Source organism: Macaca thibetana, chromosome 12 (genome assembly GCF_024542745.1).
Source record: "Macaca thibetana thibetana isolate TM-01 chromosome 12, ASM2454274v1, whole genome shotgun sequence".
NCBI classification, from domain to species: domain Eukaryota; kingdom Metazoa; phylum Chordata; class Mammalia; order Primates; family Cercopithecidae; genus Macaca; species Macaca thibetana.
The window spans coordinates 36,389,423-36,461,511 of NC_065589.1; the positions used below are offsets into that span (position 1 = coordinate 36,389,423).

The window sequence follows — 72,089 nt, forward strand, 5'->3', positions numbered from 1 at the left end:
ACTGGCTGGAACCAATATGGCTGACTACAGTCAGCTCAGAATAGACCTGCTTACCCAATGAGTGACCTTTTGACATCACAGCCCAAATTTCCACCACATGTTACATACCAACTCCACCTGAATTTGCATGTGCGACCTATGAAGAAGAATGAAGAGGCAACAAACAGCCCATGCCCAACAAACACTCTCAGCGGCAGGCACAGCTGCCTTTTCCTGAATCTACATCCTACCCGAGCACTCAACAGTGACATAATCCCTTCAGATATTGGGTACAGGGTGCGGTCATGTCCCAGAAACATAACATCCAGAGATTACAAATTGTTATCTGGCACTCTCTTCAAATAGAAGGGCAATCCTTTTGTAATTCCAGTCTCATGAAATCCATTGCCTTTCCTTAAGGCCTTGCCTTCTCAATTATTTTTGAGCTGAAATCCTCCTGAATAATGAACTGTCAGACAAAAAGAGGTTCGGAAAATAACAATACAGACTGCCAACGGCTAAGCTATAAAAATGATTGTCCCTGCTTTTTACTCCAAGGATAAACAGGATTTTTTTCTAGCTTGTTTCCCTTTGTGGTAGCCCTATAATGTTAGCCACTATGAACCAAGTAACCAGTATGTGTCAGGGGCTGTGCTAAGCAGGTAAACTTACGTGCTTTCTTTTCATTCCTTCTTCACAAAAACTCTGTAAGGGAGAGTTTGCAGTCAGTTTTTCATTTATTTGTTTCAAACACAAAGTCACCCAGATTACCTCACACAATGAGATGTTATTGTAATGATACCTTGAATGATGAAGTTGTCCTTATTTTTCAAGGAATTTAACACGGTGTGATGTATGTGAGTCACAACTTAGTCTGGCAACATATCATAACAAACTCAAAGTAATGGTGACCTAAACACATAAGAGCTTGTATCTCTCAAGAGAAAAAAATGTCTGGAAATAAAAGGTTGCTAGCATTACTTCAGTGCCTCAAGAATTTCTGAACTGAGACAGCTTTAGTAACTTCTCCCCTAAACTTGTCTTTCCCTTGTAGTTCCAAAAGAGTTGCTGAAGCTACAGCCGTCTTGTTGACCTTCCAAGTCATACCTTGAAATCTGAGCCAGCTTTCCTTGAAGCCCCAGCCGGTGTTTTCTACCGAAATCTTAGTGGCCACGCTCAGTTTCATTGGAAGCTGGGAAATGTAGTGCTTTGTCTGAGTATACTGCTGTCCTAAGTAAAACTGTGGTTCTGATGATAAGAAAGGAGGGAATGGATTTTTTGGTGGTAATTGTGGTCTCTGTCACAAGGTGAAGAGGTGGTATAGCACCTTACCAATAGAAAGTATAACCAGTCTGGGCATGGTGGCTCACACCTGTAATCCCAGCACTTTGGAAGGCCAAGGCGGGAGGATCACTTGAGCCCAGGAGTTCAAAACCAACCAGGGCAATGCAGCTGAGGTTGTTAATCAGCAGCACTTGTTTTCTGAGCACCCGTCATGATCCTGCTGATCAATAATAGAATATGATTAAAACAGGATGGTGTAAAGACACTGGCCAAAACCAGCTACAATCAAGATGGCGATGAAAGGGACTTCTAATTGCCCTTACTGCTCATTATAAGCCAATTATAATGTATTAGCATGCTAAGACAATCCCACCAGCACCATGAGTTTACAAATGGCCATGGCAATGCCCAAAAGTTACCTTATATGGTTTAAAAGGGGAGGAACTCTTGGTTCTGGAACCTCTCCACCCCTTTTCTAGAAAATTTGTGAATGACCCACCCCTTATGTAGCATATAATTACGGAATGGCTATAGATCTAGCTAGACAGCAATCTGTATGTGCTACTCTCTGCCTGTGGGTAGCCCTGCTCTGTCTATGGAGCAGTCATTTTCCCATACTCTATTCCTGTAATAAACTTCCATTGCTCACACTTTATTCTGTTGGCTCACTCTTGAATTCTTTCCTGTGTGAAGTCAAGAACTCTACTGGTCCGACCCCAATTTGGGGATTCACCTATTTATAGTGAGACCCCAACTCTACAAGAAAAAAAAAAATTAGCTGGGCATAGTGGGGGCACATGCCTAGAGTTCCCGTTACTTTGGAGGCTGAGATGGGAGAATCACTTGAGTCCAGGAGGTTGAGACTGCAGATCATGGCCACTGCATTCCAGCTTGGGCAACAGAGTGAGACCCTGTCTCAAAAGAAAGAAAGTATAAGACTGGGCATGTAATCCCAGCACTGGGATCACACCTGTAATCCCAGCACTTTGGGAGGCTGAGGCAGGTGGATCACTTGAGGTCAGGAGTTCAAGACCTGCCGGGCCAATATGGTGAAACCCTGTCTCTACTAAAAATACAAAACAAAGTTAGCCAGGCATAGTGGCATGCACCGGTAATCCCAGCTACTGGAGGGGCTGAGGCAGGATGATCACTTGAACCAGGGAGGTGGAGGTTGCAGTGAACCAAGATCATGCCACTGCACTCCAACCTGGGAGACAGAGTGAGACTGTCTCAAAAAGAAGAAAGAAAGAAAGAAAAACCAGAAAGTATCTAGGGCAGTTCATAGCAAGTAACAATAAAAACACAAACATTTATTGAAACTTTATGTGCTTTACACATACCATCTCAGTGAAACCTCACAACAACATTATGATATAGGTAATATCATTATCCCCATTCTCCAGATTAAAAAAACAGGGCTTGAATAAATAATTTCAGAAACATGCTTATGGTCATCTAGCCAGGCAGTGCAAGAGCAACTCGGATTTAAAAACTCATCCTTCTAATGGCCCAGATCTTGCCATCAGTATTTGATGAGCTCTCCTCTCCCTCTGAAACAAGCGACTAATCACAAAATTGCAAGTTGAAGAGTCTCATTCTAGAGAGGAAAGACCTCTCCTGGAAAATGTGTGGTCAGTGTCTTTCTCAGGGCTGGGCCTTTTATCTGCAAGTGCAACAGCACTTCATCAGTCTGACTCTGCTTTTTCTACCAGCAAGTAATTTCTTCAGTGCCATTTCCATTTTCTCTTCTGGCCAAGACTGCCCTGCTCTTTGCATTTATCATCCTTACGTGCATTGGTGCCATAATAATTTTGGTTTTGTTTCCAGACAAATTTCCAAAGGTGACATTAACTGCAACTTTTTGATAGCCACGATGACAGGAGAGGAAATAAAATATCAAGTATGCTCTTTTTATTATGTTTTAAAGCACTATAAATTTGTATTCATTGCAGAGGGCTTATGGACTCTAGCTGAAGCTATACACTTCCAACTCTGTTGCTACCTGACTCTAGAGGATGCAAGAGAGGCTTTTGTTTTTCCATTTCAATATGCTTTATAATTCAACAAAAATTTCTCCTCACGTTGCTTCCTGGATTTCGTAAAAACTTAAATGGAAAAATGTTAAGTAGCTTAATAGCAAAGCAACACCAAGTAGCATGCTTGGAATAACATTTTTAAAATATAGTCTCATTATATTAAATAAGTCTCATTATTGTAATTATGCTGCTGCAAGTACAGTGAATGACATACACGTCATTATTTAATTTTATGGAAAAAGCTTTCTAAATTGTTTGTTGACAGATAACACCAGATTCTCTTTTTACTTTGCCTAAATTGCAGCCTATGCTAAGGTTTTGTCTTTTACTTTAATATTTCTTAAAATGTACTTATCCTTTAGGGTACAACTTGATAATAGCATGAGATAAACCAGTAATTGCTTGGAAGACAGGTTCGACAGCACTGAAACTTTCGTATTCTAGGGTGGCAATAAATTTAGTTGTCACTTTTTAAAATGCCTTAAAGAACTCTGTAGAGTATGATATTATGCAACCATTAAAAGCATGTTTGTGAATAACATGTAATGACATGAAAAAATGCTCATGATGTAAGTAAAATGGGTAGGCTATAAAACTCCATGTCTGACCTAATCTCACATATCTTTTAAATATTAAAAATATGCCAAAATGTCAAGACTGGTTTCTCTAAATGGGGGTGGGGGTGGATTAAGAATGATTTTTGTCATTTTCAAAATGAGGTCTCCTTGTGTTGCCCAGGCTGGTCTTGAACTCCTAGACTCAAGTGATTCTCCCACCTTGGCCTCCCAAAGTGCTGGGATTATAGGCGTGAGCCACCATGCCTGGCTGCAACTTTTTTAATTGAAAAAAAAAAGATTTTGGCCTGGCACAGTGGCTCACGCCTGTAATCCCAGCACTTTGGGAAGCCAAGGAGGGCAGATCACCTGTGATCAGGAGTTCGAGACCAGCCTGACCAACGTGGAGAAACCCCGTCTCTACTAAAAATACAAACATTAGCAGGGCCTGGTGGTGGGCGCCTGTAATCCCAGCTACTTGGGAGACTGAGGCAGGAGAATCGCTTGAACCCGGGAGGTAGAGGTTGCAGTGAGCCGAGATCATGCCATTCCACTCCAGCCTGGGCAACAAGAGCAAAATTCTGTCTCAAAAAGAAAAGAAAAAAGGTTTTTTGTTATGGGAGATTTGGGGGTTTTTCTTTTCTTTTCTTTTCTTTTTTTTTTATGAGACAAGGTATTGCTCTGTTACCGAGGCTGGAGTACAGTGCCATACAACTCCCTGCATCCTCAACCTCCCAGACTCAAGCACGCCTCCCACCTCAGCCTCCTGAGAAGCTGGAACTACAGCCGTGCACCACCACGCCTGGCTACTTATTTGTATTTTTTGTAGAGATGGGGTTTCTCCATGTTGCCCAGGCTGGTCTTTAACTCCTGGACTCAAGTAATCTGCTAGCCTCAGCCTCCCAAAGTGCTAAGACTATAGGCGCGAGCCACTGCACTCAACCAAAGTTATTATTTTAAAAGTTCCTTTGAATGAGTGAGTGGAAGGTGCTACAGTGTGACCATGATTGTAACTCAGTAAAGCCTAAACAAGCCACTAGCATCTTTTTCTATGGACAGTTTCATTCCGAAGATATCAAGCATCTCCAGAGCCTGTGGTAAAGATAATGGTCTGGGCTCTTTTCTATCCTCCTTCTTCCAGCAACTCCACCTGGACCTCTGCCACTCCAGGCAAATCAGGCTGTCCTGTCAGGACCTGCTTGGACTGTTCTTTCCGTCTATTTACATTGCCACTGTGAGGTTGACTCCCTTCTTCAGGATGGCTGAAAAGATCAGTTGAGATCTCCTTTTGAAAATTCAGGGGACCAGATGCAGTGGCTCACACCTATAATCCCAGCACTTTGGGAGGCTGAGGCGGGTGGATCACCTAAGGTCAGAAGTTCGAGACCAGCCTGGCCAACATGGTGAAACCCTGTCTCTACTAAAAATACAAAAACTAGCCGGGTGTGGTGGCAGGTGCCTGTAATCCCAGCTACTTGGAAAGCTGAGGCAGGAGAATCGCTTGAACCCAGGAGGCGGAGGTTGCAGTGAGCCAAGATCGTGCCGCTGCACTTCAGTCTGGACGACAGAGTGAGACTCCATCCCCATACCCGCTCCCAAAAAATGGTTAAGGTCCAGACACATGCCTTACAACTGTAATCCCAGCAGTTTGGGAGTCTGATGTGACAGGATCACTTAAGCCCAGGAGGTAAAGGCTGTAGTGAGCCATGATCATGCCATTGCACTCCAGCCTGGGTGACAGGCTGAGATCCTGTCAAAATAATAATAATAATAATAATAATAAGTAAATAAAAATAAAAGTGGTCAAGATAAGTCAGGCACTGTGGTATGTATCCGTATTCCCAGTTACCCAGAAGGCTAAGGCAAGAGGATCACATGAGCCCAGAAGTTTGAGACTATAATGCACTATGATAGTACCTGAGAGTAGCCACTGCACTTCAACCTAGGCAAAATAGCAAGACCTCGTCTCTTTAAAAATGGTTAAAACAGTAAGTTTTGTGTGTTTTTTACTACAATTTTTTTTAGAAAGAAATTTTTCTAAAAATTCAGTACAGAGAGCTCCAACAGAACAGAAGAAACCCAATGAACCTGGACATACATTGATAAGTTTGTGAAGGGGATCAGAATATGCCACCCCCAAATATATCACTTTGGTATAAGGTTTATTTTAAGCTGAAGGCAATTAAGAAATAGTGGACACAGGAAGAACCTTTGCTCTCTTCCTTTCTGCCTAAAACCAGTGCATAAATTTCCCTTTGTACAGATAACACAAGTTTCCATTTATAAAGATATGTTTGTCTCTAGTACCAGGAGAGAAGAATAACTTTTTTTTTTTTTTTTTAAATGGAGTCTTGCTCTGTCACCCAGGCTGGAGTGCAGTGGCGCGATCTCCACTCACTGCAAGCTCCGCCTCCTGGGTTCACGCCATTCTCCTGCCTCAGCCCCCCAAATAGCTGGGACTACAGGCGCCCGCCACCGCACCCGGCTAATTTTTTGTATTTTTAGTAGAAACAGGGTTTCACCATGTTAGCCAGGAAGGTCTCGATCTCCTGACCTCATGATCCGCCTGCCTCGGCCTCCCAAAGTGCTGGGATTACAGGCATGAGCCACGAGGAAAACAATTTTTAACCACCAGACTATCATCACTGGAGATGACACTGAATTGAGTCTGCATAACAAACTTGGGAGCTTGTTTGGAGGTTCTAGCAGGGAAGCACGGTTACTCTTATACCCTTGACCGAAGATCAGTCCTTCTTTATCGGGGATGGTCATCCTCTTCCACCAAGCGTGCAGCTTTGGGAGGATGCACATGGGGTGGTGAGGGAGGAAGAGGACACCCACCTAGCCATCCAGATCCGCTGAATCAACCTTGGCAATCAATGGGGTGAGAGATGTCACAACCAGATTGCCCTCACATCCTCCATAACAAACTTTACTTAACAAGCCTTGTCTACTATACATTTCCTAGTCACCTGCCCACAATTTACTGCCCCTAGAAGCCCAAACCACCTCACTTCCCTTTGTCTAGTCACTTCTCTACAATTTATCACCCTTTGTTAAAATGGCATGTAAGCTCCAAACCGCTTCTTTGGGTTTTTAATTCTTTTCTGTGAAGACCCTGTGTGCTCGTGAAATAAATCTTTTCTCCTGTTAATCTGTCTTTTGTCAGTTCAGTTTGCAAGCCCCAGCTTCCAAATTTAAGAGGGTACACAGGAACTTTTTCCTCCTACATTACTTTGTTTTTTTTTTGTTTTTTTTTGGTTTTTTTTGTTTTTTTTGTTTTGAGACGGAGTCTCGCTGTGTCGCCCAGGCTGGAGTGCAGTGGCCGGATCTCAGCTCACTGCAAGCTCTGCCTCCCGGGTTTTTACGCCATTCTCCTGCCTCAGCCTCCCGAGTAGCTGGGACTACAGGCGCCCACCACCTCGCCCGGCTAGTTTTTTGTATTTTTTTTAGTAGAGACGGGGTTTCACCGTGTTAGCCAGGATGGTCTCGATCTACTGACCTCGTGATCCGCCCGTCTCGGCCTCCCAAAGTGCTGGGATTACAGGCTTGAGCCACCGCGCCTTGCAGTGGTGTATCTAGGCTGGCAACTATAGTAGATCAATTCTTAGTACCCCCTTTTTCAATATGACCAGAATAATTTCAGTAATATCATGAAATGAAACAAAAACTGCAGATGGTGAGGTGTTTTTTTGTTCGTGTGTTTGTTTTAGAGTCTCCTTCTGTTGCCCAGACTGGAGTACAGTGGCACGATCGTGGTTCACTGCACCCTCAACCTCCTGGGCTCCAGTAATTCTCACATCTCAGCCTCCAAGTAGCTTGGACTACAGGCATGTGCTGCCACGCTGACTTTTACAGACAGGGTCTCACTATGTTGCTCTGGCTGGTCTCGGACTTCTGCACTCAAGCAATCCTCCCGCCTCAGCCTCCCGAAGTGCTGGGATTTCAGGTGCGAGCTACCACACTGAGGCATGAGCTACCACAGAATTTTTTTTAATTGAACCTCATAATATATAATTATACCAGGAAGCTAAATTAAAAATAAATGAGTAATATATAGCCACAGTACAAGAAAAGAAAAAATGGACGATGATTTCCTCCCAGTTTTTATATCTAACTAACAATTTGACCATAGATCTCTTGGTTACAGTACGACATAATAATATTTTATGCAAATAATTGTCCAGCAATTAATAACTAAATTTTTTAAAAACTGAAATGTCTGCAGAAGATACAATTTAGGCAACTACTAAGTCACATCATTGCCATATGCCTTTACTTCTTGATTCAGTTTGTAGTTTTAAAATAGAATATTTAAAAAAAAAATTTTTTTTAACTTTTTCCTTCCTCTTTTTTTCAAGTTTTTTTTTTGAGACAAGGTCTTGCTCTGTCACCCAGGCTCCAGAATGGAGTGGCACAATCACACCTCACTGCAGTCTCAAAGTCCCAGGGTCAAGTGATCCTTCCACCTCAGTCTCCCAAGTAGCTGGGACCACAGGGACAAGCCACCATACCCAGCTTTTTTTTTTTTTGGTAGAGACAGAGTCTCATTATGTTGCCCAGGTTGGTCTTGAACTATTGGGCTCAAGTGATCCTCCTGCCTCAGCTCCCAAAGGGACCATTTTTTGAAATAATTTTTAGACCAGGCACTGTGGCTCATGCCTGTAATCCTAGCACTTTGGGAGGCCAAGGCAGGCAAATCACCAGAGATCAGGAGTTCAAGACCAGCCTGGCCAACATGGCGAGACCCCATCTCTACTAAAAATACAAAAATTAGCTGGGCGTGGTGGTACATGCCTGTAATCCCAGCTACTGGGGAGGCTGAGGCAGGAGAATCGCTTGAACCCGGGAGACAGAGGTTGCACTGAGCCGAGATCGTTCCACTGCACTCCAGCCTGGGCGACAGAGTGAGACTCCATCTCAAAAAAAAAAAAAATTTAACGTAAAAAATTCAGCCAAAAATTTCATCTATGGACTAAAATTTACAATTGCCAAAAGGGGAAAAAAATAGTACACCTTGAAGCACTTTTTGTTTCACTGTTTAAAATTTTTAAAAACTAAAACTTCCGAGAGAGAATGTGGAATAAAGAAGTTGAAATGCCAACTTCTGCTTCTTTATTTTGCCATGGTTGTGCTATCATTATGTATTTTGAATCTATTGCTTGAATGCAGGCCCATGTAGATCGCAATGGGAAAATACAAGCTGTGCCAATGTTTTGGAACCATTATCAACTTAATCTCAAGAGAAAGCGTATCTGAATCAACACACAGCATCAGGGCATCTTTCTAAATGGGAGTTGTTTCAGTTATCTTCAGTGTAAAATACATTGTCAATTAAAGAGAAGTAACAAAAATTAAAATAAGAACAGTTATTTTTTATGTAAAATACATTCTCTATTTAAGAGTAGATTATACATATTCATGAAACTACAGCTCATTATAATCACAGTAATTGTTCACAACTTAAACCAAAATCAACATGAGGTCTCTTGAGGGGAGGAGTAGTTCATCATTGAGTTGAGAATTGCTGGCACATGGTGCCAACAAACAGCAGAAGGGCTTTAGTTGGTTTTATTATCGTTTTTTAAATTCCCTACAGACAGTAGTCCCTTTATTGCCTACACCTGGGTGGACTGCTTCCTACTACATGACCTTTCATCATACCTCCATTCCGTAGTTAAGCTCGGCATGGTTGGTTTTGTTAATTTCATAATGCTTTATAATGCATTCAGGTTTTAGTAGGGAAACATTGGAGATTCATTTTCTTTTAATGAACAAATCTAAAGTTCCTTATGCAATCAAAATAAGCACCCAGTGACTTACCATTCTGCATATTCAATTTTCCTAAATGGAAGAAACTCAATAGGAAAAGAATTAGAAAGAGATACAAAAATTGAAAGTGCAAATTGCTGGAGGATCCAGACAGTGTCCATGAGTGAGGAGGACAGAGGAGAAAGGTATGGAGCCGGGATGCAATGCCCTGCCAAAAGCGGGCAGGTGGTACTGGGAGTAAGCCACTACGCAGGCAGCTCAAACAGTATCCTTGTTGGGACATGGGTCCAGTGTACCCAAATCTGCTGATTTTTTCATGAGGAGCCAATAATCTAGATGGCTAAGATTCCTGACTTCTAAAGGTTGGAAATTAATTCAAACTCTAGAAAACACTGCTTCACAAACAAAACACATTCACAGCTGCAGTGAGCCCTCAGGCTACCAATTTCCTAATGAAAAATGCAAAAGTAGCAGCTGAACAAGTTTAAAGAGATTGAGAAAATATGCTGTTTTATCTGATCCTTTTCCTTTCCTAAAATGTGGCATTTTGGAAAACTCCAGATACGCTTACATCATAGCCACAATTATTTGCAGTTTAATGAGAAAAGTAGCATAATTAGAGTAGGTAATTGGGAGTGACCTGAATGTCCACAGCAGCCCTTTCTCTTAAATCAGGGCCAACAATGGTGTCACCCAGATGCTGTTGACTAACTGATGTACAACAGATTTACTTAACCACTGGCAAACCACATTTCCTTTTCCAGGGCAATAACTTAAAAGATTATGTATCTCCCTTTGTTGCAGAGAGAGGAAATACTTCCTAGACTCAGGGCAGCTGTGACCTGTTCTCCCAGAGAAATCATTAAACCACAAGGATTCAGACAGAGCCCAGAGCCCTGAAAACTTTGGTCACGCGCTTTCCCGCAGCAGCCACGGGCACCGGCAACTTCTGAGAGGTGAGTGCTTGCTTTGCCCCCCAAAGCTTCACACCCCGCCTGCATGCCATGTGTCTGAGCCAGTAGATTGTAGTTAAGAAAACCAACCTAAAAATGCTTTGTATCTGGATCTCTTTTGAATTTGCATTTGACATATTAAAAGTAAGGTTTATTCAAATTAGAGATAAAACAGAAGTTGTTCCCCGCATTTCTGCAGGTAATGAGAACTTCAGAAATCTTAGTGGAAGAGATGGAGAACTAAGTCCTCCACAGACTTTCCCACTAAGTATCCTCAAGACTCACTTTCTACACGGAGCAAAACAGAATTAGAAGCAAGAATCTAGACAAGGCTTTGTCCTCATTTAGAAGCCTTTAAGAATTCTCTGCTTTAAGTGGATGAAAACTTCCTTGTATGGCTGGGTTGCCATGGTTCCTTGCTGTGACCCCCAGGGCTACTGAGCCTGCCACTGTGAGTCCATTTCAGTCTCTGGAAAAAGCTTTGTGTGTCTCCAGCCTCACAGTTTAACCATGTAAGGGCCCCCCAAGTCTAATCTCCTTCCTGACTACCCTGAAGAGCCAGGCCTAAGAAAGGCATTTACACAAGATAGTCATCACCCTGTATGACGGGAGGAAAAAACTGAAGTGTCTTTGTTTCTCATTAATCAGCTTCTTTGTAAGAAAGTGTCCTTTTGTATATCTCTTTTCCAATGCTTTTGTTCCAGATTTCTTTTTCAAACAACAGCAAAAAGGTTAGAAAAGATAATTGACAAAAATGAATATGACCTGATGATATCATATTCTCCCAAATGTCTATTTCTAAAATTTCTATCATCAGAGTTTTTAGATGTTTGGGGGAAATATGCTATTTTAGCATCACACAAGAAAGAGCAAGAATAATACTAACCTTAATGATATCAAAAGATGAAAGGCCAAGTTAGCAACCCCAATTTTTCTCGTGGGGTTGATGGGAGGGGAGGGGATAACCTACTTAAAATCGCCCAACCCTTTCTCACTATTAAATCTTCATTAGATTAATATGAATCTTCTCTTTTACAATGTAATATCTTCAAAAGAACAGTTTTCTAATAGTGATATTTCAAGCATTAGTGGAGAAATGCTATTTGTATGAAATGGGAGATCCTATTCCCCAGAATAATATGATAGTGGCATTGTGTATCTTCCATCTCTGAGCCCAGTTGGCCCTATAGACCTCCTTGCACACATTCTCCTGTCAAAAACCCATTAAGACCAGGCATGGTCCCCTATGCCTGTACTCCCAGCACTTTGGGAGGCTGAGGCAGGAGGATTACTTGAGCCCAGGAGTTTAAGACCTGCCTGAGCAATACAGTGAGACCCTGTCTCTAATTTTATTTTTATTTTGAGATGGAGTCTTGCTGTGTCGCCCAGGCTGGAGTGCAGTGGGCACTATCTTGGCTCACTGCAACCTCTACCTCCTGGTTCAAGCGATTCTCCTGCCTCAGCCTCCCAAGTAGCTGGGGACTACAGGCGCACGCCACCACTTCTGGCTAATTTTTGTATTTTTAGTAGAGACAGGGTTTCACCATATTGGTCAGGCTGGTCTCGAACTCCAGACCTCAGGTGATCCACCCACCTCCACCTCCCAAAGTGCTAGGATTTCAGGTGTGAGCCACCACGCCCAGCTCTTGTCTCTATTTTTAAAAATAAAAAAGTATATTATAAAAAGAAACCCCTTGGGCCGGGCGCGGTGGCTCAAGCCTGTAATCCCAGCACTTTGGGAGGCCGAGGCGGGTGGATCACGAGGTCAGGAGATCGAGACTATCCTGGCTAACATGGTGAAACCCCGTCTCTACTAAAAATACAAAAAAAAAACTAGCCGGGCGTGGTAGCGGGCGCCTGTAGTCCCAGCTACTTGGGAGGCTGAGGCGGGAGAATGGCGTGAACCCGGGAGGCGGAGCTTGCAGTGAGCCGAGATCACGCCACTGCACTCCAGCCTGGGAGACACAGCGAGACTCCGTCTCAAAAAAAAAAAAAAAAAAACCCCTTGAAATACTAGCCATAACAGCCTTCAGAAAATTTGCAAATGATTTTTTAAAAAGTGGCAAAACTGTCCTGAAATCCTTCTACCTGGCAGAAGTTTTGCTATCCCTTCCTCTCATACACTCAATTCTGTAAATATCTTTTCCAATAAGGAGATGGATAGCCCAATGATTAAGTCTCTTAAGATAATGGTATTTGAAGTCAGAACGTCTGGAACCAAACCCCAACTCTGCCACTTACACGAAAGGCTCTCTTAACAGATCTCCAATTAACTGGCCCACCAACTTAACCAATGCACCAAACAGCCTGGCTGGTATCTACTATACCCTTAATGCTCCGAGGTGGCAAGTAGCTTATCTCTAGTACACCTGAGCACTTCAGCTTCTTTTGCATAACAGATCAACTGCAAGTCATGCCTTAGGGTGTCTAACGGAAGCTCTTTAAACATACATCAAACTATAAGGCACATTTGCAGAGATATTTTATTTATTATTCCTTTTATTTATTGTTTCTTAGACTAATTTCAAAGCTAAGCAAGCATGTGTTTTAATTGTTTTAGGTGGTGGCTAAAACATAAAAACGCATACACTTTCCTGGGTTTCATTGTGTACTGTGCTTAAACTACGCTTGGCACATAGGACAGTCCTTGATCAATGGCATTTCTCTTGTCGCTTTTTATATTCTTTGCTACTCAATGGTTCCTGCTCTAGAGCCAAAAATAAACTCATAAAGTAACCACAACTTCCTGAGATTCTCCCCAATAATGGCTTTTACAGATGAAATTGTGATTTTGTGTGATTACAGAACATAGTATAGACTATAGTAAATATTAATACTGCTAATGCAAAGGAATGGAAACTAGCAGAGCTCTACTAAGTACCCCCTTCACTGACCACATCTATTCATCCAGTCTCACAAAACACTGAAAAATATGCCAAGATTGAATCAAGGGATTGCGGGTAGGTGTGGAAGAGCATATATTCTCATAAAGCAGAGGGATATTTGTAGTTTGAAAAAGTGCACCCCACTTTTTCCGACCCCCACCGTGAGAATTCCTGCTTTAGATTTCCTAGACTTGGTCTTTAACAGTGGACAAAAACAAAAGCCTGTGCTTCTCTGGCAGCTGACCTTTCACGGCCTAACAATGTGCACTTTCAGGTATCACATGGTTAAGCTGAAGTTAGACTATACAAAAATAAAGGTAGCAGCCGGGCTCAGTGTCTCACGCCTGTAATCCCAGCACTTTGGGAGGCCGAGGCGGGAAGATCACTAGGTTAGGAGATTGAGACCATCCTGGCTAACATGGTGAAACCCCGTCTCTACCAAAAATACAAAAAAAAAAAAAAATATATATATATATATATATATATATACACACACACACATATATATAGGCTTGGGGGCAGGCGCCTATAGTCCCAGCAACTCGGCAGGCTGAGGCAGGAGAATGGCATGAACCCGGGAGGCGGAGCTTGCAGTGAGCCGAGACTGTGCCACTGCACTCCATGCTGGGCAACAGAGTAAGACTCCATCTCAAAAAATAATAATAACAATAAATAAATAAAATAAAAAATAAGATAACTAGCTGTCAGAGGTAAGCTCGCCACATCAAGGCGTGCCTACCTTCCAGCTCCATACTTCTCATCCCTTGAATTTATGAATTCTAAGTCCTGCCTCAGGTACACAGATGTGCCCACATCTGCCAGGCCCATAGATGGTGACCAGGGAAAAAAATCAAACCTTTAGGCCGGGCACTTTGGGAGACTGAGGTGGGTGGGTCACAAGGTCAGGAGTTCGAGACCAGCCTGGCCAATATGGTGAAACCCCATCTCTACTAAAAATACAAAAAAATTAGCTGGGCATGGTGGCGCATGCCTGTAATCCCAGCTACTTAGGAGGCTGACGTGGAGAATTCCTTGAACAAGGGAGGTGAAGGTTGCAGTGAGCCGTGATCACACCACTGCACTCCAGCCTGGGCAACAAAGCGAGACTCCATCTCAAAAAAAAAAAAAAAAAAATCAAATCTTTAAGGCCAGGCATGGTGGCTCATGCCTGTAATCCCAGCACTTTGGGAGACTGAGGTGGGTGGATCAACTGAGGTCAGGAATTCAAGACCAGCGGGGCCAACATGGTGAAACCCCATCTCTACCAAAAATACAAAAATTAACCGGGCATGGTGGCGGGTGCCTGTAATCCCAGCTACTCAGGAGGCTGAGGCAGGAGAATCACTTGAACCTGGGAGGCGGAGGTTGCAGTGAGCCGAGATTGTGCCATTGCACTCTAGCCTGGGCAACAGAGCGAGACTCCGACTCAAAAAAAAAAAAGTTAAAATTCACAATTAACCAATATGTGATTCCATCTCTTCACTATCAGGACACACTGAAGCACAGAAAGTAAAATCTCCTGATGAGCCTTATACCATGCATTTGAAGAACATTCCATCTCTGCTAATTTAACTTAACTTTTCATAAGCAAAAGCCTACCCAGAGAAAGGAGGGGTGGGTGCCCCCATCCATAACTGATTTTCAGCCTGCAGAACAGCTAGTAGCAGTGATTTCCATTCAAAAAACAAACTTGTTACACCAACACATGCTGGTCAAAAGAATTAATTTGTACAGTATGTTCATGGCTTACTTTTCTCTAGGATTGCATGATGAATTTTTATGGAGGGTGGTGGGGGAAGGGAAGAACCACATTCAAAACCCAACATCATTCTTCTCTACACTGTCATTTCAAAAGCCAGATAAAAGTGGAATGAGGAATGCAGCCGTTCTGAACACCACCCTCCATTTCATTCTGGAACCAGGAAGGTACACCCAGGCATGACAATAGCTTCTCTCCTCACAGAAAATTAACTGGTAAGTGCTGTCCTGTTTGTTTTCCTCAAACTGACACATTTACAGCTGACCTGATGAGGATTCCTGCAGATGATTTATTTACAAAACAGTATTTGACTAACTACCAGCTGGCAAAAAAGGAAAAGGACTACTGATCGTTTACAAAATGCTCTGTCTGCAGATTCATATTTTTGGTCTTGGCAAAAGTGTTTAGGGACGATCCTTCAGGGTTCGCTACAGCTGCTGATTAATCCTAAAACACTGCAAGAGAGAAAATGAGCATGTTGCTGGGGTGGGCGGACAAAGAAGAACTTTCAGTAATTTTCTCAGCTTTTACCTACATAATTACAGCTCATAAATCTGGCTTTTAAGGAGTTGTGATCTAGAAATAGTCAAACATCATTTGTGGAAGACTCACTGTTGAGAAACTAGTAGAAAAAATTGGTACTCCGAGAGGAAAACTGGTATCGCCCTCTTTAGATTACAAGGTGGGAAAAAAGTTCTAAACTGAGTTGTATTGCGGTTCCCCGCCACTGGCTCCCCATTTGTATGATGAAAGGTTTGTGATTTGTTGTGCTCTCCCATTTCTTTGTTGTTGTTGCCTTGTCGAATCTCGCTATCAATTTCTTGTTAGAATAATTGGTATCTGGGCTCTCCCAACAAGGGGTAGATGGCTAAATGCAGGGAAGACTGTGGGAGAGAAGAGTTCAGCTATTCAGTTGTTCCTTTTCTAGTCAGAAACTGTGAGCACCAATTGCCTTTTATCTTTTCCTCCAAAAGAAAGCTAATGAAAACCAAATAAAGTTTGATAACAGAACTTTCACTGGCAATAATGCTCTTAAACTGCCTTTTTCACTTAAGGCAGACTCATTCACTCAAGAATCCACAAACCTGTTGTTACATGAATCCGATGGTATTTTCGTTTAAACAAAACAAAACAAAAAAGGCCAAGGGACCTTTCCTGGGTCTCAAGTTACAAGTAATTATTCTTAGTGAATAATTCTCATCATATTTGTACATCTTCCAGACACTAGATTATTATGTTTTTCATGGCCTATTTTGTTATTTTATCTGATTTAAGTCACTTAGTTTATAAAAGGTCATACATTTTCTGTTACTTGACCGCTAATTGTCATGTCCCTGAGATAAATATTTAATAACAGATCATGTTAACCAGAATTATAATCATGTAAAAATAAATGAAGTAGAAAAGATTGAATATGCAAAACTGATAAGAGATGTGTTACTCTGATGGTGAGATTATAGATGTGTCAAGGAGAAAAAACTTCTGTTCCCTCTTAGATTTGTTATTAGGCACCAGCAAATGAAACTGACAGAAGAAAGATTAGCAAGAGAAAACAAAATTTAATTGTATGTATGTAGATATGGGCGTTCCCAAGTAAATGTGACTCAGAGGTTGCTGAGTGAGCTATGATTGTGCCACTGCATTCCAGCCTGGGCAACCAGAACCTAACCCTATCTAAAAAAAAAAAAAAAAAAAAAAAAAAAACAAGTGACTCAGATGGGCAGTTAGAATTTGGGGCTTACATGCCATCTTTTTTTTTTCTTTTTTTTTTAATGTGTGTGTTTTTTTGTTTTTGTTTTGTTTTATGTATGCCATCTTAATAGAATAGGAGAAATGGAAGAGAAGGGCACTTAGGGAAAACAAATGACTTTTTGGAAACATAAATGGGTCCTTAGGAGAACAGACCAGTGATATGATAGTTTTGGTGACAATATCTGTTCAGGTGTGGTGCAGAGACTTCTCATCTCTGGTGATAAGGGTCAGTCTTCCCTGATTGCTTCCAGGGAGGGAATCTATGGCAAGTTAAGGTTTCTTGAGTTCTTTTGGAAGGCTCTGCTTTTAGGCAGATAAGAGATTTCAGAACTCAAATCCCTTCTGCTCAAAATAGTTTTTATGCCACCCTTGTGTATTCTATACTGCTTCAGGCAATATATCCATTCCTTTTCCCCAAACTTAGTCTAATGGTACATTATTTTTATAACGTTAAAACTTTATAATATTGCCAGGTGCAGTGGTGTGCAGCTAGAGTCCTAGCTACTCAGGAGGCTGAGGCAGGAGGATCTCTTGAACCCAAGAGATGGAGTCCAGCCTGGGCAATATAGTGAGACCCTGTCTCTAGGGAAAAAAAATAACCATCTATTTTTTTTCAGGTATGAATTACCATATAAGCCACAAAGTTAAACTTTTAAATCTGGTGGTGATACTCAGTCCTAATTCACCTGGTTTCTTTGGTGACATTAACTTCAGTATGGCTACTACCTCATCATAGACACTATGCCACAATAAAAACTGGTAGTAGAAAATTAAAAGGTAGAAAAGGGATAACCAGTTAAATCAAGATTAATAACATAGCACTCTCTTGAACTTGGACGATTTCCAAATATGCCTCAAATCTATAACTGCACAGTATCTTTACACTTGTAATTTTGATTTTGCCAAGTCGTCCCGAGCTTTGCCTCTAACTTGTCTCATGGCATGAGGCAGTGTAAACTCTCAGGACCTCAGCTTCCTTTCCTTTACAATAAATCAAATGGACAAGATTCGTTCCCAAACTCTCCAATTCCTTTTTGGGTTTTTTTTTTACCCCTTCTTATTAAGTCGTTACTCAATGTGATCTATATAATGAGTTATCTAGCATATACAATGGGTACTTAATATTTAGTGAAAAAAATCTTCTATTCAGACTCTGTTTTCATATTTTTCAACATGAACTTGATCTTATTATGTTCCGATTATTTTACTGAGACTCAAATAAGTGGAAAAATGTTCTTCATTGTTAAAGAAAGTGGCATCAATAGTAATAAAATATAACATGAATCAGGCACGAATTTTTGCTAGAAATTACGCAATCCTCCCTTCATTGGAGTGGAGAAGGGCCGGGGTGAGGAATGGGACCTGGCTTTGCCTACAGAAAAGTTTATCTCTGGGCGAAGCAAATTGACCTAGGGGAGATCCAATTGCCCAAACTTGGTCTCGTTGCCTTTTATTCAGCAAACAAACTCAGCTAGCCCATGTAAATCGAGTGTGTGAAACATTGCAAACAGCAACTCTCTACAGGACAGGTGCAAATAAAGACTTGTTTTGCGATAAAAAGAATTCAACAAAGCAAATAAATAAGGTATGTTAGGGCTTTTTGGATGATGTAATATTTTTGTTTTACTCTCAGTTTTCACCTTTATCGTCAGGCAGAGGAAGATGGAAACTGTAAAATTTGGGTTACTTATTTGGAAGTCTAATATTTTCCCCTGTCAGAGAGGTGTTTAGCATTAACTAAGAGAATCTGCCTGTATTTGTCATTGTCAATCCAGCAAATATTGACTGAACCCTCAGTTAGTGTGATGGGAGAAGACAGGGGATTTTAATGGTAACTTGTTAACCTCAGAAAGCTTCGAGTTGTGCTGCCTGGGACACAGAATTAAGTTCATAAACTAAGAAGTTTTAAAACTGTGTAGTGCCTAGAGAATATAGAGTTCAGAAAAGAAAGGGATTGGATTTGAACTGAAGTATGAAGGCTCACAGTTCATGGGGAAGGTGAGAAGGTGAGAGGGTTTTGGTGTGCCATCATAGATCCTAGTGAGATGAGAAGATCTGGACTTTGGCCAGCTGCTGGGGCATACCAGAAGTCCTTCCTGGCCTGAGTAGCCTTGCGGAAGAACTTACTGGGAGGGAGGAGCTTGGCACAGCCTTTGACCTCTGAGAGGAGAGGAAATGTGAGATCAGCATGCAAATAAAAATGGAAAGGCTGGGCACGGTGGCTCATGCCTATAATCCCAGCACTTTGGGAGGCTGAGGCGGGTGGATTACCTGAGGTCAGGAGTTCGAGACCGGCCTGGCCAACATGGCAAAACCCCATTTCTACCAAAAATACAAAAATTAGCTGAGCGTGGTGGTGCACACTGTAATCCCAGCTACTCAGGAGGCTGAGGCAGGAGAATCACTTGAACCCAGGAGGCGGAGGTTGTGGTGAGCCAAGATTGCGCCACTGCACTCCAGCCTGGGTGACAGAGCAAGACTTCGTCTCAAAAAAATATATAAAAATAAAAATAGAAAGAGTTGTTTCCACTAAAATCTCAGAGCACAGGCAGCCCTATTTTGGGACAACTTTAACAAAAATATATATATATATCATAAGAGAATGGAATTCTCTGGCCTCCTACCTTCACTTCATCCTAAAACTCTACCCAATTTTGACAAGACAAGAAGCCCAGTGATATGGCAGCATACCTGTAGAAACGTGGCACCCAAGGAGGAGCAGACTTGTACACAAACACATGTAACTCACCTGGCCCTGGAAATACTTTTTTTTGTTGTTGTTGTTAGACAGAGTTTTCGCTCTATTGCCCAGGCTGGAGTGCAGTGGTGCAATCTCAGCTCACTGCAACCTCCACCTCCCAGGTTCAAGCGATTCTCCTGCCTCAGCCTCCTGAGTAGCTGGGACTGCAAATACTTTTTTTAGAGAACTCTTTTCGAGCATGTTTCTCTGGCAAACACAGAAGTCAATGTACCAGTCAATGGGGACACTCCAATGACTCCTGAGTTACAACTGTAAATACTACCCCATTTGTACCCACTGTCAACTGAGGAAATTTTTCAGGTTACAACCAAAATATATTTGTATGGCACTTGACATTTTTCACTGTCTATTCTTGACAAGACTGCCCATTACTATCTTCTAGGAAATATACATCTAACTCAAACGTGTAATGAAGGTTCTGACTTAAGTCTTTAAATCCTGTAACCCCAGTGTTGCCGATCTGTATATACAATTTCAGAATTTAACTAGGCCAGATAATCCAGCTGTGCACAAAGCCAGGTCACCCAACTAGGATCAGGAAGCTCCCATTGTTTGCACCGAGTGGGGTTTTAAAATTCCACAGAGGCCTACCAGTGGGCTGGGAGGTGTTCTTAGAACACCAGAAACAGGAGGCCCTGTTGTTATCACTGGCAGTCCCTAGATGACAAAGTCTTGTGTAAAGTGAAATGGAAAAAGTAATTTCTTTCACAAAGTTTAGCACATAAGGAATTCAATAAGGAGAGGTTGTAGCCTTCCCTCCGGAATCATGCAAAAGCAAAGCAGATTTCACATGTGCTTAAAATGGCACCCAAGGTCACTCTCTGAAATGCTAATTTTATGTTTCTTTTTATACAAAATACAAAAAAGTTAACCTTCCAAGTCAACCAGTCAATCTCCTAGTATGATAGTTGAATGAAGGCTGGGCATGGTGGCTCAAGCCTATAATCTCAGCACTTTGGGAGGCCGAGGCAGGCGGATCACCTGAGGCCAGGAATTTGAGACCAGCCTTTAGTAGAGACGCTGTCTCTACTAAAAATACAAAAATTAGCCAGAAGTGGTGGCGTGCACCTGTAGTCCCAGCTATTCGGGAGGCTAAGACAGGAGAATTGCTTGAACCTGGGAGGCAGAGGCTGCAGTGAGCTAAGATCGTGCCACTGCACTCCAACCTGGGAGACAGAGCAAGACTCCGTCTCAAAAAACAAAACAAAACAAAAAGTAACTGAATGAATTGGGTACAGTTCCTCCATGTTAAGTGCTTTACATAACTGGATACAGTGGAGACCAATATTCAACAAAAAGTGATCACTATAAACACGTGAACTATCGTCATTATGAAAGTGCTTGAGGAACACTAAGGGGTGGGTCAGGCATGGGATAAAGGTGGAGTTAATCTGAAAAAGAAAGAAAAAGAAAAGACTTCATGGAGAACGAGTTTGAAAGGAGGTAGACAACCTGGCAGCTTGAAAAAAGTGGAGAACCCAAGTAGGAATATGTATGTGCCTGCTTGAATTTTCATTAGGACCAAATTGTCCGTAATGGCATGAAAAATAATAAAATATGAAGTTGAATCAATGTTAGATCATTGAACCTAGAAAAAATGGCATATAGATATGACATCCTTAATTTTTCATAAAACTCTGTCTTTAACAGTTTATAATGATAAACCTCTAATTGAGTAGAAAAATCTGGCAATGAAACATTTTACTTAATTGTATAAGTGAGAGTTGACAGAGCCTTTTCTTTATTCAGTTGTGCCATATAAAAATGATATTTGCAGGCCGGGCACAGTGGCTCACGCCTATAATGCGAGCACTTTGGTAGGCTGAGGCGGATAGATCACCTGAGGTCGGGAGTTCGAGACCAGCCTGACCAACGTGGAGAAACCCCGTCTCTACTAACAATACAAAAAAATTAGCCCGGCATGGTGGCACATGCCTGTAATCCCAGCTACTTGGGAGGCTGAGGCAGGAGAATTGCTTGAACCTGGGAGGCGGAGGTTGCAGTGAGCTGAGATTGTGCCATTGCACTCCAGCCTGGGCAATCGGAGCAAAACTGTATCTCAAAAAAAAAAAAAAAAAAAAGAGTAAAAATGCTATTTGCTATTCACAATAGCGAAGACCTGGAATCAACCTAAATGCCCATCAGTAATAGATTGGATAAAGAAAGTGTGGCTCATATACACCATGTAATACTATGCAGCCATGAAAAGGAATTAGATCATATCCTTTGCAGGGACATGGATGGAGCTGGAAGCCATTATCCTCAGCAAACTAATACAGGAACAGAAAACCAAACACGGGGCCAGGCACGGTGGCTTAGGCCTGTAATCCCAGCACTTTGGGAGGCTGAGGCAGGCAGATCACCTGAAGTCAGGAGTTCAAGACCAACCTGGTCCACATGGCGAAACCCTGTCTCTACTAAAAATACAAAAATTAGCCAGTCATGGTGGCGCACACCTGTAGTCCCAGTTACTTGGGAGACTGAGGCATGAGAATTGCTTGAACCTGGGAGGCAGAGGTTGCAGTGAGCCAAGATTGTGCCACTGCACTCCAGTCTGGGTGACAGAGTGAGACTCAGTCTCAGAAAAAAAAAAAAAGAAAGAAAAAAGAAAACCAAACTCGGCAACACGGCATGTTCTCACTTATATCTCACTTATAAGTGAGAACTGAATGATGAAAACACATGGACACATGGGGGTAACAACACACTGGGGGCATGTGGGAGGGCTGGGGGAAAGAGAGCATCAGGAAGAACAGCTAATGGATGCTGGGCTTAATACCTAGGTGCTGGGTTGATCTGTGCAGCAAACCACCCTGACACAAATCATTTACCTATGTAACAAACCTGCACATCCTACATCTGTATCCCAGAACTTAAAAGCTGAAAAAAACAAACAACAACAAAAAAGTGCTATTTTTTTTTTTTTTTTTTTTTTTGAGACAGAGTCTTACTCTGTCACCCAGGCTGAAGTGCGATGGGTGCAATCTCAGCTTATTGCAACCGCTACCTCCTGGGTTCAAGCGATTCTCACGCTTCAGCCATCAGAGTAGCTGGGATTACAGGCGTGTGCCACCATGCCTGGCTAATTTTTGTATTTTTAATAGAAACAGAGTTTCACCATGTTGGCCAGGCTGGTCTCCAACTCCTGGCCTCAAGTGATCCACCCACCTCAGCCCCCAAAGTGTTGGGATTACAGGTGTGAGCCACCGAGACTGACTGTGACCTTGACCATTTTTGATCTAACAAAATGGCAATTTCTTATGCTTTGACATAAAAAGTGGATTAAATTTTAATAAAAATAGAAGGCTGGGCCTAGTGGCCCACACCTGTAGTCCCAGCACTTTGGGAGGCCAAGATGGGAGGATTGCTTGAGCCCAAGAGTTCAAGACCAGCCTGGGCACCGTAGTGAGTCTTTGTTTCTTTTTTTTTTTTTTTTTGAGACAGAGTCTCGCTCTGTTGCCCAGGCTGGAGTGCAGTGGCCGGATCTCAGCTCACTGCAAGCTCCGCCTCCTGGGTTCACGCCATTCTCCTGCCTCAGCCTCCCGAGTAGCTGGGACTACAGGCGCCCGCCACCAGGCCCGGCTAGTTTTTTGTATTTTTTTAGTAGAGATGGGGTTTCACCATGTTAGCCAGGATGGTCTCGATCTCCTGACCTCGTGATCCTCCCGTCTTGGCCTTCCAAAGTGCTGGGATTACAGGCGTGAGCCACCGCGCCCGGCCATGTGAGTCGTTGTTTCTACCAAAAATTTAAGAATTATCCGGGCATGGCAGTACATTCCTTGTAGTCCCAGCTACTTAGGAAGATGAGGCAGGAGGTCCCAGCTACTTAGGAAGCTGAGGCAGGAGGACTGCTGGAGCCTGGAAGGTGGAGGCTGCAATGAGATGTGATCATGCCACTGCATTCTAGCCTGCATGACAGAGTGAGACCCTGTCTGGAAAAAAAAAAAGTTACATAGATTTATATATGTAAATATTTGCCTCATTTTATATAAATATTTGTTTTGTGTATTTCTACACATTAAAACCATAGTAAGCATAACGTTTGTTTGTTTGTTTTTGAGACATGGCTCTCTCTGTTGCCCAGGCTGGAGTGCAGTAGCACTATCACAGTTCACTGTAACCTCGACCTCCTGGGCCCAAGTAATCCTCCCACTTCTCAGTAGCTAGGACTCTAGGGATACACCACCATGCCTGGCTACTTTTTCGATTTTGTAGAAACGGAGGTCTCATTATGTTTCCCAGACTGGTTTCAAACTCCTGGCCTCAAGCAATCCTCCCACCTCTGCCTCCCAAACTGCAGGGATTACAGGCATGAGCCACCACACCCAGCCTAAACATAACATAGTTTTGATGATTGAGAAAGCACTTCCGTCTTCTTTCACAAGACATTCATTGAGCACCTACTGAGCACTCTGCTCCTTGTGAGATAAAAGGATAAGTAAAAGTTATTCCTTGCCCTGGATGTTCTTGGTTTAGTAAGGGAGATGAACACCTTAACAGATCATTCCTCAGAGAGACTGTGTGTGCAGGGATTAAGAAGGAAGGCCCTGCCTGGATGCGGTGGTTTACGTCTGTAAACCCGGCACTTTGAGGGGCTGAAGTGGGCGGATCGCCTGAGGTCAGCAGTTCGAGACCAACCCGACCAACATGGAGAAACTCTGTCTCTACTAAAAATACAAAATTAGCTGGGCATGGTGGCACATGCCTATAATCTCAGCCACTTGGGAGACAGAGGCAGGAGAATCGCTGGAACCCAGGAGCTAGAGGTTGCGGTGAGCCGAGATCGCGCCATTGCACTCCAGCCTGGGCAACAAGAGCAAAACTCCTTCTCAAAAAAATAAAAAAAAATAAAGGCCCTGAGGTCAGACAGACCCAGATGTTTAGTCTGGTCTTCACCACTTTTGCTAAGTGCCAAAGCTCTCTTAGCCTTGTGGAAATAATAACAGTACTTCCCAGGATTCTTGTGAGAGTTAAATGTGACAATGCATGTGAATTGCTTAGCATTGTACTGTACTTAACAAGCACTCAGGAAATGCTGAGTATTACTATAAGTGTTAAGTGCTATTTGCATAACTAGATGTGGTTGGTACTTGCTTCCTTTGAGTAGAATTAGGTCAACTGGTTTTAATTAGAAGCAACAGGGCGGGCATGGTGTCTCATGCCTGTAATCCCAGCACTTTGGGAGGCCGAGGCAGGTGGATCACCTGAGGTCAGGAGTTTGAGACCAGCCTGGCCAACGTGGCAAAATCCCATCTCTACTAAAAATACAAAATTAGCCAAGTGGGGTGGAACATGCTTGTTGTCCCAGATACTCTAGAGGCTGAGGCAGGAGAATCGCTTGAACCCTGGAGGCGGAGGTTGCAGTGAGCCGAAATCATGCCACTGCACTCCAGTCTGGGCAACAAGCAAGAGACTCTGTCTAAAAAAAAAAAAAAAAAAAAAAAAAAAAAAAAAAAAAAAAATTATAAGCAACACATGACAGTGACAATGGTTTATAGTGAACTGGTTTGCTCCTCATACCAGTTTAGAGAAAAATCTCATCTTTTCCTGGAAATGGGACCTGTTGTCAGTCAGAAGTGCTGGTCTAGGGAAGTGACTAAACAGATTGAACACACCTCTCAGGAGCGGGGCTGGCTTTTCTAGGTATTCAACATTCTTTTAATGCTTTTGATTAAAGAAAAACAAGGTGGGTTTGGTAATAATGGATTTGATGATAATCAAAAATTCAAATTCTCTTCTTCAGTTCACGTTTGTCTTCTCAGACGAAATAGTTATTGCCAAGATGCCCAGGCACAGGAATGCCCTTATCAAAACCTACTGAATAGTCTTTTCTTCAGTAAATACTCTTGAGCCCTACAGTTTGCCAGGCACGGTGCTAGGCTCTGGGAGTGTGAAGGTAAGCAAAACCACAGGCTGCTGGCGGAGACAGACGTTCTTCAAATAAGCCTCCACATACATAATCATAGTTGCTCTAAGTGAGGAGCTTAGAGTAGGGGCCCTGATTTAGGCTGGGGCATAGGTTTGTGGAGGCAGGGAAGAGTTCGTTTAGGGAAGTAACATCTAAAAGTACCACTTACCCTTTAGAAGAGCTGGAGATTTTCTCTTTAATTCCAAAACCACCAGCAAGCTTGGGAGGTAAAAGCTTAGTCAAATAAATTTTTGGTTGCTATATGGAAAATGCCATGTTGATATAAATTATTTATTCTATCACCCAGTTGTATTGATAACATTAAACATGGCCTTTCCATTTGTCATTGTGCCCCAATGGGACTCTCATTTTATTAACTGTATTCAAAATAAAACCGTCCACCTTTAGAATGATTTTATCCCTATTAACACACACATATAAATGCATATTTAATTACAGTTCTTTACATACAACAAACAAGTTGGGAAAAATTTAGATGGTAAAATGAAATGGTTTCTTTCTTGTCTGGGAGAGACTCCTTGTTCTGGAATGATATTTCATGGATAAATATGGTGTTTCTCCAGGATCTTCCTTTTGGGTTTTTGGCAGTTGAGTGGGGAAGGGTGTATTTCAGCACACACTGAAAACTGCTTGTCTTGTAGGCAGGATTATAATACACCAAACAGGCTGGGCGCAGTGGCTCATGCCTGTAATCCCAGCACTTTGGGAGGCGGGCGGATCACCCGAGGTCGGGAGTTCGAGACCAGCCTGACCAACGTGGAGAAACCCCGCCTCTACTAAAAATACAAAATTAGCTGGGTGTGGTGGCATATGCCTGTAATCCCAGTTACTAGGGAGGCTGAGGCAGGAGAATCGCTTGAACCTGGGAGGCAGAGGTTGCGGTAAGCCGAGATCGCGCCATTGCACTCCAGCCTGGGCAACAAGAGCGAAACTCTGTCTCAAAAAACAATAATAATAATAATAATACACCAAACACTGTGTGAAAGTGGCATTTTCACCTCACACCTAAAATCCCACCACTTTGGGAGGCCAAGGCAAGAAGATCACTTGAGTCCAGGAGTTCAAGACCAGACTGAGCAGCAGAGTAAAACCCCCGTCTCTACCCCAAATTAAAAAAAAAAAAAAAATTAGCTGCGTGTGGTGGTGCACACCTGTAGTCCCAGCTACTGGGAAGGCTGAGGTGGGAGGACCCCTTGAGCCCAGGAATTCGAGGCTGCAGTGAGCTATGATCGTGCTAGTGCTCTCTAGCCTGGAGACAGACTCTGTTTCCAAAAACAGAAAGAAAAAAAGTCATATTTTGAGACTTCCTCAGAAATATATTAGATTTCCCAAAATGAAGTAAGTTAAAAAAAAAAAAAGTTTAGCTATTTTAACTTGTTATTTGAACATTTACAAGAATATTCACACATCTTTCAGCCTTAAATAAATAAAATATTGATTTTTGAAAATAAAGACCTATTTTCTAAGTATGGTAAATGCAATCTGCTCAGAATCACTGGATGTTGTTTACTAATTTCCCACATGATGACCACTTCTTTTTACTTTTTTCTCAAGCAATCAGTAAATGATATATTCATCAAACTTAAGAGAGTAAACAAAATGTATCTCTTGCTAAGGCAAACAACTGATTGCTTCTTTGAGCCAGCTGGATTATAGGAGGTCAGTGAGATCATAGCAAGTAGCGTGGTTATGTTGTACTGATATTCATCACAAGAAATGAACTAATCTATGCAAATCTTTTGCTGCAAAATAAATAAACTCCTTTGGTGGAACATTATCACAAGATCAGAATGTGCCACTTTGTCAAGGATGGAGTAAACATAGTGTAGCTTTACTGTAACAGCAGGAAACCATTATTTTGTGGCTCACAGCAGTCTTTCAGTTGATGTTTTCTCGTAGGATGAAACCCAGATCCAAAATGCCATCAAAAGTAACCACAAACTGGGTGCAGTGGCTCACGCCTGTAATGCCCACTACTCAGGAGGCTGAGGGCAGAGGAATTGCTTGAACCCTGGAGGCAGAAGTTGCAGTGAGCCGAGATCATGCCACTGCACTCTGGCCTGGGCGACAGAGTGAGACTCTGTCTCAAAAAAAAAAAAAAAAAAAAAAAGTAACCACAAATAAGTTCTCTGATTAGAACCATTGATCGTTAAATTAGCTAGAAACCCAAGAATTTGCTATGTTTCAGCAAAGTCATGTAAGTCATGTGAAATATTTCATAATACACTCTAATGAAAGAATCAAGTAAAGTCATAACAATGATATTGCACATTTATTGAGCTCTTACTATGATCCAGACACTGTGCTGTGCCCTAACATATATCATCTTTTGTCATTCACAATAAACCTAGAACGGTTTAGTCATGGTTTCTTCCCCAGTTCCCTAGATCATCGATGAAGGAACAGAAACTGATTGTACCAAAACATTTATATGGTAAGCTTGATCAGTGTATTTGATTTAGTATCTATGCTGGGCTAAGAAAAACATGCAAAGCAGTATCTACAAATAAGAAAACAGGAACTTAGCTGGGCTTGGTGGCACATGCCTGGAGTCCCAGCTACTTGGGAGGATGAGGCGAGACCACTTGAGCCCAGGAGTTGAGGCTGCAATTAAGTATGATCAAGCCACTATATTCTAGCCTGGGCAACCGAGCAAGATCCTGTCTCTAGAAAAAAGAAAAAGATCATAGGAACTAGAAGGACACTAGAAATAGAGGGAAGATAGGAAATTGGAAGGGACTCGAGATAGAAAAGAAAATTAGAGTAATAGTTTATATATCCTGAGTATATGATGGGATAAACAAACTTTTTTCTACACTCAAAATATTCTCAATACTTCTGCCACCAGATTAGAGAGTTTTTCCCACATCAAGCAATTCTTTAATTCTTTTTTTTTTTTTTTTTTAATTATTATTCAGGGTCTCTCTGTCACCCAGGCTGGAGTGCAGTGGTACAATCTCCACTCATTGCAGCTTCGACTTCCTAGTTCGAGCAATTCTCCTGTCTTAGTTCCCGAAGCAGCTGAGACTACAGGTGTGCACCACCACACCTGGCTAATTTTTTGTGGAGACAAGATTTCACCATGTTGCCCAGGCTGGTCTCAAACTCCTGGCCTCAAGTGATCCTCCCACCCCCCAGCCTCCCAAAGTGCTGGGATTACAAGCCTGAGCCACTGCGCCCATCTTTTTTTTTTTTTTTTTTTTTTTTCCTTTAGAGACTGTGAGGTCTGGACTGGTCTGCCTAGTCTGGAGTACAGTGGTAGGATAACTCACTACAGCCTCAAACTCCTAGGCTGAAGTGATCCTTCTGCCTCAGCCTCCCAAGTGACTGAGACTGTAGGTACACACGATCACATCCAGCTAACCTAAAAAAAATTTTTGGGGCCCAGGTTGGTGGCTCATGCCCGTAATCCCAACAATTTGGGAGGCCAAGGTGGGAGGATCACTTGAGCCCAAAAGTTCAAGATCAGCCTGGGCAACATGGCGAAACCCTGTTTCTACAAAAACTGAAGTAGGAGGATCACCTGAGTCTGGGGAGGTCGAGTCTGCAGTGAGCCGTGATCATGCCACTGCACTCCAGCCTGGGTGAGAGTGACACACCATCTCAAAAAAAAAAAAAAAAAAAAATTAGCCACACAGGTGGCTCATGCATGTAGTCCTAGTTATTCAGGAGGCTGAGGTGGGCGGATTGCTTGAGCCCAAGAAATAGAGGTAGCAGTGAGCCGAGATCCTGCCACTGCACTCCAGCCTAGGTAATACAGCGACATTTAGTCTCAAAAAATTTTTTCTTAAAAATGTTTTTTAGAGACTGGGTCTTGCTATGTTGCCCAAATCAGTCTCCAACTCCTGGCCTCACGCGATCCTCTCGCCTGGCTGGGATTCCGGGCATGAGACACCTTGCCGGGCTTGGACATAAACTGGTGTCCTAAAAATTAACTCGGTTCTGACCTTTTCTGTCTGGAGATAGCACAGACCCACGTAGATCAAGGGCTTCTTTACACAAGACTGCCCCCACTTCAGAAGCCAATTGCAAGTCCAGGTTGTTACCTGTTCTTCTAAAATACAATACAAATCAGGCTTCCCACGACCGCCCCTCACATTCATTAGTTTGCTAGATCAGGTCAGAGAACTTGGGGAAATGGCGTACTTACAAGACTGCAGGTTTACTACAAGGGCCAGAACTCAAGAAGAGCCAGATGGAAGCGATGCACGGGACAAGGTCTGTGAGAAGGGGCGCGGAGCTTCCATGCCCTTTGGGCGCGCCACCATTTCCAGGACCTTGGTGTGTTCACCAAACCGGAAGCTCTGGTTTTTACGGAGGCTCATTACTTAGTCATGATTGATTAAACCACTGGCCATTGGAGATTAATGCAATCTCCAGCCCCCAATCCTCCCCTGGAAGTGGAAGTTGGGGAGTGGGTTGTGGATACGATTTGTAATTAGTACAAGACACCCGCGTTGCGCTTTTTTTTTTTTTTTTTTTTTTTTTTTTTTTTTTTTTTTTTTGAGACGGAGTCTCGCGCTTTTCGCCCAGGCTGGAGTGCAAGGGCGCGATCTCGGCTCACTGCAAACCTCTACCTCCCGGGTTCAAGCAATTCTCCTGCCTCTGCCTCCCGAGTAGCTGGGATTACAGGCATGCGCCACTAGGCCCGGCTAATTTTTTTTTTTTTTTTTTTTTTTTTTTGAATTTTAAGAGAGACAGGGTTTCACCATGTTGGTCAGGCTGGTCTTGAACTCTTGACTTCAAATCATCCGCCCGCCTCGGCCTCCCAAAATGCTGGGATTACAGGTGTGAGCCACCGTGCCCAGCCTGGGCTCTTTCAAACGGAGCAAGGTTCAAGTTTGTGCCTACAAAGGGGCATAAAACAGGGTTATCTAGGAGGGAAGAGGTCGATCTGGTAGGAGGAAAGAACTAGGGCGGAAGGTGAGTTTGGGAGGTGTCTGCGATAGGAAAGGAAATGCGCTGGAGTGGGCGCAGTGCATGGAGGGGTGACAGGCTTGGAGGGGCTGGCAGCATCTGAGGTCCGCAGTGCCATGTGGACCTAGGTATTGACAGGAGCGGAGTTCTCCTCTTTTGTAGTAAGGAAAACTGGCCGCCTGACCTGGGTGGGTTGAAACCCCGCCCCCGCGCCGCTGCCACCACCCACTTCCCCCATCCCCACCCGAATGAGGCGGGCGCCCTGGGCGAATAGCTATGGACGCCATCCAGCTTTAACCAGGCTAGTGCGGAACGGGGTGGTGTGCCTGCAGTCCCAGCTACCCAGGAGGCTGAAGCAGGAGAATCGCTTGAGCCCGGGAGGTTGAAACCGCATTGAGCCATTATTGCGCCACTGCACTCCAGTCTGGGCAACTGAGCGAGACCCATCAAAGGGAAAAACACACACACAAAACCAAGGCTGTGATCCTATGATCTTTAGCCAATCTGACTCCACCCCTTTTCAAACAGCCTCAAGATTATTAAAAATATGTATATTTCATACAGTCCTCTCTATATACCTACCCTCCATGTCACCCCATCCCTTCAAAAAACTTAGTAGAACCTAACAGAACCTTAGGGTTTCAGCGTTGACTGAACTTTAGACATCGACAAGTCCAATCACGTGTAATGTCTGATTTCCTGCTTAAAACTCCTCACTTTATGATTGCGTCATTAAACATCTCCAAGTATGAGAAATGTACTATCCTCTGACATAGCTTTACAGTAGAACGAAAGATCCATAAGTTCTGTGTCCTACTCTCTCTCCAGGGCCTAGAATACATAGTAGGTGCTGAATAAATTATTCATTTAATTTAGTTTTTAAATTTTTAACAACTATAATCTTTAGGAAATTCTGCCTTACATTGAGCTAACATTAGTGTCCCTCAATTTTTTGAGGCCACTTTGAACAGTTCCCTCTTCCAAATGCCAGCCCTTGGGCATTTGAAAAAATTGTTACCCTGCTCTTTCTTTTCCAGTATAAATAGCTTCCACCAGTTTGCTCAATGCTCCTCACATGATATAGTTTCTCTCCATCCGGTTCCCTCTCCCCTGGATATATTTCAGTTTGTCATTGTTTCTCTTAAACTGTAATTCCCAGAAAAGAATACAGCACCCCTAGGTGCTGTCTGATCAGTTCAAGTAGAATTGGATAAACACTCCCCCAATTCTATTAAGACAGCCCAAGGGCAAAGTTACTTTTTTTTTTTTTTAGCTGTCTTATCCCATTGTTGACTCACATTGAGCTCAAGGTCAAGGAGAAAGGTTGTGTTTGGGCAGAAATTTAGGATGTTTAAATCACAGAACAGGTCATCACAGGGCACTAATTTTGATGCCCTTGGTGAATGGTGTGTGTTCAAAGGAAATGTATATGAAAAGTGGTTGATGGGGACCCCACTGGGGTACACTACATTTACTTCCTTCTTATGTGAAAAGGCACTAAATAAGCCATTAGTCAATATTACATATCTCTTTAATGTAGAATTATGAAATCCATTTTAAGGAAATAACTCAGGGCCTGCAATTGCTGCCTAGACACATTATCTGCTAGGAAAACCTGTTGGAGATTATTTGCTTTGCATGGCAACTGGCATAAAGTTCAGTGAAGGTGCTGCTTAACAAGAGAACGTTGAGCAGGCACGGTGGCTCACACCTATAATCCCAGCACTTTGGGAGGATCACTTGAGGTCAGAAGTTTGAGATCAGACTGGCCAACATGGTAAAACCCCATCGCTACAAAAAAAAAAAATTAGCCAGGAGTGGTGGTGGATGCCTATAATCTCAATCACTCAGGAGGCTACGGTGGGAGGATCCCTTGAGTCCAGGAGTTTGAGGTTGCAGTTAGCTGTGATTGTGCCCCTACACTCCAACATGGGAGAAAGAGTGAGGCCTTGCCTCTAAAAAATAATAAAAAAAATAAAATGAAAGAGACCGGGCGCAGTGGCTCACGCCTGTAATCCCAGCACTTTGGGAGGCCGAGGCAGGAGGATCACAAAGTCAGGAGATCGAGACCATCCTGGCTAACACGGTGAAACCCCATCTCAACTAAAAAATACAATCAATCAATCAATAAAAGAAAAGGAGAAAACATGCTTTGTCTGATTTTGCCTTGTTAGAGAAAATCTGTGATGAGAACAAAAGATACAGGAAATTATCTAAAAGTGGAATTTCTTAAACAAAATTTTCTTGTATCAGATGGTTTTTTACCGTGTTCCTTCCAAGTTCCTTGTCAGAAATAAACTGTCTATTAGGTATGACGATGTGTGCCTGTAATCCCAGCTACTCCAAAGGCTGAAAGGGAGGATCTCTTGGGGCCAGGAGTTCTAGTCCAGCCTGGGCAACATAGCAAGAAACCATCTCTATAAAAATAAAAAAGAAACATAAAAAGGAAAAGTGCTTGTGTTATCTTTCAGTGAAGATATATTGTATTACTGGTATAAGTATCAAGATATTTTGTGACCACTTTCTTGAATTTGAATACCTGGAGATGTACTTGGCTTTTGAGTTGTCTAAAGTATTGAGACCATAGACAGTGCAGATATGTGCCTATATCCATCCTTTCTATGACCCACCATTCTTAATGGCCTTTAGAAGGTCACTTTTTTTTCCCTCAAGTACAAGACCTTTGTTTCTGGGACAAGGTGATTAATATCAACTATGAAAGAAAGATTAAGTAAATTAAAATGACTTACTATACAGCTATTGGTATATATTCTTCATGTCCAGAAGCAATTTATAATATGTCAAGAGGTCTCTCTAAAGTGGTTCTTGCCCTCTCATTTCTACCACTGGTTAGAGAATAGGTATGTGGAAAAGATGTCATAGGGCCAGGCGCGATGGCTCACGCCTATAATCCCAGCACTTTGGGAGGCCGAGGCAGGTGGATCACCTGAGACCAGCCTGGCCAACATGGCAAAACCCCATCTCTACTAAAAATACAAAAATTAGCTAGGCATAGTGGCGGGTGCCAGCTGGTCCTGGCTACTTGGGAGGGTGAGGCAGGAGAATCGCTTGAACCCGGGAAGCAGAGGTTGCAGTGAGCTGAGATTGAGCCACTGCACTCTGCCTGGGGAACGGAGTGAGAGGCTCCATCTCAAAAAAATAAATAAATAAATAAAAATAAGCCATAATACAAAATAGGCTAAGAATAAAGAAAAGAGCTCTTAAAATACATTTTCTGTTTTAAGGTCATGTATTTTACCACTGAACCAGGATCTTTTCCCTTCCCTCCTTTGCCTCTTTCCCTCTAGGCACTCTTGCGCATGTGCTCGCACTCATGCTCTCTCTCTCTCTCTCTCTCTCTCCTTTCTCTCTCTTTCTTTAAATGAGAGTCTCACTCTGTTGCCCAGGCTGGAGTACAGTAGTGCAATCTTGACTCACTACAACCTCCACCTCTGAGGCTCAAGCAATTCTCCTGCCTCAGCCTCCAAGTAGCTGGGATTATAGGCATGTGCCACCACGCCCAGCTAACTTTTTGTATTTTTAGTGGAGATGGGGTTTTACCATGTTGACCAGGCTGGTCTCGAACTCCAGGCCTCAAGTAATCTGCCCACCTGGGCCTCCCAAAGTGCTGGGATTACAGGTGTGAGGCCTTGCACCCAGTCTCTCTCTCTCTCAAGGAAAAAAGAGGAGAAAAGAAAAGGGGGTTTGGGCTATACGCACTAATGCTCTCTCTCCCTGCTTTCTAGTTATGCGAACTGAAATATGAAGAACTAGTTGGGAAGTGGAAATTCTGTTTCTTCTAAAATTCTACAGCTGTTCTGGGCACCACTGATGTTTATAACCTTCTCTCACAGATGTTACATTTTATGAACTGTGACTCATTAGGGTGGTTCTAGCATCTTTAGATGGACAGAAATCCCCAAGGACAGGATGATTACATAAGTCTGCTTCACTCAAAACCTGAAATATTGGAATAGAATATTTCCTGGGGCGGGGTGGGGGAAGCAGTAAGACTTTGCCATACTTTAACGAATCAGAAACACTAATGATTTCAGTTGGTTCTTTTCTGTGGGAGGAATGAGGGAGGTACAATAGTCTTGTTTGGGAAGGTTTTGTTTTCATTTGCAGAATGTTTTTAATTTGTGTAGGCTTTTGGTTTGGACCTTGATCTATATTTTTGTTCCAATGTGCAAAAAACCATTTACTGGAAGACGTTGTTTGAATGTCCAAGGGACTGGATTTGGTGCTTGTTTGAGGAATGGAGAGTAATACAAGAGCTAGAATATATGGTGCTGCTATCTTTGAGCTTCTCAGTTAGGAAACACCAGGGGCAGAATCATAAAAGTTTAGAATTAGATGTCACCTGTATTTTCCACATTTGATACCTGGGGTCCCAGTTGGGCCACTGACCCACCCAAAGTTACATAGCTAGTGATATTCAGAGCTACATTTTAGAACCATCTTTCCTAAGTTCCAATGCTTTTTCAACACACAGGACTGCCTAATATCCACAGACTTAAACAGGATCAAGCATTATGGCAGGTCAGAACTAGGATAAGGCAATTGAGGCAAAATTTAACAGGTACCAAAAGCCTCAGTAATTAAAATTAACAGAAAATAATTCACGATTAACAAAATACCAAATTTTTTTTTTTTTTTTTTTGAGACGGAGTCTGGCTCTGTCGCCTGGGCTGGAGTGCAGTGGCCGGATCTCAGCTCACTGCAAGTCCGCCTCCCGGGTTTACGCCATTCTCCTGCCTCAGCCTCCGAATAGCTGGGACTACAGGCGCCCGCCACCTCGCCCGGCTAGTTTTTTTTTTTTTTTTAGTAGAGACGGGGTTTCACCGTGTTAGCCAGGATGGTCTCAATCTCCTGACCTCGTGATCCGCCCGTCTCGGCCTCCCAAAGTGCTGGGATTACAGGCTTGAGCCACCGCGCCCGGCAAAATACCAAATTTTTAAACAAAGACAAGGTCCTACCCTGCTCTTCCATAACCCAGCTTCACCTGTCTCACTCTAATCTCAGCCCTCCATCATACAATCTGAACTTTTGGGTGGATCAAGGGGGAAAACCAACATGGAAAATATTCCACTGGCTGGAATCCCTGGATGTGTAGAGCGAGCTGTCCAGGTGTTCGAAGATGGATCACAAAACTTTGTGCACAATAGTGTATTGAGAGAAAATGGCTCTCATTTGTTTTAATAAAGAAGTGATGGCAGTTTTGAGGGTAAAACTACAAAAAGAAACAGACTGGGTTGAGCATGGTGGCTCACACCTGTAATCCCAGCACTTTGAGAGGCTGAGGTGGAAGGATTGCTTGAGCCCAGGAGTTCTAGACCAGCCTGGGCAACATAGCAAGACCCCATTTCTACAAAAAAAATTTTTAATTACAATGAAATTTTTAAAATGAAACTGAAGAGTAAAGGGGAGACTCAAGATGTGACAGTGGGTCATAACCTCTACAGGGCACTGCTCCCAGAATGAACCCCATTCCATTCAAGAGCACTGCTAGGCAGAGCACAGAATGGAATCCCCAGAATCCTACAAAGGGATTTAGTTGGAGGGCTTTGATTAGAGCAAGATACTGGGTTAAAATTTTTCTTTCCGTGTTTGATTTTCTTCTCTCTCATCCATGTCCTGCGCCTGAAGTGTTAACGAGCACCTGGATTTGCACCATCTGAAGTACCCTTGCCCTTAGAAAACCTAGAAGGAAAAAACCTAAAAGCAATCACACTGGGTCCCAGAGGAAAGGACAGGCCCTTGGACAAATGCAATCCTACAGGTTCACATAGGAGTCCTACAGGTCACCAAGAGAGGCTGAAAGGGCATTGGGGACTTAACCAGCTCCGGAGCAGTAAAGAATATGCATTTGGGCTGGGCGCAGTAGCTCACACCTGTAACCCCAGCACTTTGGGAGGCCAAGGCTGGCAGATCATGAGGTCAAGAGATTGAGACCAGCCTGGCCAATATGGTGAAACCCCGTCTTTACTAAAAATACAAAAATTAGCTGGGTGTGGTGGTGTGTGCCTGTAGTCCCAGCTACTTGGGAGGCTGAGGCAGGACAAATTGCTTGAACCTAGGAGGTGGAGGTTGCAGTGGGCCGAGATCACGCCACTGCACTCCAGCCAGGGAGACAGAGCAAGACTCGGTCTAAAAAACAAACAAAAAAAGAATATGCATTTGCCTGAGTGTCCTCTCTTCATTTATTCCTCAGAATCCAGCTTGCAGAGGCTGGATGAGAGTTGGTTTATGTCTGGCAATTTGGTTCTTGTAAAGTCATCCTGCAGTGACTTTAACAACAGAGTCAGAACCAGCCCAAGGAACACAGCAGACCCTGGGCAAATGTGGACTTCTGATATAGTACTAAAATAAAGCTATGATAAAAGCTCAAAATTAAAAACTGTTCTTACAAACTGGCTGTTCCACTGGGTCTGGAGGTGGAGATGAGAAGACGGGAGTGATGAGGAAGAGTCTAAGAAAGAACCAAAGTCGCTTTCTTTTCTATGCATTCTTCTGGGCTTCCTCCTATCAAGTCATCCTCCTCTGCAGGGAAGAATGGTTTATTTTGTGTTTTGTTTTGTTTTTTCATTCAGCTACAGGTGCAGTTCTAGAAAAGGAATGTAGATTTATTCTCTAAAATTCAGCATCGCTCTTTCCTGGTTTAAACACTATTTATTTATTTATTTTTATTTTTATTTATTTTTTTGAGACAGAGTGTTGCTCTGTCACCTAGACTGGAGTGCAGTGGTGTGATCTTGGCTTACTACAACCTGCGTCTCCAGGGTTCCAGCAATTCTCCTGCCTCAACCTCCAAGTAGCTGGGATTACAGGTGTGTGCCACCACCCTTGGCTAATTTTTGTATTTTTAGTAAAGATAGGGTTTCACTGTGTTTGCCAGGCTGGTCTCAAACTCCTGAGCTCAAGTGATCCACCCACCTCAGCCTCCCGGAGTGCTGGGATTACAGGCATGGACCTGGCCTGGTTTAAGCACTTTTTTTTTTTTTTTTTTTTTTTTTTTTTTGAGACAGAGTCTCGCTCTGTCGCCCAGTCTGGAGTGCAGTGGCCGGATCTCAGCTCACTGCAAGCTCCGCCTCCCGGGTTTACGCCATTCTCCTGCCTCAGCCTCCCTAGTAGCTGGGACTACAGACGCCCACCACCTCGCCCGGCTAGTTTTTTGTATTTTTTTTTTAGTAGAGACGAGGTTTCACCGTGTTAGCCAGGATGGTCTCGATCTCCTGACCTCGTGATCTGCCCGTCTCAGCCTCCCAAAGTGCTGGGATTACAGGCTTGAGCCACCGCGCCCAGCCATTTTTTTTTTTTTTTTTGGAGACGGAGCCTCACTCTGTCGCCCAGGCTGGAGTACAGTGGTGCGATCTCAGCTCACTGCAAGCTCCGCCTTTCATGCCGTTCATGCCATTCTCCTGCCTCAGCCTCCCAAGTAGCTGGGACTACAGGTGCCCGCCACCACACCCGGCTAATTTTTTTGTATTTTTAGTAGAGACGGGGTTTCACCCTGTTAACCAGGATTGTCTTGATCTCCTGACCTCGTGATCCGCCTGCCTTGGCCTCCCAAAGTGCTGGGATTACAGGTGTGAGCCACTGCATGCAGCCTGGTTTAAGGACTTTTGAAGAAGGATTCTTGTGCCCCAAATGCCTGGTAGTTAAGAACATAGGCATTTACCAATTTAGACAAGAATGCTAAACACGCCACTGAATAGTTTTTGGGGTTTTGTTTGTTTGTTTGTTTTTGAGATGGAATATCATTCCTATTGCCAAGGCTGGAGTGCAGTGGCGTGATCTCGGCTCACTGCAACCTCCACCTCCCTGGTTCAAGTGATTCTTCTGCCTCAGCCTCCTTAGAAGCTGGGATTACGGGCATGCGTCACTACTCCCAGCTAATTTTATATTTTTAGTAGAGACGGAGTTTCTCTATGTTGGTCAGGCTGGTCTTGAACTCCCAACCTCAGGTGATCCACCCACCTCAGCCTCCCAAATCCCCTCCTAAATCCCCTCCTGGGATTACAGGCGTGAGCCACCGCACCTGGCCTCTGAATAGTTTTTATACATTTTTTAATTTTCTTGACCTTCAGCTTCCTAATCTGTAAATAGAGAATAAGAGCTCAAAAATGATATCCATTATCATAGAGTCTTGCCCTTGAAGGATGATGTGAAAAGTCGCTTAATGCATGAGTCAGTGCCTTCTGGAGTATCCCCAGCCAGCAGTATCCAGGCTGTGATCAAACTCCCTTAGTGCCCACCCAATGCAATGCATTCTGCTTGCTTGCTTGCTTGCTTGTTTTGTAGACTTTTAACTTTCTCAATATTAGACAGATGTAACTTCTTGCTTCTCTTAAGCCAAAATGTTCTTGACTATTATGCCAACATTTTCTGCCCTGGCATCGTCAAGTATCTGAAGATAGTCATCAAACTGCTTAAGTCTTCCTTTCTCACTGGTTCCTTAAGCATTCCAACAAAGACTAATTTCAAGTCCCCTCCATAACCCTCCAGAGTTCTTTCTTTTGCACTGCTTTTGTTTTCCAACGGTCTCTCCAATGTCTGTTTTGCAGAACTCAACAATCTGTTCCAAATATAGATTGGCCATGAGAAAATAGAGTGTTGCAGTTACCAGCTTTTTTTCCATTACCATAAAATAATTTAAAATGTCTATGATGGACCAGGCAGGGTGGCTCATGCCTGTAATCCCAGCACTTTGGGAGGCCAAGGCGGGCAGATCACAAGATCAGGAGATCGAGACCATCGGCTAACATGGTGAAACCCCGTCTCTACTAAAACTACAAAAAAAATTAGCTGGGCGTGGTGGTGGGCACCTGTAGTCCCAGCTACTCGGGAGGCTGAGGCAGGAGAATGGCCTGAACCCAGGAGGCAGAGCTTGCAGTGAGCCAAGATTTTGCCACTGCACTCCAGCCTGGGCAACAGAGCGAGACTCCGTCTCAAAAAAAAAAAAAAATGTCTATTATGGCCAGTGTAGTGGCTCATGCCTGTAATCCCAACACTTTGGGAGCCTGAGGCAGGCACATCACTTGACGCCAGGCGTTCAAGATCAGCCTGGCCGACATGGCGAAACCCTATCTCTATTAAAAATACAAAAATTAGCCGGGCGTGGCTACTTGGGAGACTGAAGCATGAGAACTACTTGGACCTGGGAGGTGGAGGTTGTAGTGAGCCATATCACGCCACTGCACTCCAGCCTGGGTAACAGAGCGAAATTCTGTCTCCAAAAAAATGAAATAAAATAAAAGCCCATAACAAATATCTTAAACCATTAAATCATCACAATAATGAATCTGGCACCCCCATTGTTTAGTTGTGATCAACGAGCAAGTCTTTTAACCTGTGGTTTATCTTTTATGTCTACATTTTATCCTATACTCCTCTGTATCTCCTCCTAGGAGGAAAAAAGGCAAAAATATTTTCAAGCATTCTGTATGAATGAAAGGAAGTTCTAGAATTTTCCTCCTCCCCCTCCTTTTGCTGCTGTGTTGAAACAGTGTTACCGTTGCTACAAAAACAAGTTTCCCTCCCCTCCCCTTCACTGAGTTCACGTATTACCTCTCTGGATAATGAACAGTATTGTTTTGTGAAGTGGCTGCAATCTCAATATATTCTGCAAGTTCCCTGATTACTGTTCCCTCCCCTTTAGGAGACAGCCTTTTCTTTCTTTAAGAGAGGAAGTATCTTGATGTAAATTAAAATAAGAATACATTGACCACCAATTCAGTTTCCAGCCTAAACCGGATATTCTCCCTGGACTTCTATAAATGTCACTGACAGTGTGTGATTGAGAACGAAAACATCTTCAGTGCCAAACAATAATGAAATAGAAGGCAGAGATACAGGAATACAAATTTCCACCATGTTTCCTGGGCTTTTCAGAAGCCTGTCTTGGCCTGTAGAGATTTCAGGTCATGATTAAATATTCTAGTCTCAGACATAGTCACTTGTAGCCTTTAAAAAAATTTTTAAACCATGGGTAATATCTATATATGAGAAGTTTTATAATCTGGTAGGTACCCTGCCGTGATACTTGCTTCCAAAATCAGTTCTTTGTTATGTTACGATACATAACATTGCCCAGAAGACACTAAAGAGGATGAAAGCTTTAGTTCTGACTGTTTATATGGATGAACGTATCTGCAACATAAGCTAAACATTTCGGATCTCTAACAGTTGTCCAGTCACATGCCCTACAAATGTAAAGTTACAGAAGTTCTGTGCCATCAAGGTTTCCAAATTCAGTGGCCATATTCTTCCTGATAAACAGTGACTTGTATACACAGAGATCTCTTTTTAAGAAAACACAGCTGGGGCCGGGTGTGGTGGCTCACGCCAGTAATCCCAGTACCTTGAAAAGCTGAGCCAGGTGGATCACCTAAGGTGAGGAGTTCAAGACCAACCTGGCCAACATGGTGAAACCCCGTCTCTGTTAAAAATATAAAAGCTAACTGGGCATGGTGGCGGACACCTGTAATCCTAGCTACTCGGGAGGCTGAGGCAAGAGAATCACTTGAACCCAGGAGATGGAGGTTGCAATGGGTCAAGATTGTGCCATTGCACTCCAGCCTGGGTGACAGAGCAAGACTTGCTCTCAAAAAAGAAGAAAACACAGTTGGCCCTCCATATCTGTAGGTTCACAGGTCAAAAATATTCAGAAGAAAAAAAATCAATGGCTATATCTGTACTAAACATGCCCAGGCTTTTTTTTTCTTATTGTCATTCCCTAAACAATACAACAACTATTTCATAGCATTTATACTGTATTAGGTGTTATGAGTAATCTAAAGAGGATTTAAAGTAAATGGGATGATGTGCATAGGTTTTTTTTTTCTAGTTTATAAACTGAAACAAGTGGTAACTTCTTCCCAAGCTTTATCTCAAGTCTTGGAAAGAATCATAATGTAACAATGTAATGTTTGAAAGTCTTGATCATAGATAGAAATCTCCAAATTAGTACAGTTATCCTTCAGTATCCACCGGAGACTCATTTCAGGACCTCACATGCATACCAAAATCCAAGAATGTTCAAGTCCCTGATATAAAATAGTATACTATCTTCTCACCCTTTTCATGAAGTAACTCAAAGAAGTCCCACTCTCTCTCTCTGCTTCCCTTTTATTATCCACTGCTTTTAAAAGTCCTAAGCTAAAACTTGTAGATAATGATCAATACCTACAATTATTGAGCATGCTTTGTGTGCCAGGCACTGAGCTAACCACTTTTTAAGGATTTCCTCATGTGATCATTACGGCAACCCTATGAGTTAGGTGCTATTACTATTCCCATTTTACAAGGGAGGAAACAGGTTTCTTGGTAGCAGGTGATTTGTCCATGATCCCACAGCCAGAAACAGGAAGAACTGGGATTTGAGAGCGGGCAGTCTAATTCTACAACCCATACACCGTGATAGTGCCTGATATTTACATTATACATGTGTGTTAATGATCTTAAAGTCTGCAAAGGAATTAAGCCTAAAAGTTTCTTCATAACCTAAGGATAATCATTCACCCCCAGCAATTAACAGAGCCATACAGATTGTACAAGTTAGAACACTAATTTCTGGGTGGAGCATTAAAACAACAGGTACATAAGTGGGCGTTGACTTCCCGTACATGGGCTGTGTTCTTTTTTCAAACTGTCAAAGTGAAGCATGGGGGCTGACGCGCGGATGAGGCTGCAAATGCCTTTTATGACAAGAATTCGATCCCAGCATCATGAAAATAGGTATTATTAATTTCCATTTGATTCAATTATTCTTTGAAAAGGAAAAATTTTCTCTCTCCTAATCTCACTGCCTTTAAAACTGATAAAACATTTGTATGCCTAAAATTAGCTCGCTTTTGTGTTCAAGGTTTTCAATGCCAACTCAAGAAAAACGTTATTGTGAAGATTATTCGCAATTCATCTAAGCTTCCTGAAAGATTCTATTCATTTCTCAAATCAGTGTCTTTCAAATACATCTCCCTCATCTCAATTCTCTCACTGTGTAAGGCCCTTCCATCTTTGACTTCCATTGTGGTAATAGGCTCCTGAATGATTGTCTTATTTCCATTCAAATTCTTTTCCAAACCATCTTGCAAACTGCTACCAGATGATCTTTACAAAAACAAATATTCTGTCACGTCGCTCCCTGCTACAAACATTTTTACGTGCTTTGGGAGCAATGGAATAAAATCTAAACCCTTAAGCGTGACATTCAAAGGCCTTTGTCATCAGAACACTCCCATTGATGTTATCCCTTCTCGAGCCAAATCAAAATACTTTCATTCTTCCTAATATACCAAAGAATATTGTCATTTGTCTTAATGCCTGGCATTAAGTAATAAATGACACAGGAGCTACAGCTAGGCAAGCTGCGTCTCTATTACAGGATAAGCTATGCCAGGGTTTGGGGTGTGAGGGTTATTCTACCACCTCCCAACTGGCAGCAGCGACAATATCACCACCCAACCTTCAATTTCCATCTAGCCTCCCTTTCCTTCCCTTGGGTGAATAAAGAGGGTCTCTTTTTAAAGTGTTGTTGTGCCTCAACGCCTTCCAAGCAGAGATCGTTCATCTGAATGGCAACAAAATACCCTACTGATGCCAAACATCTTGAGTGCATTGTGGGGTGTAGTATAGTTTATGTTTGACAGTGGAAAATACTCAGCAATGTCCCAAATACTACCTCCCCAGGGCAAAACACACATATACATGTTTCAAAAAATCTTTCTTCTGGCCGGGCGTGGTGGCTCAAGCCTGTAATCCCAGCACTTTGGGAGGCCGAGACGGGCGGATCACGAGGTCAGGAGTTCGAGACCATCCTGGCTAACACGGTGAAACCCCCGTCTCTACTAAAAAATACAAAAAAAAAAAAAAACTAGCCGGGCGAGGTGGCGGGCGCCTGTAATCCCGGCTACTCGGGAGGCTGAGGCAGGAGAATGGCGTAAAAACCCGGGAGGCAGAGCTTGCAGTGAGCTGAGATCTGGCCACTGCACTCCAGCCTGGGCGACACAGCGAGACTCCGTCTCAAAAAAAAAAAAAAAAAAAAAAATCTTTCTTCCCTAAGAAGACAGCCCTTGAAAAACAGCTTGCTGACCATATGTTTGATAGGTCATGGATCTGTGGTTTTCACTGGAGAAATCTCTCTTGTGTCCATCAATTCTTTCTATTCATTCTTTTTTTTTTTTTTTTTTAAATGAAGTCTCACTGTATTGCCCAGGCTGGAGTGCAGTGGCACCATCTTGGCTCACTGCAACCTCTACCTCCCGAGTTCAAGCAATTCTCCTCCCTCAGTCTCCTGAGTAGCTGGGACAGGCACGCACCACCACACCCGGCTAATTTTTGTATCTTTAGTAGAGACGGGTTTCACCATGTTGGCCAGGCTGGTCTTGAACTCCTGACTCAAGTGATCCGCCTGCCTCAGCCTCTCAAAGTGCTGGGATCACAGGCGTGAGCCACTGCTCCCTGCCTTTTCTATTCCTTCCTGTTATCTAGTCAGAAGCAAAATACATGTTCCCCCAACAGCTGCTGTGGTGTTAACAGGAGACATATTCAGAGCTTGAGTTCTTTTTACCAGAGTGTGTGGAGAACTCTACACAGGCAACCTACGTAGACAAAGTTCACAATATCAAGTCCTTCTCTCTGTTCAAACCAGCTTAGAGCCTAAACTGCCTTAAGATTCTTTGAGGTGTACGTTTTTTGCAGTGGTCCATGAAAACCCATCTAACTCAACAATACAGAACAAAATTAAACCTCTCTTCATTCACCAAATGTTCTGCCAGAAAGAATCTTTGTGTTTTGTCAAGGTAGATGAACAAAATGTTTCCCTCTATAGCCAAGCCTTGTTGAAAGCCACACTTAAAAGTTTAATGTTACACACCCCTACCAGGTGTCCTTCCCCAAAATCATCTGGATTTTATAGACTGTTTATTATTACACTTTCTGCCAGACCTCTTGCAGTAAAATTTATTTATTTAGAAAAGAGTTTCAGCTTTGCCATCTATTAAATCTGAATAGATCAGACACCAGATTGTTTAATTCAATAGGTAGTTCTATACTCCACAAGCACACGATTTGCCATTTGAGTATCTAGGTAGAAGTAACCCAGGAATGTGATAACGTGGGTCCTCAAAGCAGCTGAATCCCTGCAGTAAATATGTCCCTTCACTTTCTATGGAACTTAAACCAGAGGCTTCATGGAGGTTCTCTGAACCTTGCTTCACACCAAGCATTTTTCACACACTTCTAATAGACTTGGGAGGCCCTACATATATCCCTCTTCACAGTACAGCTTGGCGGTTAAGTGGCTACACAAACTTTCTATGCTCATAGAGACCTTTATTAGTCTTTATTTCAGTCAGAATTATTTATGTGCCTTTCAGCAGCACCTATGGTTTAAGACAAATACAGTAGCCATTTCCTCTTTTCTGTCAAGTTGAAAAGCCTCATCCTGGCTTTGTTATTGTGCTCTTCCAAACTGAGAAGACTACATGGACATCTCAATGGAAAGTCACTGCCGACCAAGACCACTTGATCCTGCCTGTTTAATGATCCTGTTTATTTTAAACCTGGATTTAAAGACCTAATGCTGCCGGGCGTGGTAGCTCACACCTGTAATCCCAGCACTTTGGGAGTTCAAAGGGGGTGGAGCACTTGAGGTCAGGAGTTCAAGGCCAGCCTGTCCAACATGGCAAAACCCTGTCTCTACTAAAAATACAAAAATTAGCCGGGTGTGGTGGCGCATGCCTGTAATCCCAGCTACTTGGGAGGCTGAGGCACAAAAATCACTTGATTTTTCACACTTGATTCTCGAGTGAGAATTGCTTGAATCTGGGAGGTGGAGGTTGCAGTGAGCTGAGGCTGCACCACTCCACTCCAGGCTGAATGACAGAAAGAGACTCTGTCTCAAAAATAAAAAAAAAAAGAGACCTAATATCCACCTACTATCTGTCTTCATTTCTGATTACTGCCCACCACAGCCTCTTTCTATCGCCCAGACATCCCTCCTATTTACCTCTGATCCTTCATTCACATCCTCCCATCAGCCCTCAAAAACTATTTGTATATATGCATATGTATATGTGTGTGTGTGTGTATATATGTATATCTTCACACGGCTAAATTGAGGAAAAATTTCCCCCATTTTCTTTTTGTGTCTCTTTTTGTCCTTTCTCTCTTATCCCACCAAAAATAAACAGGGAACTACGACACGACATGATTGATTATACAGTGTAATACGACTTTTTAATAATTTAAAGAAACATCTCTATAGGCCCTTTAAGTTGGCAGAAATGCTCAAGGTAGTAAGCTTTCTTTGTAAACACATTTTGCCTTTGAAAGCACCGATATTACTTTGAGATTGCATTATTACACAGTTCATTTTCACCCTCTAATCTCCACAGATTGGGTCTGTCAGTTCCTACCTGTAAGCTGTGCTCTGCCCCAAAGTTACACTCAACCATGTTTCTAGTTCAAAGTATAACTTAGCAGACACCTCACCCACTTCTACTTCATTCTTTTTTTTATTTTATATTTTGAGATGGAGTCTCATTCTGTTGCCAGACTTGAGTGCAGTGGTGTGATCTCAGCTCACTGCAACCTCCGCCTTACTGCACCTGGCTAATTTTTGTGTTTTTAGTAGAGACAGGGTTTTGCCATGTTGGCCAGCCTGGTCTTGAACTCCTGACTTCAAGTGATCTGCCTGTCTTGGCCTCCCAAAGTGCTGAGATTACAGGCATGAGCCACCAGGCTTGGCCTTCATTCTCTTTTCTGGAAAAAAATGTATTCTTATTTTCATAGAGGCAGGGTCTTCACTATGTTGCCCAGGCTGGTCTTGAACTCCTGGGCTCAAGCAGTGCCCTTGCCTCAGCCTCCAAAAGTGCTGGGATTACAGGTGTGGGCCCCTGTGCCTGGCCTACTTCATTCTCTAATCAGGGTAACTGGGTTACTGCCTAGTGAGCTATGATTCTGCCACTGCTCTCCAGTCTGGGTGACAGAGCAACACCCCTGTCTTAAAAAAAAAAAAAAAAAAAAAAAAAAAGCAGAAAAAAAGGCAGCAGAAAAAAAGGCAGCAGAGTCTTACCAGCAGCACCTCTTTTTTTTTTTTTTTTTTTTTTTTTGAGACAGAGTCTCGCTCTGTCACCCAGGCTGGAGTGCAGTGGCGCAATCTCGGCTCACTGCAAGCTCCGCCTCCCGGGTTCACGCCATTCTCCTGCCTCAGCCTCCTGAGTAGCTGGGACTACAGGCGCCCGCCACTGCGCCCGGCTAATTTTTTGTATTTTTAGTAGAAACAGGGTTTCACCGTGGTCTCGATCTCCTGACCTTGTGATCCGCCCGCCTCGGCCTCCCAAAGTGCTGGGATTACAGGCGTGAGCCACCGCGCCCGGCCAGCAGCACCTCTTTAACCCACCATAGTCAACTGCAAAACCTCCTTCATGTTAAGTCTTCATGGCTAAAAAGGGGATTTCCTAAATACCTCCCTAACCATTGCTGGGGTAAGAGTTCCTCCTCATAAGGCCAGCTTCTTTCCCTTTCTGTCCCCTCTAAGGGAAGCTCCCCTCTGCCTCCTCCAGTGAGCTTCTGAAGCCATAACCATTGTGAGAAATAGCTCCTACCTCAAAGACTTCTTTTTTTTTTTTTTTTTTTTTTTTTTTTGAGACGGAGTCTCGCTCTGTCGCCCAGCCCAGGCTGGAGTGCAGTGGCGCGATCTCGGCTCACTGCAAGCTCCGCCTCCCGGGTTCACGCCATTCTCCTGCCTCAGCCTCCCGAGTAGCTGGGACTACAGGCGCCCGTAACCGCGCCCGGCTAATTTTTTGTATTTTTAGTAGAAACAGGGTTTCACCGTGGTCTCGATCTCCTGACCTTGTGATCCGCCCGCCTCGGCCTCCCAAAGTGCTGGGATTACAGGCGTGAGCCACCGCGCCCGGCCTAAAGACTTCTTATAACATCTTGTCACAGGAGGTGAGCACTGCCAGGGCTCCACCACAGTGCTCAAAGGCAGGGCCTAGAAAGTCATATTAGTTAGGATACAGGTTCAGCTGCTTTAACAAAAGCCCATTCCAGCCAGGCGCAGTGGCTCAAGGCTGTAATCGCAGCACTTTGGGAGGCTGAGATGGGCAGATCACGAGGTCAGGAGATTGAGACCATCCTAGCTAACACAGTGAAACCCTGTCTCTACTAAAAATATAAAAAATTAGGTAGGCGTGGTGGTGGGCACCTGTAGTCCCTGCTACTCTGGAGGCTGAGGCAGGAGAATGGAATGAACCTGGGAGGCGGAGCTTGCAGTGAGCTGAGATCCGGCCACTGTACTCCAGCCTGGGTGACAGAGCGAGACTCCGTCTCAAAAAAAAAAAAAAAAAAAAAAAAAAAAAAAAAAAAAAAACCTGTTCCACAGACCCACTCAGTTTTGTAAGAAAAAAATAAATAGCCCAAAAGGATTCCAGGAGAATATTTTCACTTAGTAATCTAAAGGAAGTGGTCCAGAAAAGTAGGGCAGCTCTGTTCCATGAGGTCACCCAGGGGCCCAAACTTCTATAAATGAAAAACCATGTTTTCTTCATTTATATGGTGCAAGGTGGCTCATCACTGCATCTATATTCTAGCCCACGAGAAGAGGAGGAAAGGGGATGTAGAAGTCCTTGGACTCTGGTACAGAAGGCTCCAATGTCAGGGGTTATATTTGACTTCAAGAAAACTGTTGGTTCTATCTTCAAAATATACCTAGAATCTAATCATTTCCCATCACCTTCACTGCTACCACCTATTCCAAGCCACTGTCATCTCTGGCCAGGATTATTGCAATAATTTTCCATCTGGTCTGCCTATTTCTTACTTGTTTGCCCCACCATTATACCTAACAGTCTATTCTCAACAGAGCAGAAAGAGGGATCTTTCTATAATAAAAATCAGATTGCTTTTTCCCTTTGCAAAAATCCTTCAAAGGCTGACAAGCATCTATATGATGTAACCTCCTACGTTCTTGTTGAATTTTTTCCTTCTCATCTTCCTCTTGCTTGGTTTTCTCATTCTATCCTAGACAGACGGGCATCCTTATTGCTTCTAGAATATGTTAGACACACTTCTGCCATAGCAAGAGTGCCTGGAACACTCTTGCTGGAAATATCCACGACTAATTCCCTCACCTCCATCAAGCCTTTGCTGTTATTTTCTCAAGGAGTCCTTCTCAGACCACCTTATTGAAAATTAAAACCAGGCTGGGTGCAATGGCTCAAGCCTGTAATCCTAGCATTTGGGATGCTGAGGTAGGCAGATCACTTGAAGTCAGGAGTTTGAGACCAGCCTGGCCAACATGATGAAACCCAATCTGTACTAAAAATATGAAAATTAGCTGGCTGTGGTGGCTCATGCCTGTAACCCCAGCTACTCGGAGGCCGAGGCAGGAGAATCACTGGAACCCAGGATGCGAAGGCTGCAGTGAGTTGAGATCATGCCACTGCACTCCAGCCTAGGCAACAGAGCAAGAATCTGCCTTAAAGAAAAGAAAGAAAGAAAGAAAGTTAAAACTACCTTCTATTCCCTTTATCCTGTTCAATTTTTTCATCTTTCTATAGCACTTACCGTATTTTAATATACTATGTAATTTTAATTACTTTTTTACTATCTATCCCTACCTGGTAAATATAAAATCTAAGAGGGAAGAAATAGTTGTCTTATTTAGTGAAGTATCTCAGTAGAGTAGTGCCTGAACAATGTGAGCACACCAAATATTGACTGAATGAATGAGTGATCGGGATTCAAAAATGGTGGTTGCCACTCCTGAGTTAGTCTTATGGGTTGTATGGTAATTCTCCTCCCCCACCAAAAAAAGATATGTTGAAGTCCTAACCCCCATTACCTCAGACTGTGACCTTATTTGAAATGGAGTCTAGGTTGGGCACAGTGGCTTATGCCTGTAATCCCAGCACTTTGGGAGGCTGAGGCAGCCAGATCACGAGGTCAGGAGTTCGAGCCCAGCCTGGCCAACATAGTGAAACCCCATCTCTACTAAAAATATAAAAATTAGCCAGATATGGTGGTGCACGCCTGTAGTCCCAGCTACTCAGGAGGCTGAGGCAGGAGAATCGCTTGAACCCAGGAGATGGAGGTTGCAGTGAGCCAAGATCATGCCACTGCACTCCAGCCTAGGCAACAAGAGCGAAACCCTGTCTAAAAAAATAAAAAATAAAAAAATATATAAAAATTTAAAAAAAGAGGGAGAGAGAAATGGGGTCTTTACAGAGGCAATAGAATAGAAAATAGAATGAGGTAAGGGTGGGCCCTAATCCAAAATGACTGCTGTCTTTATATAAAGGGGAGATTTAGACACAGAGTCACACAGGGAGAATGCTATGTGAAGATGTAGGCAGAGATCAGTGTAACACGTGTCCAAGCCAAGGAAAGCCAATGTTTGCCAGCAAACCACAAGAAGCTAGGCAAGAGGCATGGAAAAGATTTTCCAGGACAGCCCTCAGAAGGAAACAACCTTGATTTCAGACTTAGCCTCCAGACTGTGAGACAATACATTTCTGTTGTCTTAGGCCAAGCAGTTTCTGGTGCTTTGTTACTGCAGCCCTAGGAAATGAATACATTTAGTCTCTAGATATTTGGAAAGGTCTAAATGAGGTCTGGAAACTTACTTAGATCGGGAAGTACCTGAAAACTGTAAAGCAATAGCCAAACATAGTATAATAGGTAAACAAGAGTATGTCTTCAAAAGTTAACTGTGTCCACTCAAGGATTCAGTAGGACAGTTGCTAAGTTCTGCCGTCTCTCTTTTCTCCACTCTGTCCCTACCCCTCACTATCACCATCACACAAAAACATCTGCTGTAAGTCTTGGGGGAATTCCTAAGCTCCTGTTTCCCATAAAAGATTCAGGTGAGCATCAACCAGCTGTTCTTGAAGCTTTTTCTCCAAGCCTGAACTACACCTTAAATCTAATGCAATCTGCTTCCTGGAAGATTAGAACCTCTCTGGTGCAGGGCTTTCTGTTTGAAGTTGTTCTGTTCAGATAGATCACTCATCCTCAAGGCATACGCACACACATGTAAACATACCACTATCCCACCCTCCAACCCCCTTCCCCAACAGAAAGCAGAAGAAGATGTTTGCCTTCAACAGGCCCTGAGATGATCACACTGTCCCAGCAGGGTCAGTAATGACATTGGAAGGGGAGGCTCCTGACTTTTGGTGAGGATAGTGGTTAGAAGCTATTAGGGGTCTTCCATGGGCTTTTTCTTTGTTTGGGGAATGAGATTCTGTTTAGGGTTTTATAAGGTGATTCAGACCACCCCATAGGCCATATGGCTTCTGAATTGCTAATAGCCTAAAGGAACAGATCATAGGTAGCTGGAAGGTAAGGATGTCCTAGTACACAGAAAAGACAAAGTTTTAGACTAAGCTGGCAAGGATCTGACACTGGGGAGAGTCAGTCACCAGAAGGAGTGAGTGAGAGGGCAGAGCGAGATCCCAGGCCTGAAAGAACGGGGCACCACCACAGGAGCCAATTCTTGCTCACTGGAGTGGGACCCGCGAAGGAAGGGATTTGGTGTCGAGGAATAAGCCAAGATCCTGGTGATAGAACTGTGGGTTGGCCGGGCGTGGTGGCTCACTCCTGTAATCCCAGCACTTTGGGAGGCCGAGGCGGGTGGATCACGAGGTCAGGAGTTCAAGACCAGCCTGGCCAAGATGGTGAAACTCTGTCTCTGCTAAAAATACAAAAAAAAAAAAAAAAAAGTTAGCCGGGCAAGGTGGCAGTTGTAATCCCAACTACTTGGGAGGCTGAGGCAGGAGAATCGCTTGAACTCGGGGGGCGATGGTTGCAGTGAGCCCAGATCACGCCACTGCACTCCAGCCTGGGTGACAGAGTGAGACTCCATCTCAAAAAAAAAAAAAAAAAACAACAACAACCAGAACTGTGGGTCAAGGTTAGAGAGAGTCTGGCAGTGACACTGACATAGGGGTGAACTCACAAAATCTCACTTAAAGTTTTAAAATTATCTTTGGTTTGGAATGGGAGCCAATCATTTATTAAGCATCTGTTAATCACCTGTGATATATTAAGATATACAAGGCACTGGGGGTACAGCAATGACAGTCCTTATTCTCAAAGAGTTCACAGTCTATTAGGGGAGAAATTAAAAATAAATTAATGACAACATAATGTGTTAAGTGTGATAAGACAAGTATGACAGAAGAGGGGAATGCTGTCGTGGTTAAGAGCTCAGGCCATGGGTCCAACAGATCTGACTTTAGATCCTGACCCTGCAATTGCAGGTTGTGTGATCTTGAGTAAGTTACTAAGCTGCTATAAGCTTCAGTGTTGTTTCTTATAAATGAGACCAATAATAGTACAGTTGACCCTTGAACAACATGGGTTTCAACTGTGCAGATTCACTTAGGCATAGAGTTTTTTCCCTCTGCCCCTACCACCCCGAGACAGCAAGACCCACCCATCCTCTTCCTCATCTTCAACCTACTTGTTGTGAAGATGATGAGGATGAAGCCCTTTATGATGGTCTACTTGCACTTAATGACTAGTAAATACATGTTTTCTTCCTTGTGATTTCCTTTTTTTTTTTTTTTAATTGAGATGGAGTTTTGCTCTTGTTGCCCAGGCTAGAGTGCAATGGTACGATCTTGGCTCACTACAACCTCCACCTCCCAGGTTCAAGCAATTCTCCTGTCTCAGCTTCCCAAGCAGCTGGGATTACAGGCATGTACCACCATACCCAGCTAATTTTGTATGTTTAGTAGAGACAGGGTTTCATCATGTTGGTTAGGCTGGTCTTGAGCTTCTGACCTCAGGTGATCCACCCACCTCGGCCTCCCAAAGTGCTGGGATTATAGGAAAGAGCCACTGCTCTTAGCCCCTTATGATTTCCTAATAACATTTTCTTTTCTCTAGCTTACTTTGTTGCAAGAATACAGTATATAGTACATAAAACATACAAAATATGTGTTAATTGATGCTTTATGTCATTAGTAAGGCTTTTGATCAACAGAAGGCTATTAATAATTACGTTTTGAAGGAGTCAAAAGTTATATGCAAGTCAAGTTTGGTGGTGTGTTCCTGTAGTCTCCGCTACTGAGGAGGCTGAGTCAGGAAGAACCCTTGAGCTCAGGAATTTGAGTTCAGCTTGGGCAACATAGTAATACTCGTTTCTAAAAAAAAAAAGAAATAGGGCCAGGCGTGGTGGCTCACGCCTGTAATTCCAGCACTTTGGGAGGCTGAGATGGGCAGATTACTTGAGGTCAGGAGATCAAGACCAGCCTGGCCAACATGGTGAAACCTTGTCTCTACTAAAAATACAAAAATTAGGCATGGTGGCACAAGCCTTTAGTCTCAGCTTCTTGGGAGGCTGAGGGAGGAGAATCTCTTGAACCCAGGAGGCAGAAGTTGCAGTGAGCCAAGATCGCACCACTGCACTCCAGTCTGGCCAACAGAGCAAGAGAGTTGGTCTCAGTAATAATGATAATAATAATAATAATAATAATAATAATAAGGCCAGGCATGGTGGCTCACGCCTGTAATCCCAACACTTTGGGAGGCCAAGGCGGGCAGATCACCTGAGGTCAGGAGTTCAAGACCAGCCTGGCCAAGAAGGTGAAACCCCATCTCTACTATAAATATAAAAATTAGTAAGGCACGGTGGTGGACATCTGTAATCCCAGCTACTAGGGAGGCTGAGGCAGGAGAATCACTTGAACCCGGGAGGCGGAGGTTACAGTGAGCTGAGATTGCGCCACTGCACTCCAGCTTGGGCAACAGGGCAAGACACTGTCTCCAAATAATAATAATAATTATTATTATATTTTTATTATATTATTATATTATATTATTATAATTATAATTATTATTATTATTATTATAGACTGGGCACAGTGACTCACTCCTATAATTCCAGCACTTTGGGAGGCTAAGGCAAGAGAATCACTTAAGGCCAAGAGTTCAAGACCAGCCTGGGCAACATAACAAGACCCCATCTCTACAAAAATAAAAATATCAGCCAGGCATGGTGGTGTACTTCTGTAGTCCCAGCTACTTGGGAGGTTGAGGTGGGAGAATCACTTGAGCCTCAGAGTTTGAAGCTGCATTGAGCTATGATTGTGTCCCTGCACTCTGACCTGGGTGACAGCGGGAGACTATGTCTCAATAACGATGAAAAGCTTTATGTAAATTTTTTTACTGTGTGTGGGGTCAGCGCCTCTAGGTACCCCCCATGTTTTTCAAGGGTCACCTGTAGTTACCTACAATGTAAGATCTTTTTTTTTTTAAGAGACGGTTTCTCACTTTGTTGCCCAGGCTTGTCTCAAACTCCTAGGCTCAAGCAATCCTCCTGCCTTAGCCTCTCAAAGCACTGGGATTACAAGTGTATGTAGGATTCTTATGAGGATCAAATTAGATCATGCATGTCTGGCATCTAGTAAATTCGCAATAACATTGACTATTATTTTATTGTAAATTGTTTTAATAATAATAATTATTATTATTATTATCTGCAGGAATGTAAGTCAGAAAATTTTCTAAGAAAGGTGGCATTTGAATTGAATATTGAAGAACAAAAAGTTGCTGGGTTAGGGTTGGGAGGAAGGGAAAAAATTGCTTTTGTTTTTTAATTATGCCCTGCTAGATTTCTCAGAAGGTTTTAGGTAGGATGATGAATTCAGTGATAGTCAAATTGAATTTGAGATGACTGTGAGCAACACAGGATGTTTTGACCTCTTTATACTATAATCTAAAATTTTACATATTTGCCTCATGTATGATTGTAGCTCCATGAAATGAATATAACTATTAATCTTTTTTCTGCTTGATCTTCAATACTGCAGATATAAATAGCACAAAATAAAATGGAAGAAGACAGAGTTGCACACAGTACACTTTTGTGCTGATTGAAAAACTGACATTTAAGTCTTCTTAACCCAGAAAATTGGCCTTGATGAGAAAAAAGGCAGAGGGGCTGGGCGGGGTGGCTTATTACTGTAATCTCAGCACTTTTGGAGGCCGAGGTGGGTGGATCACGAGGTCAAGAGATTGAGACCATCCTGGACAACATGGTGAAACCCTGTCTCTACTAAAAATACCTGGAGGCTGAGGCAGGAGAATTGCTTGAACCCGGGAGGTGGAGGTTGCAATGAGCCGAGATGGCATCACTGCACTCCAGCCTGGCAACAAGCAAGACTCTGTCTCAAAAAAAAAAAAAAGGCCAGATGCAGTGGCTCATGCCTGTAATCCCAGCACTTTGAGAGGCAGAGGCGGGCGAATCACCTGAAGTTAGGAGTTCAACACCAGCTTGACCAACATGGAGAAACCGCGTCTCTACTAAAAATACAAAAATTAGCCCGGCATGGTGCCACATGCCTGTAATTCCAGCTACTCAGGAGGCTGAGGCAGGAGAATTGCTTGAACTTGGGAGGCGAGGTTGAGGTGAGCCGAGATCACGCCATTGCACTCCAGCTTGGTCAACAAGAGCAAAACTCTATCTCAAAAAAAAAAAAAAAAAAAAAAAAAAAACGGGCAGGGGGGTGGGCACAAAATAAAACTTACTTTGGTAGAAATTCTAAGAGACAAAATTTGGTATGGGCAAAAATTAAAGTAAAACTGATTAATAAATACAATCTTTGGCCGGACGCTCTGGCTTACACCTGTAATCCCAGCACTTTGGGAGGCTGAGATGGGTGGATCACTTGAGATCAGGAGTTCGAGACCAGCCTGGTCAACATGGTGAAACCCTGTCTCTACTAAAAATACAAAAATTAGCCAGGAATGGTAGCAGGCATCTGTAATCCCAACTACTCAGGAGGCTGAAGCAGGAGAATTGCTTGAGCCCAGGAAGCAGAGGCTACAGTGAGCCGAGATCACGCCATGCACTCCAGCCTCGGTAACAGGAGGTTGTCTCAAAAAAAAAAATAAATAAATAAAAAACAGGAGGCTGTCTCAAAAAAAAAATCTAATCTTTGTCATAAATTATTATAGAAAAGAATTATTTCAATAAGGTAAAATTTTAAATAAAGCTTAATTGCATTCTGTAGAATTATATATATATATATCAATATAGAAATTAAGTGGTCATAATCAAATTTACTCCAAAAGCCACCTTTTGGATGAGAAACCATCTATATTGATATAATTCTGATTACTATGTTTGCTTTCATAAACATGGACTCAAAACATCCTTGGATGCAAAATCTCAGGTCAAAATCTCCAGTCACCTGCAGGTGGATTGATTAGGAAGTAGTTGGAACTGTTTATCTAGAGTTTAAGTAGTCAGGGCAACAACAAATCCAGATTTTTCAGGAAAATTTTTTGTTTTGAGGTGGGGTCCTGCTCTGTTACCCAGGCTGGAGTGCAGTGGCTTGATCATAGCTCACTGCAGCCTCAAACTCCTGGGCTTATGCAATCCTCTTGCCTCAGCCTCCTGAGTTGGGACTACAGTATGAGCCACCAGACGTGGTTATTTAAAAAAAAAATTTTTTTGTAGAGACAGATTTTTGCTATATTTTCCAGGCTGGTCTCGAGTGATCTCCCTGCCTCAGCCTCCCAAAGTGCTGGGATTACAGATGTGAGTCACTGTGCCTGGCTGAAATACAGATTGTGAAGTTATCACTCTGTAAGTATTAATCTGTTTTCTTTTGCATTTGTCTGTAAGTATTAATCACTCTGTAAGTATTAATCTTACAGAGTGAAGTTATCACTCTGTAAGTATTAATCTGTTTTCTTTTGCATTAATCTGTTTTCTTTTGCATAAAATCATAATGCATATAGGAATCTAATAAATGCTTGTTGAATGTTAGACTCTCTCTAGTCAGCCCTACAAGCATTACAAACAGAAGAATTATAACTGTAGTCTGTCATTTTAATTTACCAATTACTAAATAATTTACAGAAATGAACTCTCATGCTGGGAGAATGATAATCAGAGTGAAACTGAGGCTCACCAAGACTTGAACATATGAGTATAACCACAAGTCCTATCAAAAAATATACTGTGTTTGCTGGGCATAGTTGCTCATGCCTGTAATCCCAGCACTTTGGGAGGCTGAGGTAGGAGGATCACTTGAGCCCAGGAGTTCAAGACCAGCCTGGGCAACATAGTGAGACCTTGTCTCTAAAAAAAATTTTTAAATTGGCTGGGCATGGTCGTGAGCACCTGTGGTCCTAGTTACTGGGGAAGCTGAGGTAGGAGGCACTTGAGCCTAGGAGGTTAAGGCTGCAGTGAGCCAAAATCATGCCATTGCACTCCAACTTGGGCAACAGAGTGAGACCCTGTCTCAAAAAAAGGAAAAAAAATACTATGTCTAGTCCATAACCTGAAATATTTTTATCTTCATGTTCCTTATCATTCACTGAACTTTTATTTTTCTTTAAACATTTTTTTTCTTTCTTTTCAAATTTGCTTCTACAGATTTCTTCATTCTCCATTTAGCAAGGTCATGGAAGATTTGGAGGAAACATTATTTGAAGAATTTGAAAACTATTCCTATGCCCTAGACTATTACTCTCTGGAGTCTGATTTGGAGGAAAAAGTCCAGCTGGGAGTTGTTCACTGGGTCTCCCTGGTGTTATATTGTTTATCTTTTGTCCTGGGAATTCCAGGAAATGCCATTGTTATTTGGTTCACGGGGTTCAAGTGGAAGAAGACAGTCAGCACTCTGTGGTTCCTCAATCTAGCCATTGCGGATTTCATCTTTCTTCTCTTCCTGCCCCTGTACATCTCCTATGTGGTCATGAATTTCCACTGGCCCTTTGGCATCTGGCTGTGCAAAGCCAATTCCTTCACTGCCCAGTTGAACATGTTTGCCAGTGTTTTTTTCCTGACAGTGATCAGTCTGGACCACTATATCCACTTGATCCATCCTGTCTTATCTCATCGGCATCGAACCCTCAAGAACTCTCTGATTGTCATTATATTCATCTGGCTTTTGGCTTCTCTAATTGGCGGTCCTGCCCTATACTTCCGGGACACTGTGGAGTTTAATAATCATACTCTTTGCTATAACAATTTTCAGAAGCATGATCCTGACCTCACTGTGATCAGGCACCATGTTCTGACCTGGGTGAAATTTATTGTTGGCTATCTCTTCCCTTTGCTAACAATGAGTATTTGCTACTTGTGTCTCATCTTCAAGGTGAAGAAGCGAAGCATCCTGATCTCCAGTAGGCATTTCTGGACAATTCTGGCTGTAGTTGTGGCCTTTGTGGTTTGCTGGACTCCTTATCACCTGTTTAGCATTTGGGAGCTCACCATTCACCACAATAGCTATTCCCACCACGTGATGCAGGCTGGAATCCCTCTCTCCACTGGTTTGGCATTCCTCAATAGTTGCTTGAACCCCATCCTTTATGTCCTAATTAGTAAGAAGTTCCAAGCTCGCTTCCGGTCCTCAGTTGCTGAGATACTCAAGTACACACTGTGGGAAGTCAGCTGTTCTGGCACAGTGAGTGAACAGCTCAGGAACTCAGAAACCAAGAATCTGTGTCTCCTGGAAACAGCCCAATAAGTTATTACTTTTCCACAAATCAGTATATGGCTTTTTATGTGGGTCCTCTGACTGATGCTTTCAGATTAAAATTGTTTCCAAGATAGAGAGCTGACTCTACTTTTATTGTTATTGTTTCTGGTCACTATATAGGCATCACATTTTTGTGTGGATATGAAACTTAGGAAGGATCCTCTTGACTCCTTGTGATGTGGCAATAAAAATTTTTTTTTAAACTAAAAATACTTAGGAAGGATCCACATAATTTTTTCTGCAACTTAAATGAAATGCATCATTCTTGCTAATTATACCATGGTGAATTAATCACTTTTGAAGCAATATCAGTTATTTTTTAAATAATAACTTTTCTAAAGCCTTAAGTCTTAATATTGAATATATGATTGGCCGGGCACGGTTGCTCACACCTGTAATCTCAGCACTTTGGGAGGCCAAGGCGGGCAGATCACTTGAGGTTGGGAGTTTGAGACCAGCCTGACCAACATGGAGAAACCCCACCTCTACTAAAAATACAAAATTAGCCAGTCATGGTGGCACATGCCTGTAATCCCAGCTACTCGGGAGGCTGAGGCAGGAGAATCACTTGAACCTGGGAGACAGAGGTTGTGGTCAGCAGATACCATACCACTGCACTCTAGCCTGGGCAACAAGAGCAAAACTCTATCTCAAAAATAAATAAATATATGATTAACTAATTTTTAAAACATTACAATGTTTTCTTAAATTCATTTTAATTTTGTACAAATAACCTACTAGACACATTTTTAAAATGCAACATGTATACTTAATTTCTTTATGTAATCTATGTATATACATTTATGAATTAAAGTAATTGTTGGTGATTACTTTACCAAGTAAACATCTGTTTTAGTTAATGATTTGGGAGTTTTTTCTTCTTTCTCCCTCTCTCTCTCTCTTTGTTTTTTATAGTAGGAACAGCCTTTATTGATTGCGATGGGAAGTGGAAGAGGAGGGGATATGACAGCTCGTGTTCCTGAGACGGTGTCCACAGATACTGTCGCTACACTCCAAAAACCCAGTTAACTGATGATGCTTAATAAACTCCTCCCAACCCTAGTTCTTAAAACAATTTATACTTGTGATATTATTCTCACAATTCTGAGGGTCAGGAATTCAAAGAAGTCAGAAGGGAGGTTCATCTCTCTCTGCTTTGCAATATCTGGAGCATCAGCTGGACTGAGATGATGCAAATCACAGCTGGAAGCTGCCTAAGACATCCCCTTCACTCCCTCCCTCTCCCCTCCCAACACAGCTATTCCACCATGGCACTTCAGGGTAGCCAGACTTCTTATGTGGCAATTCAGGGCTCCAAGAGGCCAAGGTGGACATTTCTAGTCCTCTTAAAGGCTATGACTGGTACAGGTACAGTATTACTTCTACTGTATTGTATTGGTCAAAGCAGGCACAGACCAGCTCAGGTTTAAGGGGAAGAGACACAGATCCCCACCTCTCAACAAGAAGAATGTCAAAAAAAAATTGCACTCATCTTTAATCCTCTACAGTATCATTATAAACAGAAATGCTTTCGTGTATCAGGTACCTATCAATGGTAGATTGAATAAAGAAAGTGTGGTACATCATGGACTACTACACAGCCATAAAAAATGTCCTTTGCAGCAACATGGATGGAACTGGAGGCCATTACCCTAAGTAAATTAGTGCAGGAACAGAAAACCAAATACTGCATGTTCTCACTTGTAAGTGGGAGCTAAGGCTGGGCTTAGTGGCTAATGCCTGTAATCCCAGCACTGTGGGAGGCCGAGGTGGGTGGATCACCCGAGGTCAGGAGTTCAAGACCAGCCTGGTCAACAAGGTGAAACCCCATCTCTACTAAAAATACAAAATTTAGCCAGTCGCTAATCCCAGCTACTCGGGAGGCTGAGGCAGGAGAATCACTTGAACCTGGGAGGCGGAGATTGCAGTGAACCGAGATCATACCACTGCACTCCAGCCTGGGCAACAGAGTAAGATTCTGTTTCAAAAAAAAAAGGTCAGGTTCAGTGGCTCCCACTTGTAATTCCAGCACTTTGGGAGGCCGAGGGAGGGGAGATCACAAGATCAAGAATCAAGATCAGCCTGACCAACATGGTGAAACCCCGTCTCTATTAAAAATACAAAAAATTAGCTGGGCGTGGTGGCACGTGCCTGTAATCCCAGCTACTCAGGAGGCTGAGGCAGAAGAATCACTTGAACCCGGGAGGTGGAGGTTGCAGTGAGCTGAGATCACACCACTGCACCAGAGTGAGACTCCATCTCAAAAAACAAAACAAACAAACAAAAAACCTGTTGCGTACTGTGCTCACTACCAGGGTGACAGGATTAATACTTCAAACCTCAGCATCATACAATATTCCCATGTAACGAATCTGCACATGTACCCCCCTAACTAAAATAAAAGTTGAAATTTAAAAAAAAGGGAATGGGTATGTAAACGTGTATAAACTAAGCGTATATATGAAAACACTGACATTCAGATGGCAAGCAGATTAGTCTAATTTCAGAATGATTTCAGAAAAATCACGGACATATTGATATATTTCCACCTTCTATTCCTATATTTATATAGACACCACTGTAAGATCAATAAAGCATACCTTTAGGTCAGTGACCTCTTCATGGTGCAAATCTGTTGAATTTTAGACTACACATCCCTTCCAAATTATTTTTTCCCTAAGGTATATAAGCCCTGGATCTTGGGGGTAATGGTGCAGGGATCCACCATCTTGTCTCACCACCATCCAAGACACAGATATGGCTTCTGTTCGTAAGTCTCTATCAGGTGTTTCTTTCTGAGAAACTGGACATGTCAGCCTCTTTAGCCTCTCAGCTTCCTCAGACTTTGATGGTTGGTTTGCATAGACCTGCACAGCGTGGAATGGGTTTAGAAAGTGAGATTAAACCTGCATTAAAAATCCTAAAATAAGGTAGAAAATAATAAGTGCCATAACAGAGCCAAGGAGAAGTGCAGATTGTTCAGAGGAAAGAGATTGCATCCAACTGTGGAGGTGAAGAAACATTGGAAATCTATATCCTTGTCTTTGAGGTTTCCCAAAGATCCGCCTCTTATTCCAGTCACTGCTAGAGTCTGTCTTGTCTGACTCTGCTATTTGCTACAAGTATAAAAACATTTTTCAGTTTCTACAATTTCTCAATTTTCTTTTGAAAATTATGAAGGGAGCAGTCTTTTTGCCTGCCACCATCCACAGAAGATGTGGCTTGCTCCTCCTTAACTTCCACCATGATTGTGAGGCCTCCCCAGTTATGTGGAACTGTGAGTCCAATTCAACCTCTTTCTTTTGTAAATTGCCCAGTCTCAGGTATGTCTTTATCAGCAGCGCAAAAACAGACAAATACAGTAAATTGGCACCAGTAGAGTGGGTCACTGCTGAAAAGGTACCTGAAAATGTGGAAGCGACATTGGAACTGGGTAACAGGCAGGGGTTGGAACAGTTTGGAGGGCTCAGAAGAAGACAGGAGAATGTGGGAAAGCTTGGAACTTCGTAGAGACTTGTTGAATGGCTTTGACAAAAATGCTGATAGTGATATGAACAATAAGGTCCAGGCTGAGGTGGTCTCAGCTGGAGATGAGGAACTTGTTGGGAACTGTAGCAAAGATGACTCTTGTTATGTTTTAGCAAAGAAACTGGTGGCATTTTGCCCCGCCCTAGAGATTTGTGAAACTTTGAACTTGAGAGAGATGATTTAGGGTATCTGACTTGTAGCAGTCCGTTTTCAGGCTGCTGATAAACACATACCCATGACTGGGCAATTTACAAAAGAAAGAGATTTAATGGACTTATAGTTCCACTTGACTGGGGAGGCCTCACAATCATGGTGGAAGGCGAAAGGCACATCTCACATGGGGCAGGTGAGAGAAGAGAGCTTGCACAGGGAAACTCTCCTTTTTAAAACCGTCAGATCTTGTAAGACTTACTCGCGATCGTGAGAATAGCACAGGAAAGACCTGCCCCATGATTCCATTACCCCTATTGGGTCCCTCCCACAACACATGAAAATTCAAGATGAGATTTGGGTGGTGACACAGCCAAACCATATCATTCCACCCCTGGCTCCTCCCAAATTTCATGTCCTCACATTTCAAACCCAATCATGCCTTCCCAACAGTCCTCCAAAGTCTCATTTGAGCATTAACTCAAAAGTCCACAGTCCAGGTCGGGCGCAGTGGCTCACACCTGTAATCCCAGCACTTTGGGAGGCCGAGGTGGGTGGATCACCTGAGATCAGGAGTTCGAAACCAGCCTGACCAACATGGAGAAACCCCATCTCTACTACAAATACAAAATTAGCAGGGCATAGTGGCAATGTTCCAAAATGATCTCCTTTGACTCCATGTCTCACATCCAGGTCATGCTGATGCAAGAGGTAGTAGGTTACCATAGTCTTGGGCAGCTCCGCCTCTGTGGCTTTGCAGGGTACAGCTTCCCTCCTGGCTGCCTTCATAGGCTGACATTGAGTGCCTGAAGCTTTTCCAGGCGGAGGGTGTAAGCTGTCAGTGGATCTACCATTCTGGGGTCTGGAGGACAATGGCCCTCTTCTCACAGCTCCACTAGGCGGCCTCAGTAGAAACTCTGTGTGGGGGCTCCCACTCCACATTTCCCTTCTGCACTACCCTGGCAGAGGTTCTCCATGAGAACCCTGCCCCTCCGCCTGGTTATCCAGGTGTTTCCATACATCTGAAATCTAGGCAGAGGTTCCCAAACTTCAATTCTTGATGTTTGTGCACTTGAAGGCTCAACACCATGTGGAAGCTGCCAAGGCTTGAGGCTTAAACCCTCTGAAGCCATGGCCCAAGCTCTACATTGGCCTCTTTCAGCCATGGCTGGAGCAGCTGGGACACAAGGCACCAAGTCCCTAGGCTGCACACAGCTCGGGGACCCTGGGCCCATCCCACGAAACCACTTTTTCTTCCTAGGTCTCCAGGCTTGTGATGGGAGGGGCTGCCATGAAGACCTCTGATGTGCCCTGGAGACATTTTCCCTTTGTCTGTTGTCTTGGTGATTAACATTCGGTTCCCTGTTACTTATGCAAATGTCTGCAGCTGGCTTGAATTTCTCCTCAGAAAATGGGATTTTCTTTTCTACTACATTGTCAGGCTGCAAATTTTCCAAACTTTTATGCTCTGCTTCCCTTATAAAACTGAATGCCTTTAACAGCACCCAAGTCACCTCTTGAATACTTTGCTGCTTAGAAATTTATTCCACCAGATACCCTAAATCATGAGTAAAACATACCCATGACTGCATATCATGAGAACAGCATGAGAAAGACCTGCCCCCATGATTCAATTACCTCCTGCCAGGTCCCTCCCACAACACATGGAAATTCAAGATGAGATTTGGGTGGGGACACAGCCAAACCATATCATGGCAGAAGAAATTTCTTTTTCTTTTTTTTTTTTTTGAGACAGAGTTTCACTCTGTCGCCCAGGCTGGATTGCAGTGGCATGATACAGAAGAAATTTCTAAGCAGCAAAGCATTCAAGGGGTGACCTGGGTGCTATTAAAGGCATTCAGTTTTACAAGGGATACAGAGCATAAAAGTTTGGAAAATTTGCAGCCTGACAATGCGATAGAAAAGGAAATCTCATTTTCTGAGGAGAAATCCAAGCTGGCTGCAGAAATTTACATAAGTAATGAGGAACCAAATGTTAATCACCAAGACAATGGGGCGAATGTCTCTAGGACATGTCAGAAAAACCTTTGAAGCAGCACCTCCCATCATAGGCCTGGAGGCATAGGAGGAAAAAGTGATTTCATGGGCCAGGCCCAGGGTCTCCATACTGTGTGCAACCTAGGGATTTGGTGCATTGCATCCCAGTCACTCCAGCCATGGTTGAAAGGGTCCAGCGTAGAGCTTGGGCCATGGCTTCAGAGGGTTCAAGCCGCAAGCCTTGGCAGCTTCCATGTAGTGTTGAGCCTGTGAGTAGACAGACATCAATAATTGAGGTTTGAGAATCTCCGCCTAGATTTCAGAAAATGTATGGAAATGCCTGAATACCCAGGCAGAAGTTTCCTGTAGCGGCAGAGGCAGGGTCCTCATGCAGAACCTCTGCTAGGGCAGTGCAGAAGGGAAATGTGGGGTGGGAGACCCCACACAGAGTCCCTACTGAGGCACCACCTAGTGGAGCTGTGAGAAGAAGGCCACTGTCCTCTAGACCCCAGAATGGTAGATCACTGACAGCTTGCACCATGCACCTGGAAAAGCTGCAGACACTCAATGCCAGCCTGTGAAGGCAGCCAGGAGGGAGGATGTACCCTGCAAAGCCACAGGGGTGGAGCTGCCCAAGACTATGGGAACTTATTGCCTCTTGCATCAGCATGATCTGGATGTGAGACATGGAGTCAAAGGAGATCATTTTGGAGCTTTAAGATTTGACTGCCCTGTGGATTCTGGACTTGCATGAGGCCTGTAGCCCCAAATTGTTTTGGCCAATTTCTCCCATTTGGAACAGCTATATTTACTTAATGCCTGTATCCCCATTGTATCTAAGAGGTGACTAACTTGCTTTTGATTTTGTAGGCTCATAGGCAGAAGTGACTTGCCTTGTCTCAGATAAGACTTTGGACTCTAGACTTTTGAGTTAATGCTGAAATGAGTTGAGACTTTGGGATACTGTTGGGAAGGCATGATTGGTTTTGAAATGTGAATATATGAGATTTGGGAGGGGCCAGCAGTGGAATGATATAGTCTGACTCTGTGACCCCATCCAAATCTCATCTTGTACCTCCCATAATTTCCATGTGTTGTGGAAGGGACCTGGTGGGAGATGACTGAATCACGGGGGTGGGTCTTTCTTGTACTGTTCTTGTGATAGTGAATGGGTCTCACGAGATCTGATGGTTTTAAAAGTGGTAGTTTCTCTGCACAAGAGAAACTCTTTTTGCCTGCCACCATACACATAAGATGTGACTTGAGGCTGGGTGCAATGGCTCATGCCTGTAATCCTAGCACTTTGGGAGGCTGAGGCGGGTGGATCACGAGGTCAGGAGATCAAGACCATCCTGGCTAACACGGTGACACTCCATCTCTACTAAAAATACAAAAAATTAGCCAATTGTGGTGGCACGTGTCTGTAATCCCAGCTACTCTGGAGGCTGAGGCGGGAGAATCGCTTGAACCCAGGAGGTGGAGGTTGCAGTGAGCTGAGATCACCCCACTGCACTCCAGCCTGGGTGACAGAGCAAGACTCCATCTCAAAAAAGAAAAAAAAAAAAAGTGACTTGCTCCTCCTTACCTTCCACCATGAGTGAGGCCTCCCCAGCCATGTGGAACTGCAAGTCCAATTAAACCTCTTTTTTTTTTGTAAATTGCTGAGTCTTGGGTATGTCTTCATCAGCAAATGGACTGATACACACAGTGTTATTTCTTGAATCAGTAACCTTTTTTTTTTTTTTTGTGGTGATGAAGTCTTGCTCTGTTGCCCAGACTGGAGTGCAGCGGCATGATCCTGGCTCATTGCAACCTCTGCCTCCTGGGTTCAAGCGATTCTCCTGCCTCAGCCTCCCGAGTAGCTGGGACTACAGGTGCATGCCACTATGCCCGGATAATTTTTTGTATTTTTGGTAGAGACAGGGTTTCACCGTGTTAGCCAGGATGGTCTCCATCTCCTGACCTTGTGATATGCCCACCTCGGCCTCCTAAAGTGCTGGGATTACAGCCATGAGCCATTGTGCCTGGCTGAATCAGTAACTTTAAAAATACATATATTTTCTTAGCTTCTTGTGAATGCTAACATTAGACCATGTAGTGGCTATGTTTTTAACTGTTAACCTCATGTGACAATCAAATCTGGCTTCAGACATTATTCAAAAAAAAAAATTGTGGCATAGCTCATCATTTCCTAAACATCTGTCATTCCCAAACTTCATGGTTTCTGCCATATCCAAAATAGGTGAAGGGAAAACAGGAAGAAAAAGGTCCATTTTGGTCAGGCTCAGTGGCTCACGCCTGTAATCCCAGCACTTTGGGAGGCCGAGGCAGGCGGATCACAAGGTCAGGAGATCCAGACCATCCTGGCTAACACGGTGAAACCCCGTTTGTACTAAAAACACAAAAAATTAGCCGGGTGTGGTGGCGGGCACCTGTAGTCCCAGCTACTCGGGAGGCTGAGGCAGGAGAATGACGTGAACCCGGGAGGCGGAGCTTGCAGTGAGCCGAGATCGCGCCACTGCACTCCAGCCTGGGCGACAGAGCAAGACTCTGTCTCAAAAAAAAAAAAAAAAAAAAAAAAAAAAAGTCCATTTTGAGCTTCCAGCCCTTTGCGCAGGCTTTAACCCTGCCCCCTCCACAACCAGCGTTTGAAATATTGCACTCTGGGGTTCCCAGGATCAGGAGAAAAGAAGATCCAAAAAAGCTTAGAATTCTGTCAACTTATCCTTAGTTTGGGTAAAAGGAGAGACTCTCAAGGCCGTAGATGAAAGAGGAAGACTGAGGAGGAGGAAGGGAACTAAGCAACCAGAAGCAGAAGGGAATTATGCAGCAGGGGGTCTTCTGAAGGTAACACTCCAGGGACGTGCTTCCCAACCTTCATCAGAGCCACTTTTCCCATTAGACACTATGGGCACAGCACACACTATGGGCCTGTGGGCTTTCTAAGGACCTAAGAAAATGTTTGCGCTGGGCGCGGTGGCTCATGCTTGTAATAACAGCACTTTGGGAGGCCTAGGTGGGCAGATCACCTGAGGTCAGGAGTTTGAGACTAGCCTGGCCAATATGGTGAAACCCTGTCTCTACTAAAAATACAAAAAATTAGCCCGACATGGTGGTGTGCACCTGTAGTCCCAGCTAACCTCGGGAGGCTGAGACACGAGAATCGTTTGACCCCGTGAGGCGGAGGTTGCAGTGAGCTGAGATGGTACCACTACACTACAGCCTGGGCGACACAGTGAGACTCTGCCTCCAAAAAAAAAAGAAAATATTTGAGACCTTAAAAAATGTATCGGGATTGGCATGTGTCTGCAGTCCCAGCTACTTGGGAGGCTGAGGCAGAAAGATCCCTTAAGCCCAGGAGTTTGAGTCTGCAGTGAGCTATGATTTTACCACTGCACTCCAGTCTGGGTGATAGAGCAAGACCCTGTCTCTAAAAAATTTAAAAAAAAACCCCAAACTATATATATGTATATATATAGGCTCTAGAATACAAAAAGAAAACTTGAAAGTCAAAACTAATAAATCCTTAATCACATTTATTAAATATACCTTTATGTCAATTAATCAAATGAAGTACTTCATAATTATATAAAAATGTTTCAGTGTTTGATCTGAGCAGTGGAGCTTCCAAAAAGAAAAATGTCTTCTACAAAAGTCTCAGAGGAATTCTGAATCCATTTGAGAATCTAATGAAAGTTATAGTTTGTTTCCCCAGAAAAATGCTTTTAAATAAACTTCAGGGAGTCCCTAGACCCCAGTTTAAGAACCCTAGTTTTGGTGGTTTTTAAAATAGCTAATAGTTGGGATATAACATGAATCCACCAGTGGAAAGTAGCAAATAGTGTAGGCACTTCTCAGCAGAAACAGGAGTTAATTTTTCAAATTCTCAGTTTAAGGAAAGATCCAAAGAGTAACATAAAACCCCAAGCTTGGACACAGGCGTGGGGACTCCAAGCCTCTTCCCTGGTGGTTGGAATCAGGTTAACGGTGAGGGAGGGAAAGGGATCTCCAAAGATCTAATGAAGAACAGGATGACTGACCATTTATAGGACAGAGGGGCTGGAGAAGAGGCATACTTTCTACTGGGGCATAGAACTGATGAGACAGACTTGCCTCCCTCTCAATGAAAGGAAGTGCTTTGAAATAGAGGGTGAGTCCCAGGACCACAGAAGCAGGATATCTGGATTTGAGTTATGACTTAAACACATTCTAGTCCTGTGACCTTGGCTAAATTAATTCCAAGTTCTAGACCTCCATTTCCCCCATCTGGAAAATGGGGATAGGGTTACTGTGAAAATTAAATGAGTTAATGCAGGTAAAGCATTTAGAACAGTGTTTTAGCTCTAGAAATACTTGATAGATATACTAGCTGGGTTTGTTGTTATTGTGTTTTTTTTTCGAAGACAGAATTTCACTCTTGATGCCCAGGCTGGAGTGCAGTGGTGCGATTTCTGCTCACTGCAACCTCTGCCTCCCAGGTTCAAGCAATTCACCCGCCTCAGCCTCCCAAGTAGCTGGGATTACAGGCGCCTGCCACCACGCCTAGCTAATTTTTCTATTTTTAGTAGAGATGGGGTTTCACCATGTTGACCAGGCTGGTCTTGAACTCCTAACCTCAAGTGATCCACCTGCCTTGGCTTACCAAAGTGCTGGGATTACAGGCATGAGCCACTGTTCCCGGCGGGTGTTTTGTTTGTTTGTTTGTTTGCTTGTTTGTTTGAGACAGGGTGTTGCTTTGTTGCCCAGGTTGGAATGCAGTGGTGTGATAATAGCTCACTGCAGCCTTGAGCTCCCGGGCTTAAGCAATCCTTGAGGCTCTTTTCTCTGCCTCAGCTTCCAGAGTAATAGCTGGTATTATACTTGTTAAATGAAATGCCTGGCACCTTCTGACATAGTAACTGCTCAATAAATGTTAGATCACTTCCTCCTCTTGAATGACTGTAACAAGCTCACCAGAAGAATAAGGAAACCACACAAATAACTCTAAAACAAGAGTTATTATAAGTGCTACAAAAGAAGTATTATGTGCTAGCAAGCTGCAAGGGGTAGGGAAGGAGAGGAATGAAAGGTTTCTTGAAAGAGGTATCTGAAGGACATCTTGAAGAGTGCCAACAATGTTAACAAGTGCAGGTGAGAAAGGAGGATAGTTCAGGTAGGTAACACAGCAATAGCAAATGTTCAGAGATTGGAAACCATGGACTATGTTCAGAAAAAAGAGACTAGTCCCATTTTATAGGGACAGAGTGAGGATAGAAGATTCTGCCTGGCACAGTGGTTCATCATGTCTATAATCCTAGCACTTTGAGAGGCCAAGGTGGGAAGATTGCTTGAGGCCAAGAGTTTGAGACCAGCCTGGGCAACATAGTGAGACCTTGTCTCTACTAAAAATAAAAAAAATTAGCCAGGTGTGGTGGCACACACCTGTAATCCCAGCTACTTGGGAGGCTGAGGTAGGAGGATTGCTTGAGCCCAGGGTGTCAAAGCTGCAGTGAGACATGATCATGCCACTACACTCCAGCCTGGGCAACAGAGTGAGATCCTGTCTCAAAAAAAAAAAAAAAAAGGCCAGGCATGGTGGCTCACACCTATAATCCCAGCACTCTGGAGGCTGAGGCAGATGGATCAACTTGAGGCCAGGAGTTGGCCAGCCTGGCCAACATGGCGAAACCCCATCTCTACTAAAAACACAAAAAATTAGCCAAGCGTGGTGGCGCATGCCTGTAATGCCAGCTAATTGGGAGGCTGAGGCACAAAAATTGCTTGAGCCTGGGAGGCAGAGGTTGCAGTGAGCCGAGATTGCACCACTGCACTCTAGTCTCAGCCACAGAGTGAGGCTCTGTCTCTAAATAAATAAATAAATAAGATTTACAAACTAGTGTCAGGTTTGAATAACTCTTCAGTACTCTTACATATGGGCAGTACTGTTCTTTTGGGATGCATATTGAGAAGTCTATTTTGCTTTGATTTTTATTCTACCGAAAGCTATTCAGGCCTGCTAATAATATTCCAAATAACAGACCCTCAGTTAAGGACATTTCCTGGGCCGGGCGCGGTGGCTCACGCCTGTAATCCCAGCACTTTGGGAGGCTGAGGTAGGTGGATCACTTGAGGTCAGGAGTTCGAGACCAGCCTGGCCAACATGACGAAACCCCGTACTCTACTAAAAGTACAAAAATTAGCTGGGCGTGGTGGCAGGTGCCTGTAATCCCAGCTACTCCGGAGGCTAAGGCAGAAGAATAGCTTGAACAAGGGAGGCAGAGGTTGCAGTGAGCCAAGATTTCGCCACTGTACTCCAGCCCGGGTGATAAGAGCAAGACTCTGTCTCAAAACGAAAAAAAAAAAAAAAGACATTTCCTGAATGCAACCATTATGATTCATACAGTGTATGTAATGAGAATGTCTATCAGTCTCAATTTACACAAGGTAAAGTTTACCCTTATGTGATATTTTCTTATCCCTCACCTTAATTGAGAATATGAAACAAGGATTACACTGATGAAATAGGATTAAACTGTCTAAAGGCAGGGATGAAGAACCTTCCGTATTCTGTCACCAATACATCATCTGGCCTATGAAGACCCTGGTTTATGTTCCTCCTCTATCACTTACTTGTGACTTTGTAGATTTACTGACTAATCATGGACAAATAATCTTTCAGAGTTCCATTTCCTCATCTGTAAATGGTGATAACAGTGTCTGCCTGGTTTATCTCAGGCTTATAAAGTAGGGTTGAAATTAGAAAATGTATATGAGGCACAGTTTTTATTCTACAAACAATTGCCATTGCCAAATTGCATTTGTTTGGAAAAAATTATACATATATTCTCAAACACTGTTGTAACTCTTTTGTATTTATGCCTTTGTCCATAAGCATATCTTTTCATACTAATAGTCCATGAAATATCAAGCATTTCTCAATGTTGCTATAGACTTACTTTTAAAAAATAAAAAGTTTAGGCTGGGCGTGGTGGCTCACACCTGTAATCCCTGCACTTTGGGAGGCCGAGGTGGGTGGATCACTTGAGGTGAGGAGTTCAAGACCAGCCTGGCCAACATGGCGAAACTCCATCTCTACTAAAAATACAAAAATTAGCTGGGCATTGTGGCACACGCATGTAATCCTGGCTACTTGGCAGGCTGAGGCAGGGGAATCACTTGAACCTGGGAGGTGGAGGTTGCAATGAGCTGACATCGCTCCATGGCACTCCAGCCTGGGCAACAGAGCGGGACTCCATCTCAAAAAATTAAAGTTTATAAAATATTTCATTGAATACATATGCCATAATTTAGACATTTCCATCTGTGAGAATTATAAGTCATTTGATCTCCTTGCTTTCGTTCACATCACCCCCAGATCAAAGCTGTCTTAATGTTAATATTCTCTGGTTTGGAAACCTCATATAACATGCCAGTCTGTAATTCAAATGTCTCTACAGGCTGGCCGCATCCTATCTAAGATTCCAAACACACACTGCAAAATCTCATAAATTTGTCTAATTCCTTCCCAGATCTTTATATCCGATTCTTCCAAAAAACTTTTCATCAATTCTAGCCTTCTCTGACCTTCTGAACTTTTAGATTATTTGCTTAATCCCCAAACAAATGACTTTTATTTTTTAACAATTTTATGTTTGAATTGCCTGCCTATACTAATTTTCTTCTCTTCTTTTGTGTTTTTTTGTTTCATCTAACAAAACAATATGGAAGGAATCAGTTTTGAGTTCCCACAGTGTGCCCAGCCCTCTGCTAGGGATGCTGAACATGAAAAATATTGTTTCAGGCTGGACACGGTGGCTCACACCTGTAATCCCAGTACTTTGGAAGGCCAAGGTGGAAAGATCACTTGAGTCCGGAAGTTCAAAGCCTGGGCAACATAGCAAGACCCCATCTCTAAAAATTTTTTTTTTTTTAATTAACTGGGTATGGCGGCATGTGCCTGTAGTCCCAGCTACTCAGGAGGCTGAGGTAGAATTGCTTAAGCCTAGGAGTTCAAGGCTGCAGTGAGCTGTGATTGTGCCACTGCACTCCAGCCTGGATGACAGATTCAGGAGACCCTGTTTCAAAAAAACAAAAAAAAAAGAAAAGAAAAACTTTCATAGTCATTATAATCATTTATGGGGAATGCAGAAAAAAAAGTAGGCTCTTTTTTATCTTTACTTCCTTCCATTCTAAAGCCAGAAACAGGAAAAGGAAAAAAAAAAAAAAAAAGGTCTGTCTCTTTTGTAACCCAGTGCCTTCTGAGCTATTGGTTTAAAACAAGTTCATGGACTGGGCACAGCAGCTCACGCCTGTAATCCCAGCACTTTGGGAGGCCGAGGAGGGC

The 72,089-nt window shown here is 43.1% G+C and overlaps 1 protein-coding gene across 3 annotated transcripts; it reads left to right on the forward strand.

Annotated features, from left to right (window-relative positions):
- Nucleotides 1-10,345: 10,345 nt before the first annotated feature.
- On the forward strand, nucleotides 10,346-58,918 carry CMKLR2 (chemerin chemokine-like receptor 2). 3 transcript variants are annotated; one of them, XM_050750894.1, is made up of 4 exons: nucleotides 10,379-10,581; nucleotides 15,319-15,437; nucleotides 56,085-56,187; nucleotides 56,983-58,918. In XM_050750894.1, exon 4 carries the CDS (start codon nucleotides 57,011-57,013, stop codon nucleotides 58,076-58,078), a length of 1,068 nt encoding a protein of 355 aa, XP_050606851.1. In that variant the 5' UTR covers nucleotides 10,379-10,581; nucleotides 15,319-15,437; nucleotides 56,085-56,187; nucleotides 56,983-57,010; the 3' UTR covers nucleotides 58,079-58,918. The 3 variants fall into 3 exon arrangements, with proteins under 3 accessions (XP_050606853.1, XP_050606852.1, XP_050606851.1); XM_050750896.1 differs by lacking the exon at nucleotides 56,085-56,187 and having other exon boundaries at nucleotides 10,346-10,581; nucleotides 15,323-15,437; XM_050750895.1 differs by lacking the exon at nucleotides 56,085-56,187 and having other exon boundaries at nucleotides 10,369-10,581.
- Nucleotides 58,919-72,089: the final 13,171 nt, after the last annotated feature.

Excerpts from the sequence above, each read along its gene's own strand:
- CMKLR2 (XM_050750896.1), top strand. The coding sequence starts at position 57,011 with ATGGAAGATTTGGAGGAAACATTATTTGAAGAATTTGAAAACTATTCC.